This window comes from Staurois parvus, unplaced genomic scaffold (genome assembly GCF_062004578.1).
Source record: "Staurois parvus isolate SC_StPar_1 unplaced genomic scaffold, SC_StPar_1.0 ptg001351l, whole genome shotgun sequence".
In the NCBI taxonomy this organism is placed as follows: domain Eukaryota; kingdom Metazoa; phylum Chordata; class Amphibia; order Anura; family Ranidae; genus Staurois; species Staurois parvus.
This window is the reverse complement of record NW_028319147.1, coordinates 152,330-224,418: the sequence shown is the minus strand read 5'-3', so window position 1 is coordinate 224,418 and position 72,089 is coordinate 152,330. Positions and strand designations below refer to the sequence as shown.

The window sequence follows — 72,089 nt, the reverse complement described above, 5'->3', positions numbered from 1 at the left end:
ATGGGGGGGGGGGGCTTCCTGCAGTAGTTTGTGTCTCTGCCCCTCCCACAATGGGGAGATTCCTGCAGTAGTTTGTGTCTCTGCCCCTCCCTCAATGGGGAGATTCCCCCAGTAGTTTGTGTCTGCCCCTCCCACAATGGGAAGGTTTCCTGCATTAGTTTGTGTATCTGCCCCTCCCACAATGGGGAAATTTCCTGCAGTATGTGTCTCTGCACCTCTCACAATGGGGAGATTCCCCCTCCCCCGGTGATTTGTGTGTCTGCCCCTCCCACAATGGGGAGATTCCCCCCAGTAGTTTGTGTCTGCCCCTCCCACAATGGGGAGATTCCTGCAGTAGTTTGTGTCTCTGCCCCTCCCTCAATGGGGAGATTCCCCCAGTAGTTTGTGTATCTGCCCCTCCCACAATGGGGAGATTCCCCCAGTAGTTTGTGTCTCTGCCCCTCCCACAATGGGAAGGTTTCCTGCATTAGTTTGTGTATCTGCCCCTCCCACAATGGGGAAATTTCCTGCAGTATGTGTCTCTGCACCTCTCACAATGGGGAGATTCCCCCTCCCCCGGTGATTTGTGTGTCTGCCCCTCCAACAATGGGGAGATATTCCCCAGTAGTTTGTGTCTCTGCCCCTCCCACAATGGGGAGATTCCACAAGTAGTTTGTGTCTGCCCCTCCCACAATGGGGAGGTTTTCTGCAGTAGTTTCTCTGCCCCTCCCACAATGGAGATATTTTTCCAGCAGTTTGTGTCTGCCCCTCCCACAATGGGGAGATTCTCCCCAGTAGTTTGTGTCTGCCCCTCCTACATTGGGGAGATTCCCCCTCCCCTAGTGATTTGTGTGTCTGCCCCTCCCACAATGGGGAGATTCCCCCCAGTAGTTTGTGTCTGCCCCTCCCACATTGGGGAGATTCCCCCTCCCCTGGTGATTTGTGTGTCTGCCCCTCCCACATTGGGGAGATTCCCCCTCCCCTGGTGATTTGTGTGTCTGCCCCTCCCACATTGGGGAGATTCCCCCTCCCCTGGTGATTTGTGTCTCTGCCCCTCCCACATTGGGGAGATTCTCCCCAGTAGTTTGTGTCTCTGCCCCTCCCACATTGGGGAGATTCCCCCCAGTAGTTTGTGTCTCTGCCCCTCCCACATTGGGGAGATTCCCCCTCCCTTGGTGATTTGTGTGTCTGCCCCTCCCACATTGGGGAGATTTCTTCTCCCCTGGTGATTTGTGTCTCTGCCCCTCCCACATTGGGGAGATTTCACCATCATCATCTTGGACACATAATGAAGGAATCTCACTATCAGAGTCCCCAAGAGCTATACGAAGCCGGCATGGGACTCGGTGACCACGCAGTGCTGATATATTATGTTCAGGTGGAGTTGTCCTTTAAATTCCCAGCATGCACTCCTAGGGTTCCCAAGCATGGCTCGATGATGCAATCTCTCTGGGCACCACTGCTTGGCCTGCCCCTGCTGACGCGGGATTGCGGCCTTCTAATCTGAACGTTGCAGCGAACAGAATAACCGAAACCCAGAGACAATGTCCTCCAGGTGGGGTGTACATCTCCTTTAAGGGTTAATTGGGTACAAAAAAAAAAAATGGTCACATGACTACTACATGTAATGTAAATGAGCCCCTTGGGTGCAGTTCCCTGTATGACCGGCAGAGGGGGCTCTCTGCACAGTATTCTCTTCCTATGGCAGCTGTCAGCGGTCTGATCTATAGGGAGAGCCACGTAACACATCCTCTCTGCACACCCAGGGCTGGACATGGCCGCCGTGGAACCAAAAGTCCCAGCAAGTCGCCAGCTTGTGGCTCACCAACTGCAGGGCGGAGAGTAGCTCCGGAGACTGGCGGCACGCTGGGACTTGTAGTTCTCCACGGTTAGACTAACAGAGGCCGGAGTAATGAAGACTAATGGGGACACGACAGGATTTGTAGTCGGTCAGGTGCTCTTTAACCCTTCGGTTGTCGCCCTGTTGCATCATGGGAGTGCCGCTGCAGCATTTCTGGGGGTGGGGGACGCCCGCTGACGGGTGGAAGGGAGCTGCTTCCTGTATTACTGCAGTATTGATACCCAGAACAGCTTCTACACCAAAAAAAAAAGAAATCTTTTTTCTGTTGCGTGCAATTCATCGCATCGGACCGCCGAAAAGGAATCGCCGCGTGAGAACCGCGATTGTCTGACCGGACGTGCCGCCGTTGCTGTATAAATATTTATTGCTCTCTGTGCTTTTATATTCTATGATTCGTGTAAATTTCTGTTTTTCGGGTGCTATTAAATCTTTCAGATTACGGTGTTTCGTCTCTGTGTGTCTTCTTGTAAACTGCATCCTGCCTGCAGTGCCCGCCCACTTCATCTCTGTGCCGCCCCAGAGGATCTTGCGTGAATATGGATTTTGGATGTTTGCATTTGCGTAGGGTTAGGCACCCCTGGCCACCTTGTCAGTTCTGAAGTCACTAAGGCACTGCTCAGGGGAGGGGCTGGGCTGATAATACTCAGTCCTGGATATGAGGAACTCAGGCACTGCTCAGGGGAGGGGCTGGGCTGATACACTCAGTCCTGGATATAAGGGCACTCAGGCACTGCTCAGGGGAGGGGCTGGGCTGATAACACTCAGTCTTGGATATGAGGGCACTCAGGCACTGCTCAGGGGAGGGGCTGGGCTGATACACTCAGTCCTGGATATGAGGGAACTCAGGCACTGCTCAGGGGAGGGTCTGGGCTGATAACACTCAGTCCTGGGTATGAGGGCTTTCAGGCACTGCTCAGGGGAGGGGCTGGGCTGATAACACTCAGGCACTGTTCAGGGGAGGGCCTGGCCTGATAACACTCAATCCTGGGTATGAGGGCACTCAGGCACTGCTCAGGGGAGGGGCTGGGCTGATACCCTCAGCCCTTGGTATAAGGGCACTCAGGCACTTCTCAGGGGAGGGGCTGGGCTGATACCCTCAGCCCTTGGTATAAGGGCACTCAGGCACTTCTCAGGGGAGGGGCTGGGCTGATAACTCAGTCCTGGGTATGAGGGCACTCAGGCACTGTTCAGGGGAGGGGCTGGGCTGATAACACAGTCCTGGGTATGAGGGCACTCAGGCATTGTTCAGGGGAGGGGCTGGGCTGATAACACTCAATCCTGGGTATGAGGGCACTCAGGCACTGTTCAGGGGAGGGACTGGGCTGATAACACTCAGTCCTGGGTATGAGGGCACTCAGGCACTGCTCAGGGGAGGGGCTGGGCTGATAACACAGTCCTGGGTATGAGGGCACTCAGGCACTGCTTAGGGGAGGGGCTGGGCTGATACACTCAGTCCTGGATATGAGGTCACTAAGGCACTGTTCAAGGGTGGGGCTGGGCTGATACACTCAGTCCTGGGTATGAGGGCACTGCTCAGGGGAGGAGCTGGGCCGATACATTCAGTCCTGGTTATGAGGGCACTCAGGCACTGTTCAGGGGAGGGGCTGGGCTGATAACACTCAGGCACTGCTCAGAGGAGTGGCTGGACTGATACCCTCAGCCCTTGGTATAAGGGCACTCAGGCACTTCTCAGGGGAGGGGCTGGGCTGATACACTCAGTCCTGGGTATGAGGGCACTCAGGCACTGCTCAGGGGAGGGGCTGGCCAGCATGCTTAGTTCTGGCATTGAGGTCACTTAGGCATTACTCAGGGGAGGACCGGTTCAATACACTCAGGCATAGCCCAGGAGAGGGCTGGGCCAACGTGCTTAGTCCTTACAATGAGGTCATTTAGGCACTCCGTGGAGGAGAACTGGACCCAAACACTCAGGCTGGGAGATGAGGTCACAAAGGCACTGCTTAGGGGAGGGGCTGGTCAACATGCTTAGATCTGGCAATTAAGTCACTCAGGGGAGGGCCGGTTCAATACATTCAGGTACTGCCCAGGGGAGGGCTGGGCAGACATGCTCAGTCCTGGCAATGAATTCATTTAGACACTACTTGGAGAACTGGCCCCAAACACTCAGGCTGGGAGATGAGGGCACTCAGGCACTGCTCAGGGGTGGGGCTGGCCAGCACGCTTAGTTCTGGCATTAAGGTCACTTAGGCATTGCTCAGGGGAAGACTGGTTCAATACACTCAGGCATAGCCCAGGAGAGGGCTGGACCAACATGCTTAGTCCTGACAATGATGTCATTTAGGCAATACTTGGAGGAGAACTGGCCCCAAACACTCAGATCGGAAGATAAATTCACAAAAGCACTGCTCAGGGGAGGGGCTTTCCAATACAGTCTTGATGATGAGGGCATTCAAACACTGCTCGGGGGGAGGGCATGGCTAACATTCTTATTTCTGGCAATGAGGTCACTCAGGCAAGTCTTGGGAGAGGGACTGTGGCAGTCCTGGAGATGAGGTCACATAGACACTACAACTCGGGGGAGGAGCTGGGAAATATGCTCAGGTCTGATGATAGGATAAAAAAGGCAGTTCTCATAGGAGGGGTGGGCTAATATGTTTGTCAATGACAAGGTCATTTTGGCACTACTGCGGAAGGGGTTGGCCCGGAGATGAGGTCACATGGGCACTACTTGGGGAAGGAGCTGGCCAATACTCTCAGTCCTGGTGATGAGGTACTTAAGGCACTGCTTGGGTGGGGGCTGGACCAACATACCTCGCCTTGGCAAGGTCCCTACTGGGGAGATGGTTGGGCAAATACGATCAATCCTGATGATTGGGTCACTTATGCAAGTCTTGGTAGAGGGTCTGGCTAAAATGCACATGCCTGATGATGGAGTGATTTAGGCACTGCTCAGGGGAGGTCCTGAAGCAATAGAAGGCGGTGCCATACATAGCCGGTTACGTTGGTCTACCACCGGAATTTCACCATTGGAGCCATTGCTAAATAAGTCCTTTAAATTTTGGTGCGTTTTGCCGCTACTATTCATGCACAGCCCCCGGTAGTTCTGAGTGGTGCCAAAGCACGGAGTCATGGGACCAGAGGCTGCAGTGTGGACGTGTCTGTTACCAAAAATGAATGCCAAATGGACTTTTCTGGCAGTTGTAGCATCCCCAGCATGGCGTTGCAATTTAAGGGGTCTTCTAGCACTCTGTGTGCTGGGTGGCAGCGCCGGGGGCCCCCTCTCTGTTTTCCCCCTGGCTCAGGGAACGCCGTCTTCTGGGTGACATCCTCTCTCTATGCTGTTGGTTTAATCGCTTTGACATGCCGGCGTCTGTGTACACAGAGAGGAATTTTTACACACAGAGGAATCTTCCCCCCCCCCCCCCCGTCTCCCTATGCGGGCATGGATTCCCATCCCTTGGCTCTATGGTGACCATTCACCTTACAATCCCATTCCAATATTCTGTTCTGTATTGGTCAGCGATTGCTTGAAGGTGGAAACCAAATCGGGTTTTCTTTGTACCCAATAAACTGGCCGCGCGGTGACTGCATGGGAAGTGGACCGTGGGAATCTCCCATGACCTGCCGTACAGAATTGGTAGCAGGGGCGGACCGACAACTCATGGGGCCCCCAGGCAATAGGGGATCATGGGGCCCCTGTGTCCTTGCCCAAACTCAAAAAAGCCTATGAAAAAGGTACCAGGGGCATCTCATGGGGCCCCCTACTGACCCCGAGCCCTCGGGCAGTGCCCGAGTTTCCAAATGGTCAGTCCACCCCTGGTTGGTAAAGTACAGATGTTGGGAGGCGTGGCTTCTCCGTCACATGACTGTAAAATGGTGGAAATTCTTTATTAACGGCATAGGTTGGTGGGCTTAAAGGGACTCTTGCAAAAACAATCTTCCCATGGGGGGGGGGGAGGTAATTTTATACCCCTTACATGGTGTCTCTGGGTCTTGTTTGTTGAAGACCTCAAATACAGATTCAGTTCTTAGCGGTCCCTGCCTTCTTCTATCTTATCATCAGTGCAAGTTGTGGAAATGATCCTTGGGGGAGTGGATGGGTGGCACTGGAAGCTTGGGGGTGGTCCCTGTTGGTATTATTATCCAATAGTATTTCAGAGCTATTTGTAAATGGATTCCAGGCTGGCGGCTTCTACACAACTATGTTTTCCTTGGATTGTAATGGTGACAAATAGATCTGAGATCACAGATAATAAACAAGAAAGCCGGCGTTTCGGGGGACAAAACTCATTTCCTTCATCAGGGCTAAAAAATAGAAAACAATGTATACGGATGAATTGAGGATACAATGTATACGGATGAGCTTGAGGATACAATGTATACGGATGAATTGAGGATACAATGTATACGGATGAATTGAGGATACAATGTATACGGATGAATTGAGGATACATTGTATACGGATGAATTGAGGATACAATGTATACGGATGAATTGAGGATACAATGTATACGGATGAGCTTGAGGATACATTGTATACGGATGAACTCGAGGATACAATGTATACGGATGAATTTGAGGATACATTGTATACGGATGAACTTGAGGATACATTGTATACGGATGAACTTGAGGATACATTGTATACGGATGAACTTGAGGATACATTGTATACGGATGAATTGAGGATACATTGTATACGGATGAATTTGAGAATCCAACAGAGACCGGGGGGGGGGGGGGGGGTTCCAGGTCTAGATACCTCTGTTAGTCTTCTATGCACCTTGCCACTAATTCCATGGCCTTCCTTTTTCCATCTATCAATCTATCTGTCTTTCTTGATCTCTTTCAGTCTGAATTTCACCCTCAACTCCAGGGCTGGATCCAGCTTGTCCAATGGGGTGTAGTAAATAAAAATGGCAGGAGGGCACAGGATGGGAGATCAGCAGGGTAGTGTAACGGGTCAGAAGGGCAAAGGATTGGGCCAGCATTATGTAGGGCAGTGTGCAGGAAACAACAAAGCTGAGGACAGAGGTCACTGCTGGTGGGGCAGAGGACGGGTCACTGCTGGTGGGGCAGAGGACGGGTCACTGCTGGTGGGGCAGAGGACGGGTCACTGCTGGTGGGGCAGAGGACGGGTCACTGCTGGTGGGGCAGTGAGGATACAATGTATACGGATGAATTGAGGATACATTGTATACGGATGAACTTAAGGATACAATGTATACGGATGAACTCGAGGATACATTGTATACGGATGAACCTGAGGATACAATGTATACGGATGAACCTGAGGATACAATGTATACGGATGAACTCGAGGATACAATGTATACGGATGTATTTGAGGATACAATGTATACGGATGAACTCGAGGATACATTGTATACGGATGAACTCGAGGATACATTGTATACGGATGTATTTGAGGTTACATTGTATCTTGTTGCTATGAATCTGGGATCACGGTGGCTATTAATCTTAGGCTGTACAGAACATTAGGATACTGACAGACACCATCTCAGCCATCTTGCATACCCCCTCCCCTCCCCCCCCACCCCACACCCTCAACAGGTACATTTTTTTTTTTTTAATTTGATTTTTAAAGTATTTTATTGGGAGTTTCGCTTGAATTTCTCCTAACGATTGAAGCCGGAGGGCATTTCTGCTTCTCATTGTTTTACCGACAGCTCTTAATGAAACTTCTGTTTGTGTTTCTTCATTGGAGATATCAGCAGACAAGAAGTCATTGTCCCGGATGGGTATTGGGAGTTTCCTGGCAGAGGACACCACAACGGAACGTTTGTGAATGCACCACACTGGCAGGGAAACGTTCCAGGTCTCTAAATGGCGATCATTTTGGCTTTGGGAACCTGTTTGCCCGAGATGATGTCTTCCAATGATAATATTGGTGTGTTATCCATCCAACAGAGACCGGGGGGGGGGGGGGGTTCCAGGTCTAGATACCTCTGTTAGTCTTCTATGCACCTTGCCACTAATTCCATGGCCTTCCTTTTTCCATCTATCAATCAGTCTTTCTTGATCTCTTTCAGTCTGAATTTCACCCTCAACTCCAGGGCTGGATCCAGCTTGTCCAATGGGGTGTAGTAAATAAAAATGGCAGGAGGGCACAGGATGGGAGATCAGCAGGGTAGTGTAACGGGTCAGAAGGGCAAAGGATTGGGCCAGCATTATGTAGGGCAGTGTGCAGGAAACAACAAAGCTGAGGACAGAGGTCACTGCTGGTGGGGCAGAGGACGGGTCACTGCTGGTAGGGCAGAGGACGGGTCACTGCTGGTGGGGCAGAGGACGGGTCACTGCTGGTGGGGCAGAGGACGGGTCACTGCTGGTGGGGCAGAGGACGGGTCACGGCTGGTGGGGTAGAGGACGGGTCACTGCTGGTGGGGTAGAGGACGGGTCACGGCTGGTGGGGCAGAGGACGGGTCACTGCTGGTGGGGCAAAAGACGGGTCACTGCTGGTAGGGCAGAGGACGGGTCACTGCTGGCAGGGTGGAGGACGGGGTCACTGCTGGTGGGGTAGAGGACGGGTCACGGCTGGTGGGGCAGAGGACGGGTCACTGCTGGTGGGGCAAAAGACGGGTCACTGCTGGTAGGGCAGAGGACGGGTCACTGCTGACAGGGTAGAGGACAGAGGTCACGGCTGGTAGAGCAGTGAGGATACATTGTATACGGATGAACACGAGGATACAATGTGTACGGATGAACTTGAGGATACAATGTATGCGGATGAATTGAGGATACAATGTATACGGATGAACTCGAGGATACAATGTATACGGATGTATTTGAGGTTACATTGTATCTTGTTGCTATGAATCTGGGATCACGGTGGCTATTAATCTTAGGCTGTACAGAACATTAGGATACTGACAGACACCATCTCAGCCATCTTGCATACCCCCTCCCCCCCCCCCACCCCCCCCAACAGGTATAATTTTTTTTTTAAATTTGATTTTTAAAGTATTTTATTGGGAGTTTCGCTTGAATTTCTCCTAACGATTGAAGCCGGAGGGCATTTCTGCTTCTCATTGTTTTACCGACAGCTCTTAATGAAACTTCTGTTTGTGTTTCTTCATTGGAGATATCAGCAGACAAGAAGTCATTGTCCCGGATGGGTATTGGGAGTTTCCTGGCAGAGGACACCACAACGGAACGTTTGTGAATGCACCACACTGGCAGGGAAACGTTCCAGGTCCTCTAAATGGCGATCATTTTGGCTTTGGGAACCTGTTTGCCCGAGATGATGTCTTCCAATGATAATAATGGTGTGTTATCCATCCAACAGAGACCGGGGGGGGGGGGGGGTTCCAGGTCTAGATACCTCTGTTAGTCTTCTATGCACCTTGCCACTAATTCCATGGCCTTCCTTTTTCCATCTATCAGTCAGTCTTTCTTGATCTCTTTCAGTCTGAATTTCACCATCAACTCCAGGGCTGGATCCAGCTTGTCCAATGGGGTGTAGTAAATAAAAATGGCAGGAGGGCACAGGATGGGAGATCAGCAGGGTAGTGTAACGGGTCAGAAGGGCAAAGGATTGGGCCAGCATTATGTAGGGCAGTGTGCAGGAAACAACAAAGCTGAGGACAGGGGTCACTGCTGGTAGGGCAGAGGACGGGTCACTGCTGGTGGGGCAGAGGACGGGTCACTGCTGGTAGGGCAGAGGACGGGTCACTGCTGGTGGGGCAGAGGACGGGTCACTGCTGGTAGGGCAGAGGACGGGTCACTGCTGGTAGGGCAGAGGACGGGTCACTGCTGGTGGGGCAGAGGACGGGTCACTGCTGGTAGGGCAGAGGACGGGTCACTGCTGGTGGGGCAGAGGACGGGTCACTGCTGGTAGGGCAGAGGACGGGTCACTGCTGGTAGGGCAGAGGACGGGTCACTGCTGGTAGGGCAGAGGACGGGTCACTGCTGGTAGGGCAGAGGACAGGGGTCCCTGCTGGCAGGGCAGAGGACAGGGGTCACTGCTCGCAGGACAGATGACAGGAGTCTCCGCTGGCAGGGCAGAGGACAGGGCTCATTGCTGGCAGGGCAGAAGAACAAGGGTCACTGCTGGCAGGGCAGAGAACAGGGCTCACTGCTGACAGGGCAGACAAGAGGGGTCACTGCTGGCAGGACAGACGACAGGGGTCACTGCTAGCCAGGCAGAGGACAGGGGTTTCGGGAAGCGTGATGACGTCACAAACGTCGGCTCCACCGTACGCGTTTTGTCACATATGACATCTTCTGGGGTGTATCTACCCTACCTACCCATCTAGCTCTCTACCTGTTAAACTATACATCAGTCCATCTGTACGCTATGTACAGTATCTGTCTGTCCGTCCATCCATCCGTCTGTCTGTCTATATCTGTCCGTCCATCTGTCTATCCATCCTTCCATCCGTCCGTCTGTCTATCTATATCTATCCGTCTGTCTATCTATATCTATCCGTCCGTCTGTCTGTCTATCCGTCCATCTATATCTATCTGTCTATCTATCTATATCTATCCGTCCGTCTGTCTATATCTATCCGTCTGTCTGTCTGTCCGTCCGTCTGTCTATATCTATCCGTCTATCTGTCCGTCCGTCTGTCTATATCTATCCGTCTATCTGTCCGTCCGTCTGTCTATATCTATCCGTCTATCTGTCCGTCCGTCTGTCTATATCTATCCGTCTATCTGTCCGTCCGTCTGTCTATATCTATCCGTCCGTCTATCTATCTAATTAACTATCTATTAATCTATATCCAGCTACTCTATTATGTATCTATATTTCTATCTTCAACATCAGGAATGCAAAGAACACAACACAATAAATTCAACACATTGATAATTAATATTTTATTTTTTTATTTTATATAAATAGTTTTTAAATAAGTTTTGTGCATTTCTTAACAATGGAAAATAAAAAAAAGGACAAAAAATAATAATATAAAATCACCATAATTAAACACTGATTTGAGGAATTGTTGGCTGTCCCTTCATTCAGTTGGCCCTGTGTGCAGTCCTGAGAGTCCCGACTCCCAACCATTGCAGCAAACACTGGGCATGCTCTGTACCTGTAACCATTAGGTCACAGCCCTGGGTGGGTGTGATTAGATGCTTAGAGTGCTTTCAGGAGGCGGGGCATGTCTGATTCTGTGTCATGTGACCATGGATAGTCATAAAGCGGGATGCTAACATCGGTAAACCCTCGTGACGCTCGGTGCTCTATGGCGTCTTCTGAACATTAGTGGTTACGTGGAACCTTTTATGGAGGACTGGGATATCCCCATCATTTATTTAAAAAAAAAAATGGACACTACCAAAAATGATTAGAGTTCTTTTAGTACCTTCTCTTTGATAGACCCGATATGGTTGAAGGAGATGATGGCGAATATCATTGAACTTCTAGAACGAGAATCTCCGGGATTAAGCCAAAGTATCCCAGCTCTAATCTCTGCTCTACTGCACTTCGGATGTGTGGGTTCCCCCTCATAATTCCAGCCTAGTCGAAGGTTGAACATTGAATCAGACAAAAGATTTGGGTTTCTGTGGCCACCTTTAACCCCCCAAATATTTAAGCGTTTGCAGATGTTATGATACGATCCATAATGGGCCGCTAAACGAAGACACATGTTCACACATCTGCAGTGCAGTAGAGCGCCTATTACGGAGGATCCTTGGGAACCTTTTGTTCACTTTCGAAACTACATCCAATGCCATCCTTCGTTTGTTTGCTAAAGCTCCACGTGGTCCGTTAGTCCTGATTCTTTGCAGTCTACTAGGGCCTCTTCATCCAAATGTAAGACATGGAGACACAATAATAAATATATAAATACAACTTGTTAGAGGTTTGTACATGCCATCGAGGGACCGATCGATGCAGCAACAAACAGCAGTTCCTACCGGCACTATAAATGAAAGTTCCCGAGAACTAAAGGTAGTGGAATTTTTGAGTTGTTGTAGCACCACCAGTAAGTTTTGATATGTCCTTACAGCAGGATAAACCAAGGGTCACCATCGGTCCTCTAGCCTCAATGTACAACTTAGTCCATGGTTCCTTAGGTTTTCCCAAAGGATCACCTGCAGCTACACCGGGGGTAGGCAACCTGCGGCTCTCTAGCTGTTGCGGAACTACATTTCCCATGGGGCATTTCAAAATTGACAGTTACAGCCAGGGGCGGACTGACCATTTGGAAACTCGGGCACTGCTTGAGGGCCTGGGGTCAGTAGGGGGCCCCTTGAGATGCCCTTGGTACCATTTTCATAGGCTTTTTTGAGTTTGGGCAAGGACACAGGGGCCCCATGATCTCCTATTGCCCGGGGGCCCCATGAGTTGTCAGTCCGCCCCTGGTTACAGCTATGACTTGCAGAGGCATGATGGAACTTGTAGTCCTGCAACAGCTGGAGAGACGCAGGTTGCCTACCCCTGAGATACACCATCCAAGGCCAAATCTGCCAAATCACCTGTGGCCAGGGGCGGACTAACCATTTAGGCACTCGGGCACTACCAGAGGGCCCAGGGTCAGTAGGGGGCCCCATGAGATGTCCCTGGTACCTTTCATATGCTTTTTTGGGTGTGGTTTGAGTGTGGGCGAGGACACAGGGGCCCCATGATCCCCTATTGCCCGGGGTCCCCATGAGTTGTCAGTCTGCCCCTGTCTGCAGCTACACCATCCAAGACCAAATCTGCCAAATCACCTGCAGCCAGGGGCGGACTGACCATTTAGGCACTCGGGCACTACCCAAGGGCCCAGGGTCAGTAGGAGGCCCCATGAGATGTCCCTGGTACCTTTCATATGCTTTTTTGGGTGTGGTTTGAGTGTGGGCAAGGACACAGGGGCCCCATGATTTCCTATTGCCCTGGGGCCCCATAAGTTGTCAGTCCGCCCCTGTCTGCAGCTACACCATCCAAGGCCAAATCTGCCAAATCACCTGCAGCCAGGGGCGGACTCACCATTTAGGCACTCGGGCACTGCCCAAGGGCCCAGGGTCAGTAGGGGGCCCCATGAGATGTCCCTGGTACCTTTCATATGCTTTTTTGGGTGTGGTTTGAGTGTGGGCGAGGACACAGGGGCCCCATGATCCCCTATTGTCCGGGGTCCCCATGAGTTGTCAGTCCACCCCTGCCTGCAGCTACACCATCCAAGGCCAAATCTGCCAAATCACCTGCAGCCAGGGGCGGACTGACCATTTAGGCACTCGGGCACTACCCAAGGGCCCAGGGTCAGTAGGAGGCCCCATGAGATGTCCCTGGTACCTTTCATATGCTTTTTTGGGTGTGGTTTGAGTGTGGGCAAGGACACAGGGGCCCCATGATTTCCTATTGCCCTGGGGCCCCATGAGTTGTCAATCTGCCCCTGCCTGCAGCTACACCATCCAAGGCCAAATCTGCCAAATCACCTGCAGCCAGGGGCGGACTCACCATTTAGGCACTCGGGCACTGCCCAAGGGCCCAGGGTCAGTAGGGGGCCCCATGAGATGTCCCTGGTACCTTTCATATGCTTTTTTGGGTGTGGTTTGAGTGTGGGCAAGGACACAGGGGCCCCATGATCCCCTATTGTCCGGGGTCCCCATGAGTTGTCAGTCCACCCCTGCCTGCAGCTACACCATCCAAGGCCAAATCTGCCAAAGCACCTGCAGCTACACCATCCAAGGCCAAATTTGCCAAATCACCTGCGGCCAGGGGCGGACTCACCATTTAGGCACTCGGGCACTGCCCAAGGGCCCAGGGTCAGTGGGGGGCCCCATGAGATGCCCCTGGTACCTTTCATATGCTTTTTTGGGTGTGGTTTGAGTGTGGGCGAGGACACAGGGGCCCCATGATCCCCTATTGCCCTGGGGTCCCCATGAGTTGTCAGTCCGCCCCTGCCTTGCAGCTACACCATCCAAGGCCAAATCTGCCGAATCACCTGCAGCTACACCATCCAAGGCCAAATCCTATCACCCAGGCTGGATTGGGATGGAGAGAGCCCTGTTTAGCACCAGATCTCACGTTTGAAGACTATATAAAGGCACGACGGACATATAAATTAGAATGGATTTTGAACATTTAAAAAAAGAAACCTCATGCTGAGTGTGAGCAGGACCAAGGGTCTGGCCAGAACCGCCAGGCGTTGCTCATGTTGGGCTTTACAGTAGCGAACAAGATCCATCCAAATCCCCCCCCCCCATCAATCACTTCTATGCCTACGAAAAGCTATTCACAAAAAAAAACAAACTCTTCTTCCGGTTCCTCTCGAAGGGCATTCCAGAACATGAGAGCTTCTCGTTTCTGTGGACAGTCTCCAACCCTCTCAGGCTGTCCCTCAGGAAAGTGTTATCAACATAGTTATCCTAGCTAATTATTTTATGTTCCTATTAAATAATATGGGTATCCAGACCCTACTTTCAGTCCATAGTGAGGAATCAACTCCTCTTACAAGCTACCGTAGAGTTTGACGCTGAATTTTTTGATTGCCTCAGCAACGGCAAACCCTTTTTTTTCTTTTTTTGAACACTGCAGTGATCACAGATAACTTTCAAAGTTCCTGGAAGACTGTGGTGGTGGTGGTCCCCAGTTCACCTTTGACGTTCAAAGTCCATTGGCAATAGAAAACAGTTGGCCAAAGTAGGCCGAAGGCCAAAGGGGAAAAAGTCCAAAGGGGAGCCGCCGGTGGTGGACCAGCCAACAGCACGGGCTTAGTGAAGACTCAATAATGTCTACTTTGAGTCCAGGTGGCTTTCCTTTGTTTCTTTCGAGCTATACAACAGTCTGTTGATGTTTTTTTAGGCTTTTTTGGCAAGACCATCTGTACCACCTCTGGTCACCTCTTTTGAAATATATTTCTTAATGACTTGGTGGTAGAGCTGGCCATTAAATGGTTTACAGGATGTTGCCCATTCATTTCAGCCCCGGATATTTTCGAGAACATTTTGTGAAAGATGGTACCATCCAGTTCTTTATATGCATGGCTTGAAGATGCTGCCTGCAAAACACGTAAACTTCCTCCCTTAGAGAAACTAGGTTGGAATGTGCTAGCTTGTCTCTGTGAATTGAGACATAATTGTCCCAGTACATCTTCTACTCATCATTTGTGGTTGTTTCTGGTCTTCCTCAAAATTTCGAGTATCTGCGCCCGCCGTTTCATCCAGTCTTCTGTTGGTTTCTTGGCTTGTGTGGTCCTGGTGGTAGGTTTGGGGACAAAGAAAGTGTATTTGAGACGTGGAGCTCTCTGGTCACTGACAACTAAAGCCTGGATAGTAATGGACTCTTTCAGGGGTCCACGTCCAACAATGGTTTCCATGGCTTTGGTTGCCCCGCTGTACCGTAGAGTCAACCCTCCCCCAATGTTAACGTCCACTTCTGAGGGCACCAGGATGTAGTTTCCATTGAGGGCGTAGGTTCCATCTTGTCTTTTTAAGGCCAGATAGACTCCATCGCTTGTTGAGGATGACCCGCTGTTCTGACGTATCAAAATATTTGTGGCCCCTGCTGGGATGGTGACCACGTCATTGTAGCCGTACCTGAAAGCAGAAAACAAATGTTTGAGGATAATCATTCCAGTACAAAACATTAGTAGTAGACCTAAAGATCATATTTTACAAATTTTCAAGTCGGCATGTCTCTTGAAGACTGGCTTGTTGCCATTGAACAACAAAGTACTCATATAGGTGCCAGAGAACATTCTATATGGAAAGCAACCAACCTAATCAAGATACGTTCCTGACTCTGTATATATATATATGTGAAGGCCAGAAAAGCGGACAATAACCAGATACAGAGTCTCCTTTGTACTTGTCGGACTTCCCAACTATTCTAACATCCTCTTTCCCAATATAGCCTATGGCATTTGCCCAGTTGGCCTGACATGACAACTCTAAATTGGGTGTTTGAAAATCCTGTGGTGTCTCACCGTGGTTTCGTAAACGATCCATAGGTCTTGGTACAGGCAGAGCCGTTCCCACCGCACACCATGCACTTATCGAATTTCTTCTTGGATCCGATAACTCGGTCGCAGCCAGCGTGGACGCAGCGCCCCTGTACACATACAGAAGAGGAGTCCATAGAGCATGGAGTACCATCTGCCACCTGGAACCAGAGAAAACAGGGAGATTTGGTTACCATTACTGGTCAAAATGTGTGAAAGCATGGGGCTATAGAACCAACTGTGTCCATGTAATGCTCTTCTATGGGAGTTGGCATTCCATTCCATAATCACAGTAGAAACTACATTGGAAATATCCATTCTTATTCCACGGCGTGAAATGGTAGAAGAATAGCAGTTCTTAGATATGGGACTCACCCGTGGCTCCAGGACATAATAGTAACCCAAAGGACGTGATTGGCAGGTGAGCTTGCACTGGTCTTTCTCTGCGATTCCATTGTAGCGGGGAACCCAGTCCATGGGCGATGGAAAACCCTTGAAGAGGTCTGTCCGGTGGTTATAGACGGCACACTGCTGCTCTCTGTATGTCATCGCTGTAGGGCGAGAAGATTGGGGTGACCACATATTAGTTAACTTTTCTAATGAAGACCTCCTCATCTGTCAATCACTGGACTTGTGTCCTGTTAGACCAGCGTTCTCCAAACTGAGACCCAGGGGCCAGATGTGGCCCTTTGCTTGCCTTTATCTGGCTGTTGGGGAACTTTTCCTCCCATTGATACAAGACACTATTCCTCTCACCGATGCCAACAATGGGATATAATTCCTGCTATTGACATCAACAACGGGACACTATTTCTCCCATTGACACCAACTATGGGGCACTATTCCTCATAGTCATTATGTCATTATGGTGTCATACCAACAATGGGCCACTATTCTTCCCACTGACACCAACAATGGGCCACTATTCTTCCCACTGACACCAACAATGGGGCACTATTCTTCCCACTGACACCAACAATGGGGCACTATTCTTCCCACTGACACCAACAATGGGGCACTATTCTTCCCACTGACACCAACAATGGGGCACTATTCTTCCCACTGACACCAACAATGGGGCACTATTCTTCCCACTGACACCAACAATGGGGCACTATTCTTCCCACTGACACCAACAATGGGGTGCTATTCCTCCCACTGACATCAACAACGGGACACTGTTTCTCCCGTTAACACCAACTATGGGGTACTATTCCTCATAATGACACCAACAATGGGGCACTATTCCTCCCACAGACACCAACAATGGGGAACTATTCCTCCCAATGACACCAACAATGGGGCACTATTCCTCCCACAGACACCAACAATGGGGCACTATTCCTCCCACAGACACCAACAATGGGGAACTATTCCTCCCAATGACACCAACAATGGGGCGCTATTCCTCCCGCTGACATCAACAATGGGGAGCTATTCCTCCCACTGATACCAACAATGGGGAACTATTCCTCCCACTGACACCAACAATGGGGCACGATTCCTCCCACTGACATCAACAACGGGGCACTATTCCTCCCACTGACACCAACAATGAGGAACAATTCCTCCCACTGACATCAACAATGGGGAGCTTTTCCTCCCACTGGCACCATCAATGGGGAACAATTCCTCCCACTGGCACCATCAATGGGGAACAATTCCTCCCACTGGCACCATCAATGGGGAACAATTCCTCCCACTGGCACCATCAATGGGGAACAATTCCTCCCACTGGCGCCATCAATGGGGAACAATTCCTCTTACTGGCGCCATCAATGGGGAACAATTCCTCTTACTGGCGCCATCAATGGGGAACAATTCCTCCCACTGGCGTCATCAAGGGGGAACAATTCCTCCCACTGGCACCATCAATGGGGCACTATTTCTCCCACTGACACCAAAGATGGGGCGCTATTCCTCCCCTCAATACCAAAGATGCATTGTTTACTTCCATTGACACCAGGACAATCTCTACTCCCAATGGTCCCCCTAAGGTCTGAACAACCGTAAACTGGCCCTTTGTTTAGAAAATCTGGAGACCCCTGTGTTAAACTTTGACACCAGTAATGACTTTTTAATATATTTTTAGGCAAAGAGAAGTCAGTCCCAAAGAGGGCAGCACTGAGCTTCTCTAGGATCACACTGCATGCAGCTTGTTTATTATGAATTTGTCTCTCATTCAATGTACTGAAACATACATTATATAATGTGGAGAAAATCTAACTTGTGATTTTTGGTAATCACAAACTTCACAAATATTTGTGAATCATGGAAATCAGCCCTGGGATAGCAAAAAAAAAAAAGGGCAGTTCTCCTCTACAATGTAGATTATAATCACCTGCCATTGAGTTCGAACAACTTTGAAATTGGCTCTGGGTGTGTCAAACGTACCGTTGCCGGTTGGGCACTCCTGCGTGTTGCAAGAGCGGTATTGAGTCCTCTTCCCCTCACAATACTTCCCACCGTTTCTTGGGACTGGCTTGTTGCATTCACGATGGGAGAAGTGAACTCCACCACCGCACGTCCGTGAGCATTCCCCATTTGGACCCCAAGGACCCCAACCGCCATTCACCGGAGTCTGCAAAATGAACCATAAAACAATTAAATAAAGTTGCAATATTGTAACAGGAATGCAAAGTTCTCTGCGTTGGAGAACTAACAACATACACCAGGGGCGGACTAACAACTCATGGGGCCCCCAGGCAATAGGGGATCATGGGGCCTCTGTATCCTTGCCCACACTTAAACCACACCCACAAAAAGCCTATGAAAGGTACCAGGGGCATCTCATGGGGCCCCCTACTGACCCTGGGCCCTCGGGCAGTGCCCGAGTTCCCGAATGGTCAGTCCGCCCCTGAAACTACGAAGCTTTAGAGCAAACGATGAGCAATTGATAGCTAGCATCTCGAAGGTCAAAAAATGGCTTCTAGAGATCTACAGATGGAACTTTTGTTCTAACTTTTATATTCTCAACAATGCAACCACGTGCATACTGACTCTTAAAAAAGAGTTCCTTCTGGCTCATATAGATATATATGATCTAACTGGCCCCCAACGTCTACCTTTAGAGGTCTACAATACACCGAACTCACATTGTAGGCTTTCATTTCCACTTTGCTGATGCAACGGCCATTCATACAAGTCTTCCCGACTCCACATTGCGTTCCGTCCGCCCAGGGGAAGTGCTTAGTTTGGCACATGAAGTGTCCATCGATCCTTCCCGTACACCAAAGAGAGGAGCAGGGGGTGTGCAGGTTTGGGCAGTGTCGAGAATCGGGACCAAAAGTTAGCTGGCACTGGCGGTCAGAATCATAGTCGTTTCCGGGGAATGGGACTGGCAGGCGGAGGGGAGCTGAGGGCTTGTCCAAAAGACAGTGACCTGGAGAAGGAAGATATATTGTCAAAACGTGGCTTAAGTGGCTGCTTTGAGACTTTAAGATCATAGTAACTTGACAATGTAGGAGAGACGGGCTATAGGGTTACCTACCATTGTCGTTGTCCAAGAAGTCAGTGATGAATTTGGCACTGCATGGTGACCACAACTCTTCTGGATCCACATACGACATAACAGGGGCCATCATGTGACGGGTATTGCTGGCCGGGCGGTTAATCTCAATGCAAGGTTTAGAGTTGTCATGGAGCATGTTGAAAACGTGGCCTGTTGGCAGATGAAAGGAAGATTGCAAATGCTATTTCTATCAACTGGAAATGGTGGTTGGGAGTCTTGGTCTAGCTCAACCCTGTAGATAGCAGACGAGCTGAGAAAGATCACTTGAGGAACATCAAATACGTCACTGCCTACATGACCTTCCACCAGATGAAGGAATCAATTTTGATAGACATCTCTTTTAAACCATCAGTTGTTGAGCAGTTCGGCTTACCTAGCTCGTGAGCAGCGGTAAAAGCGGACTGCAAGCCGTCGTCCTCGACTATGGAACAACTCCTTGATGGATCACAAACTGTACCAACATCAGCCATGCCAAGTGTGTCGCAGGTGGATACTCCACAAAGATTCTGTCAACAAGGATTCATGTAAGTAATAAATACACATATGTTCCCTAAGAACTGGTACGATCCAGTCAAAATTTTGGTAAAATTTTAGGTGCCACAAAAAAAAATTTTGGTAAAATTTTAGGTGCTACAAAAATTAACACACCTGCCGGGTGAAGAGTATGGCCGTGTCGAAATGTTCCGAATCAGAGTCGTTGGGTTTGTTCAGCCCTTTCTGCCACTCACAGAAGTTCCTCAACATCTCAGCAGCATTGGTGGTCATCTTCAGCCCCCCATAGGTGTTGGACTTGTCGGCCCGCCCAATCACTACCAGCCGCGTCACCACAACATTGATCGGGTTCTTCAGGCTTGGGTGGCGAAAGAATTTGGCAGCAGCTGCCATGACGGTCAACAGATACCTCTTGAGACCTGCTCCGTGGAAGGTGGCCATCGTTTCATCTGCAACAACCAAAGTCTCCACGTAACGGGGCACTGATGCAAAACGCTGTTGGGGATAAAAGAGGATAATTGTTGAATGACGTAAAACTAAACGTATATTTAGTTTAAAAACTTACAGCGATGCATTTGGATGTCTAAAAAATGCTCAAGCAATTAAAATGGCTTTTCTAAATTTTCTACGTTGCTGGACTGCTTTGTCTGGAATAGCGAGGCTCCTATTTTCCTCGCCTAAAATTATTTCCCTCTCGCATTCCCAACTCTTACATCATCTTTCTGCTCATGCTTGGAGAGCCTCACTCTTGCCCTTAGACGTGTCTCTGTTGCTCAGCTCAGTGCTGACCCAAAATTGGGGTTGGAGAAGAATTTAACATCTCAAAAAGGAATCCAAAGTTTTGAAATGTTCTGGTGATTAGGCGTAGACTACTCGCGTGTTTTTGCATTTCCTCAAAGTTCTCCATTTATTTCTTTCCTAGATAGTTTCCAACGGTTTTCCGTCTAAGGAATATGGATTTCTAAGGCTAGATGGTTCATCCCAGGTAATGTAGTTCCCTTAAACATTCAACTTAACCCTTCAACTAGGAATAATTACCAAAAAACCCAGAGGTGGCCATTAGAGGTGTCAATCATGTTCTTTGGGTAATATGACATGCAAAAGGGTCAAAGGTTGGTTGCGAATTGCTTACAACAACATGCTGCACAGTATGTTTCGGGGGAAGAGGGGTGTTATGACAGATTCTTTTGAAGCCCCCTCGCCACACTTCAGGATAAACCTAACAACAAGCCAGCAGAGGCCCTTTCAGCGCTGTTCTCTCGGAATGAGGCCCTGTTTCCCCGGATTCCGTTCATAATTCAACTTGGAATATTTTCCGAAGCAGCAAATCCCGTACTATTCGCCATCCATCATGCTTGTACATCTAGCCTACGTTGCGATATATTTACATGACGCATCCCTATGGTCCCTGGCGTCCAATCATTGTAGTCCTTTTTCAGATCAGCATGTCCTGCCTATAGCATGTGATGACGTCATTTTTTTATGGTCCTTGACGTCGTTGCAACAAATGTTTCTGCAGAAGGGACCAAGATAATTCCTTTTATACAAAAACAATAAAGACTCTTAAAGAGAACCAATCAATGGTAGACTGGGGCAAGAACCGCCCAATTATAATTGTACTGGATGAACAATGTATATGCGTCCCCTAATGAGGAGGACTCTGGAGCTCGGAGACTCATCCCTGAGATTTGTTACCTCCTCTGTCAATGACCTGACCTCTTGTGGATATTGAAGCTGTCCCTCAGCTTCTGGTTGTGTTTGATAGCACATATTATATATCTACTTTGTGCTGGAGACCATGCTGGAGTGACTGGATTAGTTGATGGTCATGGGTGGGTGATTGTGTGGGCAAAGAGGAAGAAGTCCCTTCCAGTGCGTTGTACGCAATGGTGAACAGTGGTGGTGAACCCTCTTGGGGTTTGGGCGGGTGATTGTGTGGGTAAAGAGGAAGAAATCCCTTCTAGTGGGTTGTGCCTAATGGTGAACGGTGGTGGTGAACGCTCTTGGGGTTTGGGCAGGTGATTGTGTGGGTAAAGAGGAAGAAATCCGTTCCAGTGGGTTGTGCCTAATGGTGAACGGTGGTGGTGAACCCTCTTGGGGTTTGGGCGGGTGATTGTGTGGGCAAAGAGGAATAAATACCTTCCAGTGGGTTGTACCTAATGGTGAATGGTGGTGGTGAACCCTCTTGGGGTTTGGGCGGGTGATTGTGTGGGTAAAGAGGAAGAAATCCTTCCAGTGGGTTGTGCCTAATGGTGAACGGTGGTGGTGAACCCTCTTGGGGTTTGGGCGGGTGATTGTGTGGGCAAAGAGGAATAAATACCTTCCAGTGGGTTGTACCTAATGGTGAATGGTGGTGGTGAACCCTCTTGGGGTTTGGGTGGGTGATTGTGTGGGTAAAGAGGAAGAAATCCCTTCCAGTGGGTTGTGCCTAATGGTGAACGGTGGTGGTGAACCCTCTTGGGGTTTGGGCGGGTGATTGTGTGGGCAAAGAGGAAGAAATCCCTTCCAGTGGGTTGTACCTAATGGTGAACGGTGGTGGTGAATCTGTGGGCAAAGAGGAAGAAATCCCTTCCAGTGGGTTGTACCTAATGGTGAACGGTGGTGGTGAATCTGTGGGCAAAGAGGAAGAAATCCCTTCCAGTGGGTTGTACCTAATGGTGAACGGTGGTGGTGAATGTGTGGGCAAAGAGGAAGAAATCCCTTCCAGTGGGTTGTGCCTAATGGTGAATGGTGGTTGTGAACCCTCTTGTTGTTTGGGTGGGTGATTGTGTGGATAAAGAGGAAGAAGTCCCTTCCAGTGGGTTGTGCCTAATGGTGAACGGTGGTGGTGAACCCTCTTGGGGTTTGAGTGGGTGAATGTGTGGGCAAAGAGGAAGAAATCCCTTCCAGTGAGTTGTACCTAATGGTGAACAGTGGTGGTGCACCCTCTTGGGGTTTGGGTGGGTGATTGTGTGGGCAAAGAGGAAGAAATACCTTCCAGCAGGTTGTGCCTAATGGTGAATTGTGGTGGTGGACACTCTTGGGGTTTAGGCTGCTACCTTCCTGATATGGCCTTCTAGTCCTTTCAACGAGAAGTCTTGGGTAGGATGGAAGGAGCGCCCGATGTCCCTGCATCCCTGTCCAGCACTCTGCCATTCTGCTTTCCGGAACCTCGTAATCAATATATCACTTTGGGAACCCTTCCTATCCAATAGTATGCAGCACCAGCCCTATAGAAAGGGAAGTCCGTTCCCCCGAAACGCGTTGGCTTGGTGTACATGATTATGCATTCAATAAATATCTTATGAACCATAAATCAAAGTTCCAGTTTTTCTGGACATGGGTGCTCCTTCTATCCCACCCAAGATATACGTCACTTTAAAGAGAATCAGAAAAGATACAATGGCCTCTTCACCAGTGCAAAGTGTGGAGGGGAAATGAAGCAATAAGACATTAGGAGAAGTGCCTTGTCCAAAGGGTCTAGTTATAAAAATAAAAAAGTTGTATGAATGTCTCAGCCGAATAATCCCCGTAATATGTGTACTTCCTATGATCGTCAGCTCCATCTAGTGGCCATGATGTGGTATTTTCCTGAAATACCCCCAATCAGGAAAATACCACCTAGTGGCCACTAGTTGAAGCCGACGATCATAGAAAGTAGACAAATAGCTGTGCAAATGTTTGAGACAGCCACACGGCAATTTTTTTTTAATATATAGACCCCCTATATATTCCCAAGGTTGCCCAATATGGTGTAAAAGAACCCTTAATTTTTAATAGAATAGGCAATGGTTAAGATTTGAGGATTGGTGTCTCCTCAAGTGGATTTCCCTTAATTTCCTGGCCCCAAAACAAAGCAGGAAGTAAGAGAAGACCTCTCAAAAGTGAGAGGATATGCCTTCATAGATGGTTGACAGCAGACCAAATGTACCCACTGGGGATTTCCCTTCGACTCCTGTTCCAGTGACAACCCAAGAATTTGGTTTTCCCCCATGACTTTTTATACAGGAGACAATGGCCACCAGGATGCGTGGAGAGAGCAAGTGTTCATGTAGATATATCCAGCAACGAATGCCGAGGGTAGTAGTTCAAAAACAAGAGCCAGTCAAATCCAGGAGAACCCCAAAGGCCGGGAAGACTCCATCTCCTACCTGGAAAGAGTTAAGGCAGAAGGGCAGACAGAAGGCAGATACTTAGAAAGCTGCAGATGAGGAACACAATGTTGCAATTCCGTAGCGATGAATTTTTAATAAAGTAGGCAATGGTTAAGACCCCTCATCAAGTGGATTTCCCTTAATTTCCTGGTCCCAAAACAAAGCAGGAAGTAAGAGAAGACCTCTCAAAAGTGAGAGGATATGCCTCCATAGATGGTTGACAGCAGACCAAATGTACCCACTGGGGATTTCCCTTCGACTCCTGTTCCAGTGACAACCCAAGAATTTGGGTTTCCCATCACTTTTAGTACAGGAGACAATGGCCACCAGGATGGGTGGAGAGAGTGAATGCACTTTCACCTTCAGTTGGAAGGAATCATTTCCGTAAAGTGAACGTGGTCCATGTTCATAGAACGTAAGAGTGTTCATGTAGATGTATCCAGCAACGAATGCTGAGGGTAGTAGTTCAAAAACAACAGCCAGTCAAATCCAGGAGAACCCCAAAGGCCGGGAAGACTCCATCTCCTACCTGGAAAGAGTTAAGGCAGAAGGGCAGACAGAAGGCAGATACTTAGAAAGCTGCAGATGAGGAACACAATGTTGCAATTCCTAGCGATGAATTTTTAATAAAGTAGGCAATGGTTAAGACCCCTCATCAAGTGGATTTCCCTTAATTTCCTGGTCCCAAAACAAAGCAGGAAGTAAGAGAAAGACCTCTCAAAAGTGAGAGGATATGCCTTCATAGATGGTTGACAGCAGACCAAATGTACCCACTGGGGATTTCCCTTTCGACTCCTGTTCCAGTGACAACCCAAGAATTTGGGTTTCCCATCACTTTTAGTACAGGAGACAATGGCCACCAGGATGGGTGGAGAGAGTGAATGCACTTTAACCTTCAGTTGGAAGGAATCATTTCCGTAAAGTGAACGTGGTCCATGTTCATAGAACGTAAGAGTGTTCATGTAGATGTATCCAGCAACGAATGCTGAGGGTAGTAGTTCAAAAACAAGAGCCAGTCAAATCCAGGAGAACCCCAAAGGCCGGGAAGACTCCATCTTCTACCTGGAAAGAGTTAAGGCAGAAGGGCAGACAGAAGGCAGATACTTAGAAAGCTGCAGATGAGGAACACAAAGTTGCAATTCCGTAGCGATTAATTTTTAATAAAGTAGGCAATGGTTAAGACCCCTCATCAAGTGGATTTCCCTTCATTTCCTGGCCCAAAAACAAAGCAGGAAGTAAGAGAAGATCTCTCCAAAGTGAGAGGATATGCCTTCATAGATGGTTGACAGCAGACCAAATGTACACACTGGGGATTTCCCTTCGACTCCTGTTCCAGTGACAACCCAAGAATTTGGTTTTCCCCCATGACTTTTAATACAGGAGACAATGGCCACCAGGATGGGTGGAGAGAGCAAGTGTTCATGTAGATATATCCAGCAACGAATGCCGAGGGTAGTAGTTCAAAAACAAGAGCCAGTCAAATCCAGGAGAACCCCAAAGGCCGGGAAGACTCCATCTCCTACATGGAAAGAGTTAAGGCAGAAGGGCAGACAGAAGGCAGATACTTGCAAAGCAGCAGATGAGGAACACAATGTTGCAATTCCGTAGCGATGAATTTTTAATAAAGTAGGCAATGGTTAAGACCCCTCATCAAGTGGATTTCCCTTAATTTCCTGGTCCCAAAACAAAGCAGGAAGTAAGAGAAGACCTCTCAAAAGTGAGAGGATATGCCTCCATAGATGGTTGACAGCAGACCAAATGTACCCACTGGGGATTTCCCTTCGACTCCTGTTCCAGTGACAACCCAAGAATTTGGGTTTCCCATCACTTTTAGTACAGGAGACAATGGCCACCAGGATGGGTGGAGAGAGTGAATGCACTTTCACCTTCAGTTGGAAGGAATCATTTCCGTAAAGTGAACGTGGTCCATGTTCATAGAACGTAAGAGTGTTCATGTAGATGTATCCAGCAACGAATGCTGAGGGTAGTAGTTCAAAAACAACAGCCAGTCAAATCCAGGAGAACCCCAAAGGCCGGGAAGACTCCATCTTCTACCTGGAAAGAGTTAAGGCAGAAGGGCAGACAGAAGGCAGATACTTAGAAAGCTGCAGATGAGGAACACAATGTTGCAATTCCGTAGCGATTCATTTTTAATAAAGTAGGCAATGGTTAAGACCCCTCATCAAGTGGATTTCCCTTCATTTCCTGGCCCAAAAACAAAGCAGGAAGTAAGAGAAGATCTCTCCAAAGTGAGAGGATATGCCTTCATAGATGGTTGACAGCAGACCAAATGTACACACTGGGATTTCCCTTCGACTCCTGTTCCAGTGACAACCCAAGAATTTGGGTTTCCCATCACTTTTATTACAGGAGACAATGGCCACCAGGATGGGTGGAGAGAGCGAGTGTTCATGTAGATATATCCAGCAACGAATGCTGAGGGTAGTAGTTCAAAAACAAGAGCCAGTCAAATCCAGGAGAACCCCAAAGGCCGGGAAGACTCCATCTTCTACCTGGAAAGAGTTAAGGCAGAAGGGCAGACGGAAGGCAGATACTTAGAAAGCTGCAGATGAGGAACACAATGTTGCAATTCCGTAGCGATGACTTATGAGTGAGCAGACGTCTTAATCCGAAGACTTGGAAAGAGGGGAGGGAGGCCCCGGGTCTGGCGTTGACATGGTTGTGTATATACAAGGGTTACATCACTGATGACGATTCGCCATCATCCATCACCTCTTGAATACCCAAACATTTGTGTGTGGCTCTCCTAAGCTCATCTCGATTTTTATTTCTTCCCGTCTCTGACAGCTCTCTGGAACGTCATCCGCTTGCGAAGTTTGGTTCTCCGAAGCCTTGCGCAAATTCAGTATGAATGTCCTGTCCTCGGCGTGCATTGCATAAACACTGCGTAATGTGCATTAACACACACGTGTGTGCTCAGCGCGGACAGCCGAGAACGGGACGTACTTTGTCAACCGTCCTGCGCAATCCCCCAACAAGAAAAATAATGATCTGGGGTTGGTGGATCACTGTCAATCACGCTTGAATTGCATCTAAAAGGGTTCCCTATGTCACCTGTATGTACGATAATGGGGCTATTAGTAGCATTCCATCGTTGCCATACAGAGGGGTGGCTGTAAACGCTTGGAAACAGGGATGGAGGCAATTAAAAGTGATTCGACCATCAGAAATGTTCCACAGATATCCATTTGAGCCCCATTTGATCATCTGTAGTCCATTGTTTGGGTCCCAAGGCTACAGACCACTGGCAGACACCTCCCTATCCATTGTTGGCAAGACACATGACCTTCTAAACATACTCGTCCATCTACAATTTGTTTTCAAAGTGTTTGAAAGGTTTTTGTAACAGGGATCCAATAGGCTACATAGCAAGGGTGGACACCTTGCAGTCCACTGTTGGCAAGACATATGCCCATATACAGACACCTGTCCATCCACAGTTTGTTTCCAAAAGTGTTTGAAGGGTTTCTGTAACAGGGATCACCCAGGCCTCAGTCCATCGCCTGGAGCCATCACCCAGGCCTCAATCCATTGCCTGGTGCCATCACCTAGGTCTCAGTCCATCGCCTGGAGCCATCACCCAGGCTTCAGTCCATCTCCTGGAGCAGTCACTCAGGCCTCAGTCCATCTCCTGGAGTCATCATCCAGGCCTCAGTCCATCTCCTGGAGCCATCGTCCAGGCCTCAGTCCATCTCCTGGAGCCATCGTCCAGGCCTCAGTCCATCGCCTGGAGCCATCACCCAGGCCTCAGTCCATCGCCTGGAGCCATCGTCCAGGCCTCAGTCCATCTCCTGGAGCCATCGTCCAGGCCTCAGTCCATCGCCTGGAGCCATCACCCAGGCCTCAATCCATTGCCTGGTGCCATCACCTAGGTCTCAGTCCATCGCCTGGAGCCATCATCCAGGCCTCAGTCCATCTCCTGGAGCCATCATCCAGGCCTCAGTCCATCACCTGGAGCTATCATCTAGGGCTCAGTCCATCTTCTGGAGCCATCATCCAGGCCTCAGTCCATCGCCTGGAGCCATCACCCAGGCCTCAGTCCATCGCTTGGAGTCATCCCCCAGGCCTCAGTCCATCGCCTGGAGTCATCACCCAGGCCTCAGTCCATCTCCTGGAGCCATCATCCAGGCCTCACTCCATTGCCTGGAGCCATCATCTAGGGCTCAGTCTATCTCCTGGAGCCATCACCCAGGCCTCAGTCCATTGCCTGGAGCCATCATCTAGGGCTCAGTCCACCTTGGGACCCTTATACGTTTGGTGTCCTTACACCTTCTATCTTGTGAACATCAAATTATGACTCCTCTGACTGGTTGGCGAATGGGAATCCCACAGACTACAAAAGGTAGGTCAGAGGTAGTCCCGGTGGTCAGAGGTAGTCCCGGTGGTCAGAAGTATCTTGGTTGGTACTAGTTAGTCCTGATGGTCAGAGGTAGTCTTGGTTGGTACAAGGTACTCTTGGTTGGTACAAGGTAGTCCTGGTGGTCAGAGGTAGTCTTGGTTGGTACAAGGTAGTCCTAGTGGTCAGAGGTAGTCTTGGTTGGTATGAGGTAGTCTTGGTTGGTACGAGGTAGTCCTGGTAGTCAGAGGTAGTCTTGGTTGGTACGAGGTAGTCCTGGTGGTCAGAGGTAGTCTTGGTTGGTACGAGGTAGTCCTGGTGGTCAGAGGTAGTCTTGGTTGGTACGAGGTAGTCCTGGTGGTCAGAGGTAGTCTTGGTTGATACGAGGTAGTCCTGGTGGTCAGAGGTAGTCTTGGTTGGTACGAGGTAGTCCTGGTGGTCAGAGGTAGCCTTGGTTGGTACGAGGTAGTCCTGGTGGTCATAGGTAGTCTTGGTTGGTACGAGGTAGTCCTGGTGGTCATAGGTAGTCTTGGTAGGTACGAGGTAGTCCTGGTGGTCAGAGGTAGTCTTGGTTGGTACGAGGTAGTCCCGGTGGTCAGAGGTAGTCTTGGTTGGTACGAGGTAGTCCTGGTGGTCAGAGGTAGTCTTGGTTGGTACGAGGTAGTCCAGGTGGTCAGAGGTAGTCTTGGTTGGTACGAGGTAGTCCTGGTGGTCAGAGGTAGCCTTGGTGGGTACGAGGTAGTCCTGGTGGTGAGAGGTAGTCCTGGTGGTCAGAGGTAGCCTTGGTTGGTACGAGGTAGTCCTGGTGGTCAGAGGTAGCCTTGGTTGGTACGAGGTAGTCCTGGTGGTCAGAGGTAGTCTTGGCTGGTACGAGGTAGTCCTGGTGGTCAGAGGTAGCCTTGGTGGGTACGAGGTAGTCTTGGCTGGTACGAGGTAGTCTTGGTGGTCAGAGGTAGTCTTGGTGGTCAGAGGTAGTCCTGGTGGTCAGAGGTAGCCTTGGTTGGTACGAGGTCGTCCTGGTGGTCAGAGGTAGCCTTGGTTGGTACGAGGTCGTCCTGGTGGTCAGAGGTAGTCTTGGTTGGTACGAGGTAGTCCTGGTGGTCAGAGGTGGTCTTGGTTGGTACGAGGTAGTCCTGGTGGTCAGAGGTAGCCTTGGTCGGTACAACCATGCACATGATTGGTGGAAAGTCTTCAGAAAAATTTCCAAAATCCCTTGAGGTATAGTCTGATCGGCTTAGTGGTTAGCACTTCTACCTTGCAGTACTGGGATTGCTGGTTCCAATCCCAAACCAGGACACTATCTGCCTGGAGTTTGCATGTTCTCCATGTGCTCCAAAGACAAGCAGGTAGGTGGTCTCCTTTAGATCGTAAGCTCTTGAGGTTCTGGACCGATGTGAACGTAAAGCGCAGTAGAGATCGTTTCCCCGGACGCACGGCGTACATGGGCGGGGACGCATGCCCGGGGTGGTCGCATCGGTCAGGTTCCATATTTTCCGGGAGGGGAAAAAGAAAAGTATCAGTTTTGTCCCCTACAAAGCCCCGGAGTAGCCGGGCGGAAGATCTTATCGGCGCGCTCCAGTTACAAAGACAAGAGAAGTAACATTGGCTTCACTTCCGCTCCACCCGCTCCCATGTCCTGGGGGGTATCGCTCCCCCCGATCGGCCCGCATTGTCGATCATCACAGGATTTCATGGCTGAACGGCCTGGATGGCGATTGCCTATTGAGCAGAAACCTTACCCCGGCCCAGAGGACAAAGAAAACATTCATTCATTGTCTGGGGTGGGGGAGCCGGCGGAACATGGAGCCTCCAATGCTCACTGGCAGCCGTCCACGGGAAGGGGCGCGCTCTCCCCGCCGCACCGCGCCAAAGTCACTCCGACGCAAAGTGCAGCTCGTCAACGCGATCGGAATTCAACATCTGCCTGACGGTGATTGGGCTTTACTGCTCCGCGCTGTCAGGGATGACATGATTGGAATCTGTTCCTCAGTCTCCCCTCCCCCAGTGATCAGACCGTACATTGTAACTTTGTAGAAGGAGGAGGAGGCGTTTCCTCAGTCTCCCCTCCCCCAAAGATCAGGCTATACATTGTAACTTTGTAGAAGGAGGAGGCATTTCCTCAGTCTCCCCTCCCCCAGTGATCAGACTGTACATTGTAACTTTGTAGAAGGAGGAGGCGGCATTTCCTCAGTCTCCTCCCCCAGTGATCAGACTGTACATTGTAACTTTGCAGAAGGAGGAGGAGGCGTTTCCTCAGTCTCCTCCCCCAGTGATCAGACTGTACATTGTAACTTTGTAGAAGGAGGAGGAGTCATTTCCTCAGTCTCCTCCCCCCCAGCGATCAGACTGTACATTGTAACTTTGTAGAAGGAGGAGGAGTCATTTCCTCAGTCTCCCCTCCCCCAGTGATCAGACTGCACATTGTAACTTTGTAGAAGGAGGAGGAGGCGTTTCCTCAGTCTCCCCTCCCCCAGTGATCAGACTGTACATTGTAACTTTGTAGGAGGAGGCGTTTCCTCAGTCTCCTCCCCCAGTGATCAGACTGTACATTGTAACTTTGTAGAAGGAGGAGGCGGCATTTCCTCAGTCTCCTCCCCCAAAGATCAGGCTGTACATTGTAATTTTGTAGAAGGAGGAGGAGGCATTTCCTCAGTCTCCTCCCCCAAAGATCAGGCTGTACATTGTAACTTTGTAGAAGGAGGAGGCGTTTCCTCAGTCTCCTCCCCCAGCGATCAGACTGTACATTGTAACTTTGTAGCAAGTCACAAGGTGAGAGGATGATGAAGGGGTGAATCGGCAAACTCTCCTCCTATTGGAGGAGAACCAAGAAGCGCAGCGGAGGTCGGCGTATGGAATTTTGCCGCGGTCTGCGCCGTCCTGCTGCTCTTAGAACCCCGCGAGTCGCCCGAGATCGCATTTCCAGAGTCCAGGAAGGGGAAAGCGGAAGACGACTCCATATAAACTTTTACGGGTTTCCATAAAACGCGAACATCTGCCAACCTGCGGCAAAACCGCGGAACGCGAGACGGAACCGCGGCCAGGAAAACACGCGGAAAAGCAACATTGTATCGTTTTTCCCATTAAAAAAAAAAACGATTTTGTATACAAGGGAATGGCCGGGGACACCTGGGGGAGGCGGCGTCATCTGAGAGCGACACACCCCCCCCCAAGGCAACATGGAGGACGCGCAAAAATCAGAAGAGTTCCCCTTTAACCACAGCTTCTGCAGGGGTGGGCAACTGCGGCCCTCCAGGAGAACTACAAGTCCCATGAGGCACTGCAAAACTGACAGTTACAAGCGTGACTCCCAAAGGCAGAGGCATGATGGGACTTGTAGTTCAGTTGCCCACCCCGGCTTTATTGTATTGCAGACGGATTCAGCAGGATTTTCACAGTGCTCCCCTGATGTGCCCAAGGAAAGCTGCTGCTACACCGGCGACATGTTACATTCCATGTCCCTGGCAGTGATCCCACGAGATTCATATCACTGGAGCATGTGGACTTACAGAAATACCAACTATCTGCACGTGGCGGGAAAGCGTGTTTAAAAAATGGTGAAACGCCACGAGAAAAAAAAATCATCAAGTAATGCGGAAATGAAACAAAAGACAAAATTTTGTTCCTTTTTCATTTTTTGGGGGGGATTTGTTTACTTGTTTTTTCGTTGTTTAAACAAACCCCCCCCCCAAAAAAAATTAAAAAAAGAACAAAAAAAACAAACAAAAAAACCCCCAAAAAAACAAAAACAATTAAACCCCCCCAAAATAAATAAAAAAGAACAAAAAAAGAAACAAAAAAAACAATTTTTTTGTTTGTTTTGTTTGTTTTTTTGTTTGTTTTTTTGTTCTTTTTTCATTTATTTTGGGGGGGTTTAATTGTTTTTGTTTTTTTGTTTGGTTTTTTTGGTTTTTTTGGGTGGGGGGGTTTGTTTAATTGTTTTTTTGTTTGTTTTTTTGTTTAATTTTTTTGTTTCATTTTTGTTTCATTCTTTTGTTTAATTGTTTTTTTTCTTTAATTTTTTTTTTGTTTTTTTTTGTTTCATTTTTGTTGCATTCTTTTGTTTAATTGTTTTTTTGTTTGTTTTTTTGTTTAATTTTTTTGTTTTTGTTTTTTTTTTTGTTTCATTTTTGTTGCATTCTTTTGTTTAATTGTTTTTTTGTTTAATTTTTTTGTTTTTTGTTTTTTTTTTGTTTCATTTTGTTTCATTCTTTTGTTTAATTGTTTTTTTTTGTTTATTGTTTTTTTACTTGTTTTTTTGTTCTTTTTTTCATTTTGGGGTGGGGGTTTGTTTAAATTGTTTTTTTGTTTATTTTTTAGTTTTAAAAAAATAAAAAAAAACAAAAACAATTAAACCCCCCAAAAAAATGAAAAAAGAACAAAAAAAAACAATTAAACAAAAAACAAAACAAAATTACATAAAAAAAACAAAAATAAAAAAACACAAAAAACCCCCCAAATTAATACAAAAAAAAAATAATAAACCAAAAAAAACAAAGAAAATAATAAATCAAAAAACAAAACAATAAAATAATAAAAAAAACTATAAACCAAAAAACAAAAAAAATTAAAAAACACAAAAATCCCCCCCAAATGAAAAAAAAAATAAAGCAAAAAAAAAAAACAAAACAATAAAATAATAATAAAACAATAAACCGAAAAAACATAAAAAAACACAAAAATAAAAACACACACAACCCCCACCCCCCCCCCAAATTAATAAAAAAAAAAAAAATAAAACAAAAAAAACAAAAGAAACAAAACAATAAAGTAATAATAAAAAAAATATAAACCGAAAAAACACAAAAAAATAAAACAAACAAAAACCAAAACAAACCCTCCTAAAAAAAATGGTCTGTTTCTGCCGCCGCTTTTCTATGTTTCTAAAGATTTTGCGGAGAATCCTGCTGACGGCGCCAATAATGAACGATTTTGGTCTCTATAAATCGTCGCAGGCGAAGCGCATTCATTGGGGGCTCATTGACATCTACGCGAATGCGCAGGTTGACACGCACTTTGCCGCCTTGACGTGTTTCCGCGCCGTTCAGTTTGAATCCCACCCCCAACGTCATAAGGCAAAGGTCACACGTGAGGCGGCACAAACAGGTAGTCGATCCGCGTTTTTATCGCCCCCCACGATGGGCTTATTCACAGGCTTCCCAGCATTGCCAGCAGTAACAGGACTGCGCCGCGATGCGGTGATGGCGGTTGCACCGCGGTAGAGTCCCCACTGCGGCGAAGAGATGGGTGGGAGGCGGCAGAATGCGCACAGTCCGCCGTGTGAATGAGCCCGAAGTCAGCGCACCGGTGATGCGGCAAGATTCCACCTTCGATGCGCGTTGACGCGCGGCGTAGCGCACCGCACAAGTGACAATGTCCAGCATTTTTCAGCAACGTTGGCGTTGGGGGGGGAGGGGGGATGTAAGCGAAGCTTTCTGATTGCGCTCGCGTCTCCGGGGCGAAGATGGAAAAAGCGCGTGGCGGCGGAAAACTGATGACTGGAGGGAAATGGGTTTGTGGTAAAGGCATTATCCGATACAACCTCCACATTCCTTGGCTGCGGCTCACAGGAGCTCCGGACAACGTCACTTTTCCATCTTCAGCCCCCACACACGGCAAACCGGAGGGAGACATCAGCGACCCGCGAGCCGCGCTAATGCGCCATTCCTTCCGCGCTCCAGTGGGCCGTCTGCGAGCGTCCTTCCGGCTCCGGAGTCTGCAGCCTCTAACTTTGCAGAAAACTTTTCCAGATTCCATCAAAGGATGGAGACAGCAGCACCCGGGGGAGCCTCAGCCGGTCCTTCCCCCGCAGTTCTAAAAGGGAACTCCGCTGAGCGTGTGATGGGACTGCGGGGGAGGGGACATTAGAGTGTAAGCTCCTCTGTACAGAGACTGATGGGACTGCGGGGGAGGGGACATTAGAGCGTAAGCTCCTCTGGTACAGAGACTGATGTGACTGTGGGGGAGGGGACATTAGAGTGTAAGCTCCTCTGGTACAGACTGATGTGACTGTGGGGGAGGGGACAATAGAGCGTAAGCTCCTCTGGTACGGAGACTGATGTGACTGTGGGGGAGGGGACAATAGAGCGTAAGCTCCTCTGGTACAGAGACTGATGTGACTGTGGGGGAGGGGACATTAGAGCGTAAGCTCCTCTGGTACAGAGACTGATGGGACTGTGGGGGAGGGGACATTAGAGTGTAAGCTCCTCTGATACAGAGACTGATAGGACTGTGGGGGAGGGGACATTAGAGTGTAAGCTCCTCTGGTACAGAGACTGATGGGACTGTGGGGGAGGGGACATTAGAGTGTAAGCTCCTCTGGTACAGAGACTGATGGGACTGCGGGGGAGGGGACATTAGAGTGTAAGCTCCTCTGATACAGAGACTGATAGGACTGCGGGGGAAGGGACATTAGAGCGTAAGCTCCTCTGATACAGAGACTGATGTGACTGTGGGGGAGGAGACATTAGAGTGTAAGCTCCTCTGGCACAGAGACTGATGTGACTGTGGGGGAGGGGACATTAGAGTGTAAGCTCCTCTGGCACAGAGACTGATGGGACTGGCTCAGTGATCTGTGTACAGCGCCGCGGTATATGTTGGAGGAATGTCTCTGGGTAATATTATGATAAATCTGGTATAAAATGGCGCCGTCAGCTCTTTATAAATCCGCGATTATTCGGAAGACAAGCGCCTTGTCCGCTCCCCTCCTAATTCATACTAATTCATACACCTGTACCGGCTTAGCGGGGATGTTTGCGGTGGCGCGGGGCCGCCAACAGGCTGGCGCAGGAAACGCAGTCAGGATCCAACAACCCGAACAAAGCCGTCCGCCCTTCCCACGCCAACATTTCGCCGGATGCTTTAAGCGCAGGATTGTCGTTTTGTGTTTTTCTCCTTTTTTTTTTTTATACAAAGTTCAGAGCGATCGCCGTGCGTCTGTCTCCCCGTCAGGAATGTCGGACACGTCGGGGCAGGAGAAGACGAATATATCATTTAATCGCCGGTAAAGATACAGATATGAAGTACCTGACATTCACTTCCTGGTAGTACAGACCCGGGAACTCAGCACAGGGACGGTGGGAACCCCTCATAATGGGCACAGTGGGGTACAGACCCGGGAACTCGGCACAGGGATGGTGGGAACCCCTCATAATGGGCACAGTGGGGTACAGACCCGGGAACTCAGCACAGGGAAGGTGGGAACCCCTCATAATGGGCACAGTGGGGTACAGACCCGGGAACTCGGCACAGGGATGGTGGGAACCCCTCATAATGGGCACAGCGGGCGTACAGACCGGGAACTCAGCACAGGGAAGGTGGGAACCCCTCATATTGGGCACAGCGGGCGTACGGACCCGGGAACTCGGCACAGGGATGGTGGGAACCCCTCATAATGGGCACAGCAGGTGTACGGACCTGGGAACTCAGCACAGGGATGGTGGGAACCCCTCATAATGGGCACAGCAGGTGTACAGACCCGGGAACTCAGCACAGGGACGGTGGGAACCCCTCATAATGGGCACAGCGGGGGTACAGACCTGGGAACTCGGCACAGGGATGGTGGGAACCCCTCATAATGGGCACAGCGGGGGTACAGACCCGGGAACTCGGCACAGGGACGGTGGGAACCCCTCATAATGGGCACAGCGGGGTACAGACCCGGGAACTCAGCACAGGGACGGTGGGAACCCCTCATAATGGGCACAGTGGGGTACAGACCCGGGAACTCAGCACAGGGATGGTGGGAACCCCTCATAATGGGCACAGCGGGCATACGGACCCGGGGACTCAGCACAGGGATGGTGGGAACCCCTCATATTGGGCACAGCGGGCATATGGACCCGGGAACTCAGCACAGGGATGGTGGGAACCCCTCATATTGGGCACAGCGGGCGTACGGACCCGGGAACTCGGCACAGGGATGGTGGGAACCCCTCATAATGGGCACAGCAGGTGTACGGACCTGGGAACTCGGCACAGGGACGGTGGGAACCCCTCATAATGGGCACAGCAGGCGTACAGACCGGGAACTCAGCACAGGGATGGTGGGAACCCCTCATAATGGGCACAGCGGGTGTACAGACCCGGGAACTCAGCACAGGGATGGTGGGAACCCCTCATAATGGGCACAGCGGGTGTACAGACCCGGGAACTCAGCACAGGGATGGTGGGAACCCCTCATAATGGGCACAGCGGGTGTACAGACCCGGGAACTCAGCACAGGGATGGTGGGAACCCCTCATAATGGAACCCAGCCTCCACCAAACACGGAAATATCAGTTTCGGACGGAGTTTCATTTTCCATCATCTGCTGTCAGTCATACAGGGGGAACCATCAGGACACCAATACAGATGCCACCATGAAAGGAATGGGCCGGGATTGGACGGTTGGCCACAAAGGCAGCTGCCTGAGACACGGGATAATATCGGGTCGCCAATGTATCATTTAGAAGTGTGTGGCATTCATTCGGCGTTCACCGATCTTCTCCTGCACCTCCCCCTCTGCAGTCCTCGGCAAGAGCCGAGTGCACATGGCGGTCTTACCAACCGTACTAATGATGTCATGAAGGGGGCGTGGCCCTGGCTTAGTAAATTGGCCAACGCTCAGCCCATTGGTTCAACGTCAAAAAGATGTGAGGTCACATTGGATTTCCCACCCGGCCAAATGGGACCACCAATGGTCACATGATTGTTGGTAGAACCAGCTGCACCCCCGACTCCCACCGAAGACATTTAGGTAAATTTTTGGTTTAGGAATGTTTTTGAAACTTTTTTATGAAGATACAAAATTGGATTTCCCACCCGGCCAAATGGACGATCTTTCACTGTTGGTACCACTTTTGCCCCATGGGTCAATTTTTGACAGATTCGTTCTACTAGGGGTGGCAATGGGACCACCAATGGTCGCATGACCGATGGTAGGACCAGCTGCACCCCTGACTCCTACAAAGGCATTTAGGTACATTTTTGGTTTAGGAATGTTTTTGAAACTTTTTTATGAAGATTCAAAATTGGATCACATCGGATTTCCCACCTGGCCAAATGGGACCACCAATGGTCACACGACTGTTGGTAGGACCAGCTGCACCCCTGACTCCTACAAAGGCATTTGTGGTTTAGGAATGTTTTTGAAACTTTTTTATGAGGATACAAAATTGGATTTCCCTCCCGGCCAAAAGGACGATCTTTCACTGTTGGTACCACTTTTGCCCCATGGGTCAATTTTTGACAGATTCGTTCTACTAGGGGTGGCAATGGGACCACCAATGGTCGCACGACTGTTGGTAGGACCAGCTGCTCCCCCGACTCCCACCGAAGACATTTAGGTACATTTTTGGTTTAGGAATGTTTTTGAAACTTTTTTATGAAGATACAGAATTGGATCACATTGGATTTCCCACCCGGCCAAATGGACGATCTTTCACTGTTGGTACAACTTTTGCCCCATGGGTAATTTTTTGACAGATTTGTTCTAATAGGGGTGAGAATGGGACCACCAATGGTCACACAACTGTTGGTAGGACCAACTGCACCCCCAATTCTTACCAAGATATTTAGGCAAATTTTTGGTTTAGGAATGTTTTTGAAACTTTTTATGATACAAAATTGGATTTCCCACCCGGCCAAAAGGGACCACCAATGGTCACATGACTGTTGGTAGGACCAGCTGCACCCCTGACTCCCACCAAGACATTTAGGCAAATTTTTGGTTTAGGGATGTTTTTGAAACTTTTTTTTTAATGATACAAAATTGGATCACATTGGATTTCCCACCCGGCCAAATGGACAATCTTTCACTGTTGGTACCACTTTTGCCCCATGGGTCATTTTTTGACAGGTTAGTTCTAATAGGGGTGACAATGGGACCACCAATGGTCACACAACTGTTGGTAGGACCAGCTGCACCCCTGACTCTTACCAAGACATTTAGGTAAATTTTTGGTTCAGGAATGTTTTTGAAACTTTTTATGATGATACAAAATTGGATTTCCCACCCGGCCAAAAGGACGATCTTTCACTGTTGGTACCACTTTTGCCCCATGGGTCAATTTTTGACAGATTCGTTCTAATAGGGGTGGCAATGGGACCACCAATGGTCGCATGACCGATGGTAGGACCAGCTGCACCCCCAACTCCTACCAAGACATTTAGGTAAATTTTTGGTTTAAGAATGTTTTTGAAACTTTTTATAGTGATACAAAATTGGATTTCCCACCTGGCCAAATGGGACCACCAATGGTCACACGACTGTTGGTAGGACCAGCTACACCCCCGACTCCATCAAGACATTTAGGTAAATTTTTGGTTTAGGAATGTTTTTGAAACTTTTTTTATGAGGATACAAAATTGGAATTCCCACCCGGCCAAATGGACGATCTTTCACTGTTGGTACCACTTTTGCCCAATGGGTCAATTTTTGACAGGTTCATTATACTATGGGTGGCAATGGGACCACCAATGGTCGCATGATAGATGGTAGGACCAGCTGCACTTCCGACTCCTACCAAGACATTTAGGTAAATTTTTGGTTTAGGAATGTTTTTGAAACTTTTTCATGATGATACAAAATTGGATTTCCCACTCGGCCAAATGGAAAATCTTATACTGTTGGTACCACTTTTGCCCCATGGGTCAATTTTTGACAGGTTCGTTCTACTATGGGTGGCAATGGGACCACCAATGGTCACACGAATGTTGGTAGGACCAGCTGCTCCCCCGACTCCCACCGAAGACATTTAAGTAAATTTTTGGTTTAGGAATGTTTTTGAAACTTTTTTATGATGATACAAAACTGGATCACATTGGATTTCCCACCCGGCCAAATGGGACCACCAATGGTCACATGACTATTGGTAGGACCAGCTGCACCCCCGACTCCCACCAAGACATTTAGGTACATTTTTGGTTTAGGAATGTTTTTGAAACTTTTTGATCAAGAACACAATCGGCTACTTCTAATGGCAGTTCTTAAAAGTGGGTCTTACCTTAGATCTTTTCGATGATGCCGCCATCTTGCGCGTGCCGTAACCATTGCTGCCATCGGCATCTCCCGTCCCCAGCATGGAAACCTGAGGTCCCACATTGCACATAGGCCCGTTGCCCTTCTCCGGCACTTTCCTCCTGATGACGTGCGCCCCCGCGCCCTCGGCGCTGTTCTGCCCTCCTCCTTCCAACGGCTGGATGTGGTACTCGGACCCCCGGTACTGGAGCACCCCCAGCAGCGAGGCGCCGTTGTAGTTCACCGCCGCGATGGACTCCGGGTGGGAATTGACCGCCCCCGTAAAGTAGCTGCCGGATTCGGAGAGCCCGTTGGCCTCCGACTGCCCGTTCCTGCCCAAGTACTGCACCGTCAGGTCCTCGGAGAGAAAGCTCGGGTCCTTCTCCAGATCCAGGACCAGCTCTTCCCCGAAAGCGCGGAACCGGAACCTGAGGTGACCCTCCGAGGATCCCTCGTCGCCGGGCCAGTCCGGCTGCTCCTGGCGGAAGCTAGAGTTCATCTTTTCCGGAAACACAATCTCCTCCTTGTAGCCGGTCGGGGACCGTTCTCCAAAAGACAGCACCACGTGTAGCCAAGTGGCAGCAAAAACAGCGACCTCCCAACAAATCATCTTCCTTCCTCGCTGGTCCTCACAGATGAAGGTTCAACTTTTGGCCGCTTGAAGACGTAAATTAAAAAATAATAAGTGCTCAAAAAAAAAATAAAAAATGTACAAAGTTGCAAATTTGTACCTGAAACAAGGAAAGTCAATTCTTGGAGGACCAAAACTGACCAAAAATGGAGTCTAGGAACTTCTGGGGTTCAACAGTCCATCCTGGAAACGTAAATTTTGACCACTTGAAGACGTAAAATTAAAAAATAATAAGTGCTCAAAAAAAAAAGAAAATGTACAAAGTTGCAAATTGTACCTGAAAGAAGGAAACTCAATTCTTGGAGGAGCAAAAGTGACCAAAAATGGAGTCTAGGAACTTCTGGGGTTCAACAGTCCATCCTGGAAACGTAAATTTTGACCACTTGAAGACGTAAAATTAAAAAATAATAAGTGCTCAAAAAAAAAAGAAAATGTACAAAGTTGCAAATTGTACCTGAAAGAAGGAAACTCAATTCTTGGAGGACCAAAACTGACCAAGAATGGAGTCTAGGAACTTCTGGGGTTCAACAGTCCATCCTCAAAACATACATTTTGGCTGCTTGAAGACGTAAAATTAAAAAATAATAAGTGCTCAAAAAAAAAAGAAAATGTACAAAGTTGCAAATTGTACCTGAAAGAAGGAAACTCAATTCTTGGAGGACCAAAACTGACCAAGAATGGAGTCTAGGAACTTCTGGGGTTCAACAGTCCATCCTCAAAACATACATTTTGGCCGCTTGAAGACGTAAATTAAAAAATAATAAGTGCTCAAAAAAAAAAGTAAAAAATGTACAAAGTTGCAAATTTGTACCTGAAAGAAGGAAACTCAATTCTTGGAGGACCAAAAATGGTTCAACAGTCCATCCTGGAAACGTCTTCTTCTAGAACTTCTTGTAGGAATGAAAACTAAAAAAAAAAAAAAGGATAAAGTAAAAAAATAAAAGTTTCTTCTTAGAAAGTAGAAGGAAAATTTGTTTCCTTTGGGCTGGAATTTTTTTTTTTTTTTGATACAAATTGTAAGCTGGAGGATCTAGAGGAGGTTACAACGACAATGTGGCGTGTTTCTAACGGAGGTTACAAGGACAATGTCTCGCGTTTCTAACGGAGGTTACAACGACAATGTCTCACGTTTCTAACGGAGGTTACAACGACAATGTCTCGTGTTTCTAACGGAGGTTACAACGACAATGTCTCGTGTTTCTAACGGAGGTTACAAGGACAATGTCTCACGTTTCTAACGGAGGTTACAACGACAATGTCTCGTGTTTCTAACGGAGGTTACAAGGACAATGTTCCACGTTTCTAACGGAGGTTACAACGACAATGTCTCACGTTTCTAACGGAGGTTACAACGACAATGTCTCACGTTTCTAACGGAGGTTACAAGGACAATGTCTCGTGTTTCTAACGGAGGTTACAACGACAATGTCTCACGTTTCTAACGGAGGTTACAAGGACAATGTCTCGCGTTTCTTCTCTTGGAACTTCTTGGAAAGTATCTGAAGCCTTCCTTGGCGCTCCGTTTTGCTCCCAGTCCTCTCCTTGCCTCCTCTTGTTCTGGGATGTCGGAGCCGTGTGCTGTATTTAACAGCTGCCTGGGCTGCTCCCAGATTGGCTGGCTGGTTTTTTTTTTTTTTTTTTTTCTTCCTTTCTTTTTTTTTTTTTTCTGATGAAGTTCAGATCCAGTTTAAGCAACACAAACTTTTTTTTTTTATTCCGCTCGGGTCATAATTTATGATTAATATCCTTCTCCTTTTTAAGAAAAAAAAAAAAAAAAGTTACAAAAAAAAATGTGTAGAAGGAAATGGTTGGGCAGGGGAGGGTTAAGCTGGATCCTGGCCCTGGGATAAGTTCAGAAACAAAGATTGGGGCCACGAGCCAAATTCTGACACAGCTGTTTCAGTCTCTAGTGGATGTGCGCTGCGCTCGCCAACCGCCCCGCTCTCCGCTCTCCGCTTTGGGGTTGATTTTTTTTGTTCTGTATTATACCGTTCTATGCCTGAAATGATGGAAATCGTCTATTGTGTGGCTCTGACATAGACTGCGGCGCTGTACAGAGATCACTGAGCCAATCAGTCTCTGTGCCAGAGGAGCTTACGCTCTAATGTCCCCTCCCCCACAGTCACATCAGTCTCTGTACCAGAGGAGCTTACACTCTAATGTCCCCTCCCCCACAGTCACATCAGTCTCTGTACCAGAGGAGCTTACACTCTAATGTCCCCTCCCCCACAGTCCCATCAGTCTCTGTACCAGAGGAGCTTACGCTCTATTGTCCCCTCCCCCACAGTCCCATCACTCTCCGTACCAGAGGAGCTTACACTCTAATGTCCCCTCCCCCACAGTCCCATCAGTCTCTGTACAGAGGAGCTTACGCTCTAATGTCCCCTCCCCCATGGTCCTATCAGTCTCCATACCAGAGGAGCTTACACTCTAATGTCCCCTCCCCCACAGTCACATCAGTCTCTGTACAGAGGAGCTGACGCTCTAATGTCCCCTCCCCCACAGTCACATCACTCTCTGTACCAGAGGAGCTTACACTCTAATGTCCCCTCCCCCACAGTCCCATCAGTCTCTGTACAGAGGAGCTTACACTCTAATGTCCCCTCCCCCACAGTCACATCAGTCTGTGTACCAGAAGAGCTTACACTCTAATGTCCCCTCCCCCACAGTCCCATCAGTCTCTGTACCAGAGGAGCTTACGCTCTAATGCCCCCTCCCCCCACAGTCACATCAGTCTGTGTACCAGAAGAGCTGACACTCTAATGTCCCCTCCCCCACAGTCCCATCAGTCTGTGTACCAGAGGAGCTTACACTCTAACTGTTGGACTAGGCGATAAGGACGGCACTGATGCTTCCGGAATCATTGAAGTAAGGTTATGGATAGGAATTAAAGGGTTAAGTGTTAGATTTGGGGTTAAGGTTTCACGTTTTGCGATGACTTTTCAGGTGGGGGTTGGGTGAAGTCTTGGGGTCCTCTTAGGTTTCTGAGTACATTGAGGGGTTCATTTTAGTGGTCGGGTGAAGGTTGGGTTAAGTGTTAAGGTTAGGGACGGGATTTCGAGGGTCAAAGTATTAAGCTAAAGGTCCTAGTTAGACAATGTTACATGATTAACACTCAATAAAGGTGGGGGGGGGGGGGTAAGTGTTAGGTTAAGAGTTACGGTTCAAGTGTTAGATTTAGTGATAACATTGTAGGTGATGCTGGGGGTATTTTCAGCTTAGGGGTCATTTTTGAGGTTCGGTTACACTCTAGTTCTCAGGTGGGGGTGGGGTTAAGGTGAGGGATTGAATTTTCAGGGTTAAGTGTTAGGTTAAGAGTTAAGGTTCAAGTGTTAGATTTAGAGATAACTTCGTAGGTGATGGTAAGAGTTAAGTGTTAGGGATATCTTTAGTTTAGGGGTCATTTTCGAGGTTCGGTTACACTCTAGTGCTCAGGTTTAAGGTGAGGGATTGGATTTTCGGGGCTAAGTGTTAGGTTAGGAGTTACGGTTCAAGTGTTAGATTTACTGATAAATTGTAGGTGATGGTAAGAGTTAAGTGTTAGGGATATCTTTAGTTTAGGGGTCATTTTCGAGGTTCGGTTACACTCTAGTGCTCAGGTTTAAGGTGAGGGATTGGATTTTCGGGGCTAAGTGTTAGGTTAGGAGTTACGGTTCAAGTGTTAGATTTACTGATAAATTGTAGGTGATGGTAAGAGTTAAGTGTTAGGGATATCTTTAGTTTAGGGGTCATTTTTGAGGTTTGGTTACACTCTAGTGCTCAGGTGGGGGGGGGTTGGGTTAAGGTGAGGGATTGGATTTTCAGGGTTAAGTGTTAGGTTAGGAGTTACGGTTCAAGTGTTAGATTTACTGATAACATTGTAGGTGATGGTAAGGGTTATTTTCAGCTTAGGGGTTCATTTTGAGGTTCCACTCTAGTGCTCAGGTGGGGGTTGGGTTGAGGTTAGGGTAGGATTTTAAGGGTTAAGTGTTAGGTTAAGAGTTAAGGTTCAAGTGTTAGATTTAGTGATAACTTCGTAGGTGATGGTAAGAGTTAAGTGTTAGGAATATCTTTGGTTTAGGGGTCAGTTTTGAGGTTCGGTTACACTCTAGTTCTCAGGTGGGGGTGGGGTTAAGGTTAGGGATTGAATTTTCAGGGTTAAGTGTTAGGTTAAGAGTTAAGGTTCAAGTGTTAGATTTAGAGATAACTTCGTAGGTGATGGTAAGAGTTAAGTGTTAGGGATATCTTTAGTTTAGGGGTCATTTTCGAGGTTCGGTTACACTCTAGTGCTCAGGTTTAAGGTGAGGGATTGGATTTTCGGGGCTAAGTGTTAGGTTAGGAGTTACGGTTCAAGTGTTAGATTTACTGATAAAATTGTAGGTGATGGTAAGGGTTATTTTCAGCTTAGGGGTCATTTTTGAGGTTCGGTAACACTCTAGTGCTCAAGTGGGGGTTGGGTTAAGGTGAGGGATTGGATTTTCAGGGCTAAGTGTTAGGTTAGGAGTTACGGTTCAAGTGTTAGATTTAGTGATAACTTCGTAGGTGATGGTAAGAGTTAAGTGTTAGGGATATCTTTAGTTTAGGGGTCATTTTTGAGGTTCGGTTACACTCTGGTGCTCAGGGGGGGGGGGGGGGGGGTTGGGTTAAGGTGAGGGATTGGATTTTCAGGGCTAAGCGTTAGGTTAGGAGTTAAGGTTCAAGTGTTAGATTTAGTGATTAACATTGTAGGTGATGGTAAGGGTTACTTTCAGCTTAGGGGTCATTTTTGAGGTTTGGTTACACTCTGGTGCTCAGGTGGGGGGGGGGGGGGGTTGGGTTAAGGTGAGGGATTGGATTTTTCAGGGTTAAGTGTTAGGTTAGGAGTTAAGGTTCAAGTGTTAGATTTAGTGATAACATTGTAGGTGATGGTAAGGGTTACTTTCAGCTTAGGGGTCATTTTTGAGGTTCGGTTACACTCTAGTGCTCAGGTGGGGGTTGGGTTAAGGTGAGGGATTGGATTTTCAGGGTTGTGTGTTAGGTTAGGAGTTACGGTTCAAGTGTTAGATTTAGTGATAACATTGTAGGTGATGGTAAGGGTTACTTTCAGCTAAGGGGTCATTTTTGAGGTTTGGTTACACTCTGGTGCTCAGGTGGGGGGAGGGGAGGTTGGGTTAAGGTGAGGGATTGTATTTTCAGGGTTAAGTGTTAGGTTAGGAGTTAAGGTTCAAGTGTTAGATTTAGTGATAACTTCGTAGGTGATGGCAAGGGTTAAGTGCAGGGCTGGGACAGGGGGTGGTCAGGAGGGGCGCAGACCAGCAAAGGGCCAAAGAAGAGACACAGGGTGGTACACCCATTCTAACACTGGGGGGGGGGGCGCAATTCTGGATTTCGGGGTGACCCTGCCCGGTCCTGGGCCATTTTTCGTTTCGGGGTCATTTCTGGGGTTGGGTTAAGTTTTAGTACTCAGGTGGGGGGTTGGGTTACGGTCGGGGGTGGGATTTTCAGGGTTAAGTGTTAGGGTCATTTTAGGTGAGTTGGGGGTTGGGTTACAGTGGCCCCAAACATGGCGGGAAGATGCCGGAATCAGGAATTCACTTGGCAAGTAACGTAGAACGTTAGGGATTGGCTGCCTTTCTCTCCCGTCCGGGAACAGGCTCCGCCTACAGAACGCGTTGGCTGCCTCAGCATTCAGGGACAGTCCAGGCACCTCCGCCAGACGAGCCGTCGAAGGACCCCTGACGATGGCGCCTGTCCCCACCATGGTCCCAGTCCCGCCCCTAGACAGGTCCTCTTTACGGCGGTCCCCGGCAGGCCGACGCGGTTTCCGGATTTCGGGGTTAAAACGAACATTCACAGGAAGAGCGTCCGACCCCGGGCACGGCGCGACCACATCCACCGGATCCGAGAGTTCGTTTATTTACGGATCGGATGGAGACCGCGAGGTTTGTTTATCCACCCCCCCCCCCCCCAAAAAAAAAAAAACATCTTCCCTTGACCCCGACTTCAGCCTCGGGGAGCGGACCGCGTCTGAGAAACTGGCGAGCGCATATCTGGACATTTTTCATCATCAGTTCTTTATGAGTTACATTCGACCCATTTGGCAGCTTTTTTAATCGGTCTTTTATGAATTACATTCGATTGATTCAGCGTTCGTTTTCACCGTCGGGTCTTTTATGAATTATATTCGACCCATTTAGCGTCTGTTTTCATTGTTGGTCATTTATGAAGTACATTCGATCGATTTAGCGTCTGTTTTCACTGTTGGTCATTTATGAAGTACATTCGATCGATTTAGCGTCTGTTTTCACTGTTGGTCATTTATGAAGTACATTCGATCAATTTAGCGTCTGTTTTCACCGTCAGTCTTTTATCAATTACATTTGACCCATTTAGCAGCTTTTTTCATTTTTGGTCATTTATAAATTAATTAGATCGACTTAGCTGTTGTTTTCTCCGTCGGTCTTTTATGAATTACATTCGACCAATCCAGTGACTGTTTTCGCCGTCTGTATCTTAGGACTTGCATTCGACCCACCTGGCTGTCTTTACCGTCGGTCTTTTCTGAATTACATTCGACCCATTTAGCAGCTTTTTTCATTTTTGGTCATTTATGAATTACATTCGATCGACTTAGCTGTTGTTTTCACCGTCGGTCTTCTATAAATGACATTCGACCGATCTAGTGGCTGTTTTCAGCATCGTTTTTTTTTTATGAAGTACATTCGATCGATTTAGGGTCTGATTTCACTGTTGGTCTTTTATGAATTACATTCGATCAATTTAGCGGCTGTTTTCACCATCAACCTGTTATAAATTACATTCGATCGATCTAGTGGCTGTTTTTACCGTCGGTCATTTATGAATTACATTCGATCGATTTAGCATCTGTTTTCACCTTCGTTCTTTTATAAATGACATTCGACCAATTTAGTGGCTGTTTTCAGCATCGTTTTTATATGAAGGTACATTCGATCAATTTAGCGTCTGTTTTCACTGTTGGTCTTTATAAATTACATTCGATCAATCTAGTAGCTGTTTTCACCATCGGTCATTTATGAATTACATTCGATCGACTTAGCTGCTGTTTTCACCATCGGTCACTTATAAATTACATTCGATCGATTTAGCTTCTGTTTTCACCTTCGTTCTTTTATAAATGACATTCGACCGATCTAGTGGCTGTTTTCAGCATCGTTTTTTTTATGAAGTACATTCGATCGATTTAGCATCTGTTTTCATTGTTGGTCATTTATGAAGTACATTCGATCGATTTAGCGTCTGTTTTCATTGTTGGTCATTTATGAAGTACATTCGATCGATTTAGCGGCTGTTTTCACCATCAACCTGTTATAAATTACATTCGATCGATCTAGTGGCTGTTTTCACCATCGGTCATTTATGAATTACATTCGATCGATTTAGCATCTGTTTTCACCTTCGTTCTTTTATAAATGACATTCGACCAATTTAGTGGCTGTTTTCAGCATCGTTTTTTTTTATGAAGTACATTTGATCGATTTAGCATTTATTTTCACTGTTGGTCTTTTATTAATTACATTCGATCGATCTAGTGGCTGTTTTCAGCATCGTTTTTATATGAAGTACATTCGATCAATTAGCGTCTGTTTTCACTGTTGGTCTTTATAAATTACATTCGATCAATCTAGTGGCTGTTTTCACCATCGGTCATTTATGAATTACATTCGATCGACTTAGCTGCTGTTTTCACCATCGGTCACTTATAAATTACATTCGATCGATTTAGCGTCTGTTTTCACCTTCGTTCTTTTATAAATGACATTCGACCGATCTAGTGGCTGTTTTCAGCATCGTTTTTTTTAAGAAGTACATTCGATCGATCTAGTGGCTGTTTTCACCGTGGGTCATTATGAAGTACATTCGATCGATTTAGCGTCTGTTTTCATTGTTGGTCATTTATGAAGTACATTCGATCGATTTAGCGTCTGTTTTCACCGTCAGTCTTTTATCAATTACATTTGACCCATTTAGCAGCTTTTTCATTTTTGGTCATTTATAAATTAATTAGATCGACTTAGCTGTTGTTTTCTCCGTCGGTCTTTTATGAATTACATTCGACCAATCCAGTGACTGTTTTCGCCGTCTGTATCTTAGGACTTGCATTCGACCCACCTGGCTGTCTTTACCGTCGGTCTTTTCTGAATTACATTCGACCCATTTAGCAGCTTTTTTCATTTTTGGTCATTTATGAATTACATTCGATCGACTTAGCTGTTGTTTTCACCATCGGTCTTTTATCAATGACATTCGACCGATCTAGTGGCTGTTTTCAGCATCGTTTTTTTTTTATGAAGTACATTCGATCGATTTAGGGTCTGATTTCACTGTTGGTCATTTATGAAGTACATTCGATCAATTTAGCGGCTGTTTTCACCATCAACCTGTTATAAATTACATTCGATCGATCTAGTGGCTGTTTTCACCGTCGGTCATTTATGAATTACATTCGATCGATTTAGCATCTGTTTTCACCTTCGTTCTTTTATAAATGACATTCGACCAATTTAGTGGCTGTTTTCAGCATCGTTTTTTTTTATGAAGTACATTTGATCGATTTAGCATTTATTTTCACTGTTGGTCTTTTATTAATTACATTCGATCGATCTAGTGGCTGTTTTCAGCATCGTTTTTATATGAAGTACATTCGATCAATTTAGCGTCTGTTTTCACTGTTGGTCTTTATAAATTACATTCGATCAATCTAGTGGCTGTTTTCACCATCGGTCATTTATGAATTACATTCGATCGACTTAGCTGCTGTTTTCACCATCGGTCACTTATAAATTACATTCGATCGATTTAGCGTCTGTTTTCACCTTCGTTCTTTTATAAATGACATTCGACCGATCTAGTGGCTGTTTTCAGCATCGTTTTTTTTATGAAGTACATTCGATCGATCTAGTGGCTGTTTTCACTGTGGGTCATTTATGAATTACATTTGATCGAATTAACTGCTGTTTTCACCGTCGGTCTTTTATGAATGACATTCGATCGATCTAGTGGCTGTTTTCAGCATCGTTTTTATATGAAGTACATTCGGTCAATTTAGCGTCCGTTTTCACCGTCGGTCTTTTATAAGTGACATTTGACCCATTTATCATCTTTTTTCATTGTTGGTCGTTTACGTTCGACCAATCCATAAGCTGTATATTCGCTGATCCCCCTGTAGGGCATATTTTGGCGCTTGTCCCCGGGGCTGCCAAAGCGTTCTTGTTTCACGCCACAAAAATATTTTCCTCTCCCCGTATGCCGCGCCTCTCTGATGCTCGTAATGCGCCTTCCAAGTAAATCGACTTTACCGTTTTAGTGAGTGGCGGTCGACCAGCCGCGACCAATCCAACGCAACCTAGTGCGACTTTACAGACACGCCCCCATCACTTGCGCCTCTGTGTGGGAAACCTTTCGCTGAGGACGTTTGTCTGAATCCCTCCTCTCGAGGCGAGCCCCCAATGCCTGAAAGATGGGATGGAGGGGGAGGGCTGTAAACAAGAACCGCCTCTTCTTTAAGCAGCTCCTCCCCCCAGCCAGCCTGATGTGAAATTCCAGCTCGTGTGCAGGCGATGACGATCCATGTGGAGGGCATCGAAAGACACGCCCACTCTCAGCCTTCTATCAACCGCCGATCTGCAGCAGCTCCGAAAGCAAGGCCGGTGAGCCATCCTTAAAGGGGCACTCCACCCTTACAGGGGTCGGCTCCACCTAGAGCTGCCAATCGCTTCTGTGCATTCGGATTGAATGGGAATGACACGGAAATCGTTCGTCAGACTGGCTCTGCGCTCTTCAGCTTCCCATGTGTTCAGCAGCTTGCGTCGTTGCGTAACTCTGACCGCGGGACAATTCTTTGCAACTCTTCAGCCACATCCAGGTGACGCAACGCGTGTGTCCGCCACGTACATCCGCCCACCCAGCGCAGGAAGCTGAGAATCATCTGTAAGTCAGAACCGTGACACTCACCACCGAAGGAAGTGACACGGTGCATCCAAAGGTGTCACTCTTAAAGGGCCGGTTGACAGTATCAAGAATCCTCCCTCTATCCTCTAGGTGTACTGGCTCCTCCCCTTCAGTCTTGCACAGGTGTACCGGCTCCTCCCCTTCAGTCTTGCACAGGTGTACCGGCTCCTCCCCTTCAGTCTTGCACAGGCATACCGGCTCCTCCCCTTCAGTCTTGCACAGGTGTAGCGGCTGCTCCCCTTCAGTCTTCAACAGGTGTACCGGCTCCTCCCCTCCAGTCTTGCACAGGTGTTGTGGCTCCTCCCCTCCAGTCTTTCACAGGTGTTGTGGCTCCTCCCCTGCAGACTTGCACAGGTGTTGTGGCTCCTCCCCTCCAGACTTGCACAGGTGTTGTGGCTTCTCCCTTCCAGTCTTGCACAGGTGTTGTGGCTCCTCCCCTCCAGACTTGCACAGGTGTTGTGGCTCCTCCCCTCCAGACTTGCACAGGTGTTGTGGCTCCTCCCCTCCAGACTTGCACAGGTGTACCGGCTCCTCCCCTTCAGTCTTGCACAGGTGTACCGACTCCTCTCCTGGACTGAAACGTCTTCCTCTGATGTCACTGCACACTGGGAGCTTCCGACCCTCAAGGAGCGTACAATCTATGGGCCCTGACTCTCAAGGGTCGTACAATGTAAGGGCCCTGACCCTCAAGGGGCATACAATCTAAGGGCCCCGACCCTCAAGGGGCGTACAATCTAAGGGCCCGACCCTCAAGGGGCGTACAATCTAAGGGCTCCGACCCTCAAGGGGCGTACAATCTAAGGTCCCTAACCCTCAAGGGGCGTACAATCTAAGGTCCCTGACCCTCAAGGGGCGTACAATCTAAGGGCCCCGACCCTCAAGGGGCGTACAATCTAAGGGCTCTGACCCTCAAGGGGCGTACAATCTAAGGTCCCTGACCCTCAAGGGGTGTACAATCTAAGGGCCCCGACCCTCAAGGGGCGTACAATCTAAGGGCTCTGACCCTCAAGGGGCGTACAATCTAAGGGCCCTAACCCTCAAGGGGCGTACAATCTAAGGCCCCTAACCCTCAAGGGGCGTACAATCTAAGGGTTCCTAACCCTCAAGGGGCGTACAATCTAAGGTCCCTAACCCTCAAGGGGTGTACAATCTAAGGGCTCCGACCCTCAAGGGGCGTACAATCTAAGGTCCCTGACCCTCAAGGGGCGTACAATCTAAGGGCTCTGACCCTCAAGGGGCGTACAATCTAAGGTCCGTAACCCTCAAGGGGCGTACAATCTAAGGGCTCCGACCCTCAAGGGGTGTACAATCTAAGGTCCCTAACCCTCAAGGGGCGTACAATCTAAGGGCCCTAACCCTCAAGGGGCGTACAATCTAAGGTCCCTAACCCTCAAGGGCCGTACAATCTAAGGGCCCTAACCCTCAAGGGGCATACAATCTAAGGGCCCTAAGATTGATCTTATCTCAGCAGCTGTGCGGAGCCGCCCCCGTTCATCCTGCGTGGAACCCAAACAGCCACTAGAGGGAGATACGGTAAACCATTATGGAGATATGGAACAGCCAATTGTATTTTATCTCGCTCCCAATTGGTTGATATTTCCCGGCGTGGCGCTAATACTCGCGATAGGATGCGGAAATGAATAAGCCGAGGTGGTATTTTTTTTTTATTAGGCGGGGGGAGGGGCGTTTCTGGTACGCACAGCTATCATCATTGGCGCGTTCTGGCGAATGTCACTCTCCTATAAATATTTATAAACGTCTGACACCATGTAACGTTTATCCTTCGGGGGGTGGGTGCCCCTTTAAGAGATTTCGCATCACCCATCCTCTATTAGGCCATTAATTCTCGTTTCTCACTGACACGGCGCGCGTCACGCTGGCCCAGGCGCACACGTCACGCTTCTCCCAGGGAAGTCCGCTGACTCAGACGACGGGACAGCCTGTTCCTCTCCCCGGCTAACGGGAAGCAGCACATCACCGACTTCCTAAACTTCCTTGGCCTTCCGTCACGGCGGGATTCCCTCCGATGGGAAGAGGGGGAAAAAAATGACAATTCCCCGCCTGTCGCTGTGCGACTTCCATCCTTACCAGGATATCCAGGACTTAAAGGAGCACTCCACCCCAAAAGTTTGCTGTAGGCTCTACTGCCTCCTGTTGCGTTCCCAATTAAACAATATATAATAATTATATACAATGTAACAATCCAGCTGGGGGTACTTGGAACCCCTCATCATGGCCGCGGCAAGTGGGAGGAGCTGGGAACATCATCACAGAAAGATTTTTGGAAGCTAGGACTTCTCTAGTTCTGTTCAGCCTGCGCAGGCTCTTGATGTACCGGTGACTCTTTCTGACACCCCTTTGGTTGCGGCATCTTCAATGCCGAAGGATGGGAACAGAGAAAAATACATTTCCCCGCCTGTCACTGTGTCTGTTCCGTCCTTCAAGGGATATTCCAAGACTTAAAGGATCAGTCCACCCCACAAAGGGATATCGCAGTTGTAGTCTCCCGCCAACCGTCACGTCTTCCGGTTCCTCCTTCATGACATAAAACAATATATGATAGTTATATACAATGTAACAATCCAACTGGGATAGTGGAAATCCCTCATAGTGGGCATGGAAAGTGGGAGGAGCTGGGAACACCATCACAGGCATGCTGAAACACACAAAAAAAAACCTCACATGGTAATGAGAACTTTTCTGGTTCCGTTCAGCCTGCGCAGGCTCTTGAAGTACCGATGACCCCTTTCTGATGTCCCTTTTGGTTGACCCCCTCAATGCGCAAGGATGGGAAGAAGGGGAAAAAAATGACATTCCCCCGCCTGTCGGTGTCTAACTTCCATCATCACCAGGATATTCCAAGACTTAAAGGATCACTCCACCCCAAAGGTGATATTGCAGTCATCGTAGTCTCTGACTCTGTCCCGGCTCCTCCTGTTACCATAAAACAGTTTATAATGATGATATACAATGTGACAATCCGGCTGGGGTAGTGGTCATGGCAAGTGGGAGGAGCTGGGAACACCATCACAGGGAGCATTAGAACTTTCCTATTTCTGCAGAGCCTGCACAGGCTCTTGCAGTACCAATTTCTGACGCCCCTTTGGTTGTGGCATCTCATCAGCCCCCTCGATGCCGAAGGATGGGAAGAGAGAAAAATGACATTCCCCCGCCTGTCACTGTATATCTTCAATCCTTACTGGGATATTCTAGGACTTAAAGGACCACTCCACCCCAAAGGTGATATTGCAGTTGCCGTAGTCTGCCCGCTCCTCCTACAGGCTCTTGAAGAGCCGATGACCCTCTCTGATGTCCCTTTTAGTTGTTCTATCTCATTAACCCCTCAATGGGAAGAGAGAAAATGACATTCCCCCGCCTGTTGCTGTGTAACGTCCACCCTTACTAGGCTATTCAAGGATTTAAAGGAGCACTCCACCACAAAGGTGATATTGCAGTTGTCCTAGTCTTCCAGGCTCCTCCTACAGGCTCTTGAAGTACCGATGACCCTTTCCGATGTCCCTTTTGGTTGTTTCATCTCATTAACCCCTCAATGGGAAGAGACAAAATTACATTCCCCCGCCGGTCGCTGTATATCTTCCACTCCAGGATTTAAAGGAGCACTCCACCCCAAAAGTTTGGTCGTCTCTTCGTCATAGTCTCTGGCTCTACAGCCAACCTGTTGCATTCTTCATAATAAACAACGTACAATAATTAAATACAATGTAACAATCCAGCCGGGATCCTGGGAACTGCTCATAATGGCTACAGAAAGTGGGAGGAGCTGGGAACACCATCCATCGCAGCCGTCTTATGACGTCCCTTTGGTTGTGGCATCTCATTAACCCCTCAATGCCAAAAGATGGGAAGAGGGAAAATGACATTCCCCCGCCTGTCGCTGCATATCTTCCACTCTTACTGGGCTATTCCAGGACTTAAAGGACCACTCCACCCCAAAGGTGATATTGCACTTGTCATAGTCTGCCCGGCTCCTCCTACAGGCTCTTGAAGAACTGATGACCCTTTCTGATGTCCCTTTTGGTTGTTTCACCTCATTAACCCCTCAATGGGAAGAGAGAAAATGACATTCCCCTGTCTGTCGCTGCATAGCTTCCATCCTTACTGAGATATTCCAGGACTTAAAGGACCACTCCACCCCAAAGGTGATATTGCAGTTGTCGTAGTCTACCCGGCTCCTCCTACAGGCTTTTGAAGAACCGATGACCCTTTCCAATGTTCCTTTTGGTTGTTTCATCTCATTAACCCCTCAATGGGAAGAGGGAAAATGACATTCCCCCGACTGTTGCTGTATATCTTCCACTCCAGGATTTAAAGGACCACTCCACCCCAAAGGTGATATTGCAGTTGTCGTAGTCTGCCCGGCTCCTCCTACAGGCTCTTGAAGAACCGATGACCCTTTCTGATGTCCCTTTTGGTTGTTTCCTCTGATTAACCCCTCAATGCCAAAAGATGGGAAGAGGGAAAATGACATTCCCCTGCCTGTCGCTGCATATCTTCCACTCTTTCTGGGCTATTCCAGGACTTAAAGGACCACTCCACCCCAAAGGTGATATTGCAGTTGTCATAGTCTGCCCGGCTCCTCCTACAGGCTCTTGAAGAACCGATGACCCTTTCCGATGCCCTTTTGGTTGTTCCATCTCATTAACCCCTCAATGGAAATAGAGAAAATGACAATCCCCCGCCTGTCACTGCGTAGCTTCCACTCCAGGATTTAAAGGACCACTCCACCCCAAAGGTTATATTGCAGTTGTCGTAGTCTGTCCGGCTCCTCCTACAGGCTCTTGAAGTACCGATGACCCTTTCTGATGTCCCTTTTGGTTGTTTCATCTCATTAACCCCTCAATGGGAAGAGGGAAAATGACATTCCCCTACCTGTCGCTGTATATCTGCCACTCCAGGATTTAAAGGAGCACTCCACCCCAAAAGTTTGGTCCTCTCTTCGTCATAGTCTCTGGCTCTACAGCCACCCATGGGGTTTTCCAGCTCCTGTTGCATTTTTTCTAATAAACGTACAAACGTACAATAATTATATACAATGTAACAATCCAGCCGGGATCCTGAGAACTACTCGTAATGGCCACAGCAAGTGGGAGGAGCTGGGAACACCATCGCGGCCATCTCAAAAGTTACAAAAAAAGGCTTAAAGGATCACTCCACCCCAAATTCTTTGGCTCCCGAGTTGTCCTGGCTCCTCCCACTGCATTCTTCGTTACATAAAACAATATATAAGAATGATATACAATGTAACAATTCAGGAATTAAGGAATTATGTGATTGGCTGTCGCAGTGATCACATGATCGTCCGCCTGTCCCACCTGATCAGGAGCTGTCAGTGACCGTGCCGGGGGCACGCGGGTGTGCGCGCTCCTGACAGTCAACGACGCTCTGCGGCACAGAATAAGTCCCGCCCCCATACCTCCGTATACGCGCGTCCGGCCGGTGGGAAGGGGTTAAAGTCGCCCACCACTGCACAAGGGATCGGAGTGTTTGAAATCCCGATGATAATAATTATCTGATTCTTTTTTTAGTTTATTGCTCGCTATGCGAGGACCGCGCGGCGGTGCGATAAGTCACCAGTCGCCAATAGTCGCCATGTGAGGAGTTCTGTTGTGGTGACTTTATATTATTCCGCTCTTTTATCTCCTTTATTTTCTCTTCCTTTTTGTTCCCGACATCTGGAGGTCTCCCCGCGTCTTCCCCCCCCCCCCCCCCATTTATTTATAATTGTGGGCGGAGTGATCTCCCCCCCATACCCAACCCCCACCCTAACTTTCATCCGCCATCCCATCCCCCCAACAAAGGAGGAAATTATATTTATCATTCATATTGGGAGTGATGTCACTCTGTATAATATATCTTATATCTGGAGGGCGGTGATGTCACTCTGTATAATATATCTTATATCTGGAGGGCGGTGATGTCACTCTGTATAATATATCTTATATCCGGAGGGCGGTGATGTCACTCTGTATAATATATCTTATATCTGGAGGGCGGTGATGTCACTCTGTATAATATATCTTATATCTGGAGGGCGGTGATGTCACTCTGTATAATATATCTTATATCCGGAGGGCGGTGATGTCACTCTGTATAATATATCTTATATCTGGAGGGCGGTGATGTCATTCTGTATAATATATCTTATATCTGGAGGGCGGTGATGTCACTCTGTATAATATATCTTATATCTGGAGGGCGGTGATGTCACTCCTGTATAATATATCTTATATCTGGAGGGCGGTGATGTCACTCTGTATAATATATCTTATATCTGGAGGGCGGTGATGTCACTCTGTATAATATATCTTATATCCGGAGGGCGGTGATGTCACTCTGTATAATATATCTTATATCTGGAGGGCGGTGATGTCACTCTGTATAATATATCTTATATCTGGAGGGCGGTGATGTCACTCTGTATAATATATCTTATATCTGGAGGGCGGTGATGTCACTCTGTATAATATATCTTATATCTGGAGGGCGGTGATGTCACTCCTGTATAATATATCTTATATCTGGAGGGCGGTGATGTCCACTCCTGTATAATATATCTTATATCCGGAGGGCGGTGATGTCACTCTGTATAATATATCTTATATCCGGAGGGCGGTGATGTCACTCCTGTATAATATATCTTATATCCGGAGGGCGGTGATGTCACTCTGTATAATATATCTTATATCCGGAGGGCGGTGATGTCACTCCTGTATAATATATCTTATATCCAGGGGGCGGTGATGTCACTCCTGTATAATATATCTTATATCTGGAGGGCGGTGATGTCACTCCTGTATAATATATCTTATATCCGGAGGGCGGTGATGTCACTCTGTATAATATATCTTATATCCGGAGGGCGGTGATGTCACTCTGTATAATATATCTTATATCTGGAGAGCGGTGATGTCACTCTGTATAATATATCTTATATCTGGAGGGCGGTGATGTCACTCTGTATAATATATCTTATATCTGGAGGGCGGTGATGTCACTCTGTATAATATATCTTATATCTGGAGGGCGGTGATGTCACTCTGTATAATATATCTTATATCTGGAGGGCGGTGATGTCACTCTGTATAATATATCTTATATCCGGAGGGCGGTGATGTCACTATCTATAATATACGATGTTGTAGAAGTTGTAGATCCGGTCCCAGTGACTCGGATGATTTATGTCGCCTTCGAGGTGTAATAACATGCGTTGTGTTGACATCTGGGATCATCCTGGGATACAGTCATGGCCCCCCCTTCCCCCCCCCCGGCATTTCTGTCAGATAACGAAAGACTCCGCCCAGAAAATTGTTACAAATGTTTCGGTATTCTCGTGTTTATGTATTGCTACACAAATAAAAAAAGATCAAACACTGGGGGGAAAAAAACACGTTTTTCTTATTTTCTGTTATAACATTTTGCAAACAGATAATTTTTCTCCATCAGTGCTGTGCACTGATAGGAGGCAATGATGGGCACTGACAGGCGGCAATGATGGGCACTGATAGGAGGCAATGATGGGCACTGATAGGAGGCAATGATGGGCACTGATAGGAGGCAATGATGGGCACTGATAGGAGGCAATGATGGGCACTGATAGGCGGCAATGATGGGCACTGATAGGCGGCAATGATGGGCACTGATAGGCGGCAATGATGGGCACTGATAGGAGACATTGATAGGAGGCAATGATGGGCACTGATAGGTGGCAATGATAGGAGTCAATGATAGGTGGCAATGATGGGCACTGATAGGAGGCAATGATAGGCGGCAGTGATGGGCACTGATAGGCGGCAATGATGGGCACTGATAGGCGGCAATGATAGGTGGCAATGATGGGCACTGATAGGAGGCAATGATAGGCGGCAATGATAGGAGGCACTGATGGGCACTGATAGGAGGCAATGATGGGCACTGATAGGAGTCATTGATAGGAGGCAATGATGGGCACTGATAGGAGACATTGATGGGCACTGATAGGAGACATTGATAGGAGGCAATGATGGGCACTGATAGGAGGCAATGATGGGCACTGATAGGAGACTTTGATAGGAGGCAATGATGGGCACTGATGGGAGGCAATGATGGGCACTGATAGGAGACATTGATAGGAGGCAATGATAGGAGGCAATGATGGGCACTGATAGGAGGCAATGATAGGCGGCAATGATAGGAGGCAATGATGGGCACTGATAGGCGGCAATGATGGGCACTGATAGGAGACATTGATAGGAGGCAATGATGGGCACTGATAGGCGGCAATGATGGGCACTGATAGGAGGCAATGATAGGAGGCAATGATAGGTGGCAATGATGGGCACTGATAGGAGGCAATGATAGGCGGCAATGATAGGAGGCAATGATGGGCACTGATAGGAGACATTGATAGGAGGCAATGATGGGCACTGATAGGAGGCAATGATGGGCACTGATAGGAGGCAATGATGAGGCAGAACTGGTGGGCATTGATGAGAAGGCACCGATGAGGCTGCACGGATATGCAGCAATGATGGGCACTGATAGGCTGCACTGAACAGGGGACACTGATAAAGCAGCACTGGTGGGCATTGGTGAGGAGGCATTGGTGAGGAGGCATCGATGAGGCGGCACTTATAGGCGGCAATGATGAGGCTGCCCTGATATGTGGCAATGATGGGCACTGATAGGCGGAACTGATGGGCACTGATGAAAAGACACTGATGAAGCAATTGTAGCACACCCTTGGGTGGAACTTGGCTAGATATAAAGGTTCAGCTCCCACCCGAATCTGGTGACACCTCCGATTATACCCAGAACACTCCGACACTCTGAGAATATTTTTTATTGGTTTTATTGAAGAAGACAAACCGTGAAAAATAACTGGCTGATGTAACACAGATAATGTACATAAAACACAGATACCACTTTGCATGACACAGTTAGTAAGAAGTCACAATTCACTCGCCAAAGACTCCAAAACTGACTAAGATCACACTGACTAGGATCGCACTGACTAGGATCGCACTGACTAGTATCGCACTGACTAGTATCACACTGACTAGTATCACAATGACTAGTGTCACACTGACTAGGATCGCACTGACTAGGATCGCACTGACTAGGATCACACTGACTAGGATCACAATGACTAGGATCGCACTGACTAGTGTCACAATGACTAGTGTCACACTGACTAGGGTCACACTGACTAGGATCACACTGACTAGTATCACACTGACTAGGATCACACTGACTAGGATCACACTGACTAGTATCACAATGACTAGGATCACACTGACTAGTATCACAATGACTAGGATCACAATGACTAGTATCACACTGACTAGGATCACACTGACTAGGATCACACTGACTAGGATCACAATGACTAGGATCACACTGACTAGTATCACAATGACTAGGATCACAATGACTAGGATCACACTGACTAGTATCACACTGACTAGGATCACACTGACTAGGATCACAATGACTAGTATCACAATGACTAGGATCACAATGACTAGGATCACACTGACTAGTATCACACTGACTAGGATCACACTGACTAGGATCACAATGACTAGGATCACACTGACTAGTATCACACTGACTAGGATCACACTGACTAGTATCACAATGACTAGGATCACACTGACTAGGATCACACTGACTAGTATCACACTGACTAGTATCACAATGACTAGTATCACACTGACTAGGATCACACTGACTAGGATCACAATGACTAGGATCACAATGACTAGGATCACACTGCAGGGATCACACTGCAGGGATCACACTGACTAGGATCACAATGACTAGGATCACAATGACTAGGATCACAATGACTAGGATCACACTGACTAGGATCACAATGACTAGGATCACACTGACTAGGATCACACTGACTAGAGTGACATATGAGAGTGACATTGACACATGAACAATAACTGTTAATGAGGTTTAGCAGCGTATTGACATTTGCTGTAGCAGTGCTATGTAGAGCAGAAATGTCCCACCTAACCACTGGCCAATGGGATGAAACCTAAAGTCTCTCAACGTCGGGGCCCTTTAACTAGTAGCCGACCGCAGATAGCCGAATGACGGCTTCACCGCGGCCGGCCAGTTCTGAGTGGACGTCATTTGACGTCCTCCCAGAACGCGCTCTCCTGCGCGCCCCAGGGAGCACGCACCCGGCGATCTCCGTGATCGCTGTGTCCTACGGACACAGCTGATCACGTGATGTGGTAAAAGGCCAATCACAGCGGCCTTTTACCACGTGATCAGCGGTGTCCAATGACACGCTGATCAGAGGGAAATGCAAGTGCCGATTCTCGGCTGCACTTTCCTCACGCTGTCAGATCGTGAGGAAAGTACTGCCGAGAACCGGCAGTTGTCAGAGCGGGGATCGGCACCGATCATCAGGGCACTGATGATCGGTGCCCAGCAGTGCCACCCGCAAGTTCCGCCCACCTGTGCCCAGCAGTGCGCCCACTAGCTCCGCCCACCTGTGCCCAGCAGTGCACCCACCTGTGCCACTCTGCAGTGCACCCACCTGTGCCACTCTGCAGTGCCACCCACCTGTGCCCACCCACCAGTGCTGCCCACCAGTGTCACCCACCAGTGCAGCCCAGCAGTGCTGCCAGTCAGTGCCATCAGTCAGTGCCCAGCGGTTGTGCCAGTCAGTGCCGCCAGCCAGTGCCCAGCAGTGATGCCAGTCAGTGCCGTCTATCAGTACCCATCATCAGTGCCGCCTATCCGTGACACCTCATTAGTGCTGTCTATCAGTGCCGCCTATCCGTGACACCTCATTAGTACTGCCTATCAGTGCCGCCTATCCGTGTCACCTCATTAGTACTGCCTATCAGTGCCCTTTAGTGCTGCCTATCAGTGCCCATCAGTGCCACCTATCAGTGCCCATCAGTGCTGCCTCATCAACGCACATCAGTGAAGGAGAAAAATTACCCGTTTGAAAAATTTTATAATAGAAACAAAGAAACTTTTTTTTTCAAATTTGTTGCACTTTTTTTATTTATAGCGCAAAAAGTAAAGCGCCCAGCGGCGATTAAATACCACCAAAAGAAAGCTCTATTTGTGAGAAAAAAATGATCAAAATTTCATATGGGTACAATGTTGCATGACCGCGCAATTGTCAATCAAAGTGCGGCAGCGCTGAAAGCTGAAAATTGGCCTGGTAAGGAAGGGGGTACAAGTGCCCGGTAGGCGAGGGGTTGATCAATGGAAGAGCGCTCACTCTCTGCATGGGGAGTATTTGTAGTCCAGGGATGCCAGGATCGCACAGTCTCCATTAAGCAGAATCTTCCAGTGAACATTGAAAGAGAAGAAAACACTTGAACAAATCTTTCCCATCCAGGTGAAATCCTGATGTACTGACACTCGCTCGGTGTATTCGGAGCAGCAAGCTTCTGGGGGGATTTGGACCTAAACACACTCTTCAGTCACAGCACAAGTCTAGAGGAGACAATCACCCGTAATATACAGAGACAGAGTTCTCTCATCAATCAGCAGCAGGAACAGCTAATTCTGAGCAGCTTGGGCTTTCCAAGATCTGTGTCACTCTGAGAATTAGAGAGCAGCTTTCTCATGACCATTATCCAGAGATGAACAGCAAATGCAGCAATAAAATCCCCTTTCATCACAGAGTACTCACTGCTTCTGGATTGTCCTCTAGATAGCATTAGACAGCAGTAGAAATCCTCTCTCTTACAGCAGCTCCAGGCTTTGAGAGACACATGCACTTGAGTGGCTGTAATCCTGAGTGTCAGGCAGGACAATCCTTGATTTGCACACTGTCCTCCTGCAACAATTCCTCTGCTACTCACTCCCAGTCCAGTCCATGGCTTCTAGCAGCACAGAGAGTGAGACTTCTGTGACTTTACACCAGGAGCCCTTGCTCCATGCGGTCCCCTGAAAATGTCTTCTTCCCCACATGTGCTTCTTCTTCCTTTTTCCTCTCCCCTTTCCTCCACAGCCAATCATAAGTTCAGCTGCAGCAGTGCTGCTATGGGTGGATCCTTCTCAGCTGTAGCAACAACCAATCAGAGCACAGTCCTGCTTTCCCTGTCTGCCACTCACAAAGAGGGAAAAGAAAAGAAAATGCTTTGCAACCAGCACATCTCTACACTATGATGGGCACTGATGGGCGGCACTGGTGGGCATTGATGAGCAGGCACTGATGAAGCAATGAAGGGCACTCATAGGTGGCACTGATAAAGTAGCACTGGTTGGCATTGTTGAGAAGACACTGATGATGCTGCACTGATATTTAGCACTGATAGGCTTCACTGATGAGGTGGCACTGGTGGGTATTGATGAGCAGGCACTGATGAAGCAATGATGGGCACTCATAGGTGGCACTGATAAATTTGCACTGGTGGGTATTGATGAGAAGGCACTGATGAAGCAATGATGGCCACTGATAGGCATTGTTGAGAAGACACTGATGAAGCTGTACTGATATGTGGCACTGATAGGCTTCACTGATAAGGCGGCACTGATAGGCATTGTTGAGAAGACACTGATGACGCTGCACTGATATGCAGCACTGATAGGCTTCACTGATGAGGCAGCACTGGTGGGCATTGATGAGAAGGCACTGATGAAGCAATGATGGGCACTCATAGGCGACACTGATAAAGCAGCACTGATGGGCATTGTTGGGAAGACACTGATGAAGCTGCACTGCTATGTGGCACTAATAGGCTTCACTGATGAGGCGGCACTGATGGGGTATTGATGAGAAGACACTGATGAAGCAATGATGGGCACTGATAGGCAGCACTGATAGGCATTGTTGAGAAGATACTGATGAGGATTCACTGATGAGGCGACACTGATGAAGCTGCATGGATATGCGGTAATGATGGGCACTGATAGGCGGCACTGATTGGTGGTACTGATGGGCACAGATTGGCAGCACTGTTGGGCACTGTAGGGTACTGATGGGCACAGATTGGCAGCACTGTTGGGCACTGTAGGGTACTGATGGGCACAGATTGGCAGCACTGTTGGGCACTGTTGTGGACAGATTGGCAGCACTGTTGGGCACTGTTGTGGACAGATTGGCAGCACTGTTGGGCACAGATTGGCAGCACTGTTGAGCACTGATGGGCACAGATTGGCAGCACTGTTGAGCACTGATGGGCACAGATTGGCAGCACTGTTGGGCACTGATGGGCACTTTTGGGGCTGCACTGATAATCAGGTCTCCTTTCACACCCACCGGTTATCAGCAGTACTTTCCTCACGCTGTGACAGCGGGTCGCGTGGTAAAAGGCCGCTGTGATTGGCCCTTTACCGTGTCATGTGATCACAGAGAGCGCCGGGTGGAGCGCGGTTTTAGGACATCACATGACGCCCTCCCAGAACTGGACGACCGCGCTGCAGATGTCATTCGGCTACGGCACGGCCGATGAAAGGTGAACTACAAATCCCAGGCGCATCAAACGCGGAACGCCATTATTTCTGACCGTTGTGAGAGGGTGCCAATAATTCTGTCCATTTGGGGGGTTTGGCGTGGAACGCGTCAGATCGGCTTCTCGTTTCTCCACGTTTTTGCGCCCCCCCCATACAAAGGAGAGGAAGACGGGAATGCGAGATTTGTGGCGATGGCGGTACATCAGACGAGGACATCGGAGGGTTAATGGGATGTTTTCAGGTGAGCGCACACCTGCGGGTTCCTCGCTGACAGACGGCCCCGCCCCCCCCTCCCAGACATGCGTCAAATGTTGCGCTCCCCCGCAGGCCACGTTTACCTGTACGGCGGGGTCACCGCCAATCAAAGAACATAAATCATCCCCAGGAGACGCAGGGACGGCCCAATCACCGGAGAAGACTCACCGATTCAGCAGGCCTTTCATTGGGCTTCCAGGAAGGTCTCTCAGGAGGGTCTCTGGTCACATGACTCTGGGATGTGCCACCGCCGGGCGTCAATGCTGGAAGTGATGAGGAACGCACAGGGACGTTCCACGGCATAGGATCACCCGGGATTCCCAACTCCGCCCACTCCCTGCCAGGGGCTGACTGACCATATGGGCCTTGGGGCGCTGCCCGAGGGCCCGGGGTCAGCAGGGGGCCCCATGAGATGCCCCTTGTACCTTTCATAGGCTTTTGTAGGTGTGGTTTGAGTTTGGGCAAGGACACAGGGGCCCCATGATCCCCTATTGCCTGGGGGCCCCATGAGTTGTCAGTCCGCCCCTTACCAAAGAGTTTTGGGTGGGGCATCCCTTCAAGGAAATTCTTACAGAGGAACGAGCCCCTCCAGGTATTACCCCCCCACCTCCAGGTATTACCCCCCCAACCAGGTATTACCCCCCCATCACCAGGTATTACCCCCCCACCGCCAGGTATTACCCCCCCAACCAGGTATTACCCCCCCATCACCAGGTATTACCCCCCCCCACAACCAGGTATTACCCCCCCAACCAGGTATTACCCCTCCATCTAGGTATTACCCCCCCCCCACAACCAGGTATTAATCCCCCCAACCAGGTATTACCCCCCCCACCAGGTATTACCCCCCGAACCAGGTATTACCCCTCCATCCAGGTATTACCCCCCCAACCAGGTATTACCCCTTCATCCAGGTATTACCCCCCCACAACCAGGTATTAATCCCCCCAACCAGGTATTACCCCCCCACCGCCAGGTATTACCCCCCCAACCAGGTATTACCCCCCCATCACCAGGTATTACCCCCCCCCACAACCAGGTATTACCCCCCCATCCAGGTATTACCCCCCCCACAACCAGGTATTAATCCCCCCAACCAGGTATTACCCCCCCACCACCAGGTATTACCCCCCCAACCAGATATTACCCCCCCCAACCAGGTATTAATCCCCCCAACCAGGTATTACCCCCCCACCAGGTATTACCCCCCCCAACCAGGTATTTCCCCCCCCCCCAAGCAGAGATCACAGGACTCCCCCCTGACAATGCCACCATCTACTCTTCTCTCCAGAAGGACAGCGCCATCTTTATTTGTACATCATCCAGACGACACCATCTACTTTCTGGACTGAGATGGTGGCTCAGAGGTGACACCATCATGTAAATCCCACATTTCCTGGCTGTGTTCACAAATGTCTGACACAGATCAGCCTCTTGTGTTGCTACAAAGTTACAATGTACAGTCTGATCCCTGGGGGAGGGGAGACTGAGGAAATGCCTCCTCCTCCTTCTTCAAAGTTACAATGTACAGTCTTATCACCGGGGGAGGAGACAGAGGAAATGACTCCTCCTCCCTCTACAAAGTTACAATGTATTGTCTGATCACTGGGGGAGGGGAGACTGAGGAAATGCCTCCTCCTCCTTCTTCAAAGTTACAATGTACAGTCTGATCACTGGGGGAGGGGAGACTGAGGAAATGCCTCCTCCTCCTTCTACAAAGTTACAATGTACAGTCTGATCACTGGGGGAGGGGAGACTGAGGAAATGACTCCTCCTCCTTCTACAAAGTTACCATGTACAGTCTGATCACTGGGGGAGGGGAGACTGAGGAAATGACTCCTCCTCCTTCTACAAAGTTACCATGTACAGTCTGATCGCTGGGGGAGGAGACTGAGGAAATGCTTCCTCCTGCCTGCAGAAGACTGATGACATCATCTCAGCCTAGGCAGAGTCACAGATTGGCTTTTCAATAATAAAAGGTGGGACTTTTCAGAAGTCGGGGCTCGTCCGGGATTTATTCGTGGGGTACTGTATAAATGAGTCGTGTGGTTGGTTGTAGTTTTGGGGTGTATGTAGGTCTGGGCGGGGCTAATGGCGGGTTCAGGCGCAGTCACATGACAATGGCAGGAAAGTCACATGAAAATGGCAGGGAAGTCACATGACAATGGCGGGGAAGTCACATGACAATGGCGGGGAAGTCACATGACAATGGCGGGGAGGTGGAGGGTCTCCGCCTGGCTCTTTAGTAGCTGAAGGAAGCGGGGAAGGTGAGAAGCGTTTCCTGGAATAGAGGAGATGAGGGTCCGGCCAGTAATGGGCAATGCAGGGAGGGGGCGGGGGGCCCCATCCTCTTCCTGTCCACTAATGAGGGGAGGGGGTCACCTGAATAGGAATCGGGCGTACAGGGAATAATTCCCACACCCCACCGCTAATTATCTGCAAGGAAATGAGGACCCAACCTACACATAGAGGGCTTGGGGGGCGGAGCGATGTTCTGCAGTCCCTAGATGGAATAATCTGCAGAATATATCAGTATGGATCTGTCAGGAGGGGGAGGGGAGGGAGCGATGTTCTGCAGATCTCTGTGGGTGCGATGCTCTGCCTGTGCCAGTCTCGGTGGCTGTCTTGCGCAGACATCAGGCGATCGCTCTCCGGCACACTCAGCGTTTCCTCGTACATTCTCCGTGCTCATTAACCCCGTCAGTGGCGGCTCCGTACATGCAGAGGTCATACGTGCGTCACAGCGCAGTCATCTCTAGATTGCAAGCTCTCCGGCCCAGAGTTTTCATGGACAATACTGAAGGAAGACTCAGGGGGGACTCAATACTTTTTATTTCCTAAATAATAATATTATTTATTTTTTGTTCCAATTTGGGTTTTTATTTATTAATATAAATATAATAATAATAATAATAATAATAATAAATACCCAAATCAGGACAAAAAATAAATTATATATATAGAGAGAAAGAGATTTTTATTTAAATTTTTTTTTGTTTTGATTTGGGTATTTATTATTATTATTAAAAAAAATCTCCCTCTCTCTTCCCCCCCCTCCCATCCCCCCTCCCCCTCTCTCATCCCCTTTCACCCCCCCTCCCTCTCTCTCCCCCCTCTCTCTCCTCCCCCCTCTCTCTCCTCCCCTTCTCCCCTCTCTCCCCCTCTCTCCCATATCCTCTCTCTTCCCCTCTCTCTCCCCCTCCCTCTCCCTCTCTCCCATTCTCTCTCTCCTCCCCCTCCCCCCTCTCTCTCCCCCCTCTCTCATCCCTCTCCCCCTCTCTCCCTCTCTCTCTCCCCTCTCTCTCCCTCTCCCCTCTCTCTCCCCCCTCTCTCCCTCTCCCCCCTCTCTCCCTCTCCCCCCTCTCTCCTCCCTTCTCTCTCTCCCTCTCTCCCTCTCCCCCCCTCTCTCTCCTCCCCCTCTCTTCTCCCCTTTCTCTCCTCTCTGCTCTCTCTCTCCTCCCCTCTACCCCCCTCTCCCTCTCTCTCCCCCTCCCTCTCTCCCATTCTCTCTCTCCTCCCCCTCCCCCCTCTCTCTCCCCCCTCTCTCATCCCTCTCCCCCTCTCTCCCTCTCTCCCTCCCTCTCTCTCCCTCTCTCTCCCCCCTCTCTCATCCCTCTCCCCCCTCTCTCCCTCTCCCCCTCCCTCCCTCTCTCTCTCCCCCCACTCTCACCCCCCCTCTCCCTCTCCCCCTCCCTCTCTCTCCCCTCTCTCTCCTCCCTTCTCTCTCTCCCCCCTCTCTCCCTCTCCCCCCTCCTCTCCCTCTCCCCCCTCCCTCTCTCTCCCTCCCCCTCTCTCCTCCCTTCTCTCTCTCCCTCTCTCCTCCCTTCTCTCTTTCCCTCTCCCCCCCCTCTCTCTCCTCCCACTCTCCTCCCCCTCTCCCCCTCTCTTCTCCCCTTTCTCTCCTCCCTTCTCTCTCTCCCCCCTCTCTCCCCCCTCCCCCTCTCTCCTCCCTTCTCTCTCTCCCTCTCTCCCTCTCCCCCTCTCTCCTTCCTTCTCTCTCTCCCTCTCCCCCTCTCTCCTCCCTTCTCTCTCTCCCTCTCTCCCTCTCCCCCTCTCTCCTTCCTTCTCTCTCTCCCCCCCCTCTCTCTCCTCCCACTCTCCTCCCCCTCTCTCCCTCTCTTCTCCCCTTTCTCTCCTCTCTGCTCTCTCTCTCCTCCTCTCTACCCCCCCCTCTCCCTCTCTCTCCCCCCTCCCTCTCCCCTCTCTTCCCCTCCCCCCTCTCCCCTCTCTCCCCCCCCTCTCTCCCCTCTCTTCCCCTCCCCCCCTCTCCCCTCTCTCCCCTCTCTCTCCTCATCTCTCTCTCTATCTACACACATATATTTATTTAGGGACGGGGTTAATTGTTATTTATTATTACTTTAATTATTATTTCTTCACGATGATTTTTATTTATTGGTCTATTTATTTTACATTTATTTATTCATATAATCATTACTATTATTTTTTTCATCATTTGAGCAGGAAAACGCGCAGAAATGCGTGAGAGCGAAAAAAATCACACATATCTATTCATTTCTATGGCAATAAAAACGCACCCAAAATGCGCAAATCTGTCCAATTTGAGCTACAAAATAAAAAGAAAGCTGGGGGAGGGGAGACTGAGGAAATGCCTCCTCCTACAAAATTACAATGTACAGTCTGATCACTGGGGGAGGAGACTGAGGAAATGACTCCTCCTCCTTCTACAAAGTTACAATGTACAGTCTGATCACTGGGGGAGGAGACTGAGGAAATGCCTCCTCCTCCTTCTACAAAGTTACAATGTACAGTCTGATCACTGGGGGAGGGGAGACTGAGGAAATGGCTCCTCCTCCTTCTACAAAGTTACAATGTACAGTCTGATCACTGGGGGAGGGGACTGAGGAAATGACTCCTCCTCCTTTTACAAAGTTACAATGTACAGTCTGATCACTGGGGGGAGAGGAGACTGAGGAAATGCCTCCTCCTCCCTCTACAAAGTTACAATGTACGGTCTGATCACTGGGGGAGGGGAGACTGAGGAAATGCCTCCTCCTCCTTCTACAAAGTTACAATGTACGGTCTGATCACTGGGGGAGGAGACTGAGGAAATGACTCCTCCTCCTACAAAGTTACAATGTACAGTCTGATCACTGGGGGAGGGGACTGAGGAAATGACTCCTCCTCCTTTTACAAAGTTACAATGTACGGTCTGATCACTGGGGGAGGGGAGACTGAGGAAATGACTCCTCCTCCTTCTACAAAGTTACAATGTACGGTCTGATCACTGGGGGAGGAGACTGAGGAAATGACTCCTCCTCCTACAAAGTTACAATGTACAGTCTGATCACTGGGGGAGGAGACTGAGGAAATGCCTCCTCCTCTCTCTACAAAGTTACAATGTACAGTCTGATCACTGGGGGAGGAGACTGAGGAAATGCCTCCTCCTCTCTCTACAAAGTTACAATGTACGGTCTGATCACTGGGGGAGGAGACTGAGGAAATGACTCCTCCTCCTACAAAGTTACAATGTACAGTCTGATCACGAACGTTCTGCTGCATTTGGACCGTCGTTCACAATGAAGCGCTCCGCACGTTTTTCGCTAGTTTCCTAAATGCGTGATTTTTGCGCACATTCAGAAGCGGCTCGTTTGATTGGCTCCTCTCTGGGTGTGGACAGTCCTATTGAGATGCGTTTGCACCGAAGGCGATGCGCGGTGGGCGTTGCGTGTTGCGTCCGATCCGGGGGCGCGCTCGCCGCGCCTGGAAGGGGTTAATCTGTCTGAGAACTCCCCCCCCTGGCTCTGCCGCGGTAACTGGAAACAGACGCGGCGTCGGTCGGGGGTTGGCCAGCGCCGGCCCTCTGTCCCACTAACCCAATTCTACCGACATTCTCAGTCGATTAACGTCGAGCGGCGACCAAAAATAACAGAACGCGGTTCGCGGAGTCCGCCGCCATACGAGGGAAATGAAAAGGGGAGTGATGGCGTCGCAGGGAAACCGACAATCGGCGAGGACGGCGATCCCACACACACCTGCGTTGTGGCGTAACGCCGAGCGCCAGTCAGCGATTACTAATACATGCCGGAGAGATAAGACGTCTGCGGGTGTGTGACGCGTCAGGAGATAACGAGAGACGGGACGGTGTGTACAGGGAGACATTGCGCAAGGATCTATTGACGGGGGGGAGGGGCGGGACCCATCGCCATCCCCAGACTCTTCACAGACGCACAATCGGAACGGTTATTGTAAACGCATCAGCGACATCTACCCCCCCCCCCCACCAAAGTCATCATGATTGTCACTGATACAGGGTACAATCTGATTGTACAACCTCCTCGAAGCTGGCCATACTCTATACAATCTGATTGTACAATATCCTCAAAGCTGGCCATATGCTATACAATCTGATTGTATAATGGCCATAGTCTATACAATTGGATTGTATAACCTCCTCGAAGCTGGCCATATGCTATACAATCTGATTGCACGACCTCCTCGAAGCTGGCCATACTTTATACAATCTGATTGTATAATTTCCTCAAAGCTGGCAATACTCTATACAATCTGATTTCACGACCACCGTGAAGCTGGCCATACTCTATACAATCTGATTGCACGACCTCCTCGAAGCTGGCCATACTCTATACAATCTGATTGCATTACCTCCTCGAAGCTGGCCATACTCCATACAATCTGATTGTATAATTTCCTCTAAGATGGCCATACTCTATACAATCTGATTGTATAATTCCTCGAAGCTGGCCATACACTATACAATCTGATTTCACGACTTCCTCAAAGCTGGCCATGCTCTATGCAATCTGATTGTACAACCTCTTCGAAGCTGGCCATACTCTATGCAATCTGATTGTACAACCCCCTTGAAGCTGGCCATACTCTATGCAATCTGATTGTACAACCTCCTCAAAGCTGGCCATACTCTATACAATCTGATTGTACAATCTCCTCTAAGATGGTCCTACCCTCTACAATCTCCTTTAGGATGGTCATACACTATACAATCTAATTGAATAACAAATTGAAACAATGATCCTGAACCTGGATGCAATCTGATTGTACAATCTGCTCTAAGCTGGCTATACACTTTTCAATCTGATTGTACAATGAATTGAAACAACAATATTGAATTTGGCTACAATCTGATTGTACAATCCCCTTTAAGATGCCCACACACTGTAGAATCTGATTGTACAATGAACTGAAACATTTATACAAAATCTGGCTACAATCTGATTGTCCAATCTCCTTTTGCATAGCCATACACTCTACAAACTGATTGTACAATCTCCTCTAAGATGATCCTACTTTCTACAACCTCCTTTAGGACGGTTATAAACTATACAATCTAATTGTATAACAAATTGAAACAACAAGCTGGCTACAATCTGATTGTACAATCTCTTTTTAAGTTGGCCACACACTATACAATCTGATTGTCTAATCTTCTTTCAGTTGGACAAATAAATATCAAATTATTGATCGATCGAGGAATGAGTGATCACCTCAATAGAAGATTCGATCTGTCAGAAATGATCCACTGAAAACATTTGTTTCATCGATCTGTAATACGAACACAAGACGTTATTCGTTCGATGATCAAGAGCAGCCGATCGACTTGCAAGCGCCGAAAATCATCATGGAGCGCTCGGCAAATGATTGCATGGCGGATCTGCTGTTCATGACCTGTATCAGATTTGATCGTTTTATTGATCCGTGTGTGCATCCATAGGTACCGCTTCGGTGTTGGCAGATCTAAAAGGAGATTGTACAATTAGATTGTACGGACCGATTTCTCCTCGCTGTGTCTAGAGGATATCAGATCGACTCCTCTCCATGCCAGAGACGGAGTCCCGGACTTCGCTGGAATCCGAAGCCCAACCGCAGCCAATCTTCTGCATAGAAACGAGGAAGAGAGAGAATCTGTCAGCGTCTGTGACCCCCACCTGGGAGATTTCACCTCACTTCCTGTCCCAGTGACACCTGTATGAAGAAGTGGGAGGAGCCGATTTCAGCAGGGCAGGATGGGGGGGGGGGAATGGTGGTAGACAAGCTCCACACAGAGATCCCTCCCCTTTATGGTGGTAGAAAAGCTCCGCACAGACAGTAATCCCTCCCCTTTATGGCGGTAGACAAGCTCCGCACAGACGGCAATCCCTCCCCTTTATGGCGGTAGACAAGCTCCGCACAGACAGTAATCCCTCCCCTTTATGGTGGTAGACAAGCTCCGCACAGACAGTAATCCCTCCCCTTTATGGCAGTAGACAAGCTCCGCAAGGACAGTAATCCCTCCCCTTTATGGCGGTAGACAAGCTCCGCACAGACAGTAATCCCTCCCCTTTATGGCGGTAGACAAGCTCCACACAGACAGCAGTCCCTCCCCTTTATGGTGATAGACAAGCTCCGCGCAGACAGTAATCCCTCCCCTTTATGGTGGTAGACAAGCTCCGCACAGACAGTAATCCCTCCCCTTTATGGCAGTAGACAAGCTCCGCAAGGACAGTAATCCCTCCCCTTTATGGCGGTAGACAAGCTCCGCACAGACAGTAATCCCTCCCCTTTATGGCGGTAGACAAGCTCCGCACAGACAGTAATCCCTCCCCTTTATGGCTGTAGACAAGCTCCGCACAGACAGTAATCCCTCCCCTTTATGGGGGTAGACA

The 72,089-nt window shown here is 48.6% G+C and overlaps 1 protein-coding gene across 1 annotated transcript; it reads right to left on the bottom strand.

Moving 5' to 3' along the window:
• Nucleotides 1-13,809: 13,809 nt before the first annotated feature.
• On the bottom strand, nucleotides 13,810-41,483 carry ADAMTS4 (ADAM metallopeptidase with thrombospondin type 1 motif 4). The gene is made up of 10 exons (XM_089661563.1): nucleotides 41,242-41,483; nucleotides 39,163-40,713; nucleotides 19,847-20,185; nucleotides 19,572-19,704; nucleotides 19,178-19,348; nucleotides 18,783-19,069; nucleotides 18,082-18,268; nucleotides 16,063-16,238; nucleotides 15,673-15,848; nucleotides 13,810-15,283 (listed from the first exon to the last, which is right to left on the bottom strand). The coding sequence occupies exons 2-10, from the start codon at nucleotides 39,784-39,786 to the stop codon at nucleotides 14,848-14,850; spliced, it is 2,529 nt and encodes an 842-aa protein (XP_089517689.1). The 5' UTR covers nucleotides 39,787-40,713; nucleotides 41,242-41,483; the 3' UTR covers nucleotides 13,810-14,847.
• Between the last annotated feature and the right edge of the window lie 30,606 nt (nucleotides 41,484-72,089).

Excerpts from the sequence above, each read along its gene's own strand:
- ADAMTS4 (XM_089661563.1), bottom strand. The coding sequence starts at position 39,786 with ATGATTTGTTGGGAGGTCGCTGTTTTTGCTGCCACTTGGCTACACGTG. Across the intron at positions 20,186-39,162 it reads CATCATCGAAAAGATCTAAG|CGTTTTGCATCAGTGCCCCG; the intron begins GTAAGACCCACT and ends TATCCCCAACAG. Across the intron at positions 18,269-18,782 it reads TGGAAATGAAAGCCTACAAT|ACTCCGGTGAATGGCGGTTG; the intron begins GTGAGTTCGGTG and ends TTCATTTTGCAG.